The sequence below is a fragment of the Chelmon rostratus genome, chromosome 5 (assembly GCF_017976325.1).
Source record: "Chelmon rostratus isolate fCheRos1 chromosome 5, fCheRos1.pri, whole genome shotgun sequence".
NCBI lineage: Eukaryota > Metazoa > Chordata > Actinopteri > Chaetodontiformes > Chaetodontidae > Chelmon > Chelmon rostratus.
Window position 1 is genome coordinate 27873313 of NC_055662.1, and position 72089 is coordinate 27945401.

The 72089-nt window shown below is 44.1% G+C and overlaps 3 protein-coding genes across 3 annotated transcripts in view; 2 read left to right on the top strand and 1 right to left on the bottom strand.

Annotated features, from left to right (window-relative positions):
• Positions 1-7173: 7173 nt before the first annotated feature.
• LOC121606632 (transmembrane protein 132D) lies at positions 7174-32602 on the top strand. The gene is given in 10 exon segments (XM_041937075.1): positions 7174-7218; positions 7221-7338; positions 12835-13708; positions 20603-20740; positions 24969-25161; positions 27087-27230; positions 30056-30261; positions 30535-30799; positions 31021-31212; positions 31301-32602. Coding segments are annotated over 10 exon segments (3477 nt in total).
• A 1314-nt stretch (positions 32603-33916) lies between these two features.
• Positions 33917-50552, bottom strand: glt1d1 (glycosyltransferase 1 domain containing 1). Its single transcript, XM_041937076.1, has 12 exons — positions 50282-50552; positions 49812-49963; positions 49561-49666; positions 47439-47490; positions 46491-46527; positions 45884-45940; positions 40943-41041; positions 40203-40252; positions 38132-38175; positions 37532-37652; positions 36888-36986; positions 33917-34418 (listed from the first exon to the last, which is right to left on the bottom strand). The coding sequence occupies exons 1-12, from the start codon at positions 50347-50349 to the stop codon at positions 34272-34274; spliced, it is 1032 nt and encodes a 343-aa protein (XP_041793010.1). The 5' UTR covers positions 50350-50552; the 3' UTR covers positions 33917-34271.
• Positions 50553-50986: 434 nt separating this feature from the next.
• slc15a4 (solute carrier family 15 member 4) overlaps positions 50987-72089 on the top strand; it is a 25940-nt gene continuing 4837 nt past the window's right edge. The window contains exons 1-8 of the mRNA XM_041937829.1: positions 50987-51122; positions 51326-51955; positions 54294-54586; positions 55255-55396; positions 55643-55723; positions 57816-57996; positions 61991-62149; positions 66047-66205. Of these exons, the coding sequence (XP_041793763.1) occupies positions 51377-51955; positions 54294-54586; positions 55255-55396; positions 55643-55723; positions 57816-57996; positions 61991-62149; positions 66047-66205 (1594 nt within the window). The 5' untranslated portion in view covers positions 50987-51122; positions 51326-51376. The remainder of the gene's footprint in view (positions 51123-51325; positions 51956-54293; positions 54587-55254; positions 55397-55642; positions 55724-57815; positions 57997-61990; positions 62150-66046; positions 66206-72089) is intronic.

The following is a 72089-nucleotide window of genomic DNA, read 5'->3' on the forward strand; positions in this document are numbered from 1 at the left end:
CTCTCGGCTTGCCAGCATCTGAAATAAGAGTCTGTCTAGTCTCCTTGTCTGACCTCTAGAGCTGTCGCCCGAACTGTATTGTGGTAGGGATTTAATCCACTATAGCTGTCGTGGTGCCAGTGATGCTGCCATAAAGAACACAACCCGGTCCTCTGTTATCCATTTTACCACTTTACCTCTACACGGTTTCAACAAAAGAGGGAATACAGAGGAGAGGAGGAGGTTTTCCTTAGAGACTTTACAACTGAGAAGTGAGAAACATCTTTTCAGGCAAACAAGAGTCTTCATGCTCGAGGCTTTGAGACAGCACGGCTCAATGCTAATGTCAGCATGCTACCATGCTCCGTGCTAACAGGCTAACAGGGAGAATGACAAGTTTAACATGTTTTTTTTTAAATTTTTTAATTTTATTCACTTTACTGATACTGTTCTCTGCTTTTCACCCATCACTGTAAACACACACATGCACATGCAACATGCAGTGAACACACAGGAGCAGTGGGCTGCCGCATCAGGCACCCGGGGAGCATATGGGGGGGTTAAGTGCCTTGCTCGAGGGCACATCAGTCGGCTGGAGTGGGGAGGGGATATTCCACTGCACCCAAGTTTCTCTGCCAGTCCGGTGGGGGGAATCGAACAAGCGACCCTCCGGCCACGGCTGCCCCCAATGTTGGCAGTAAACATTTGCTAATAATGATGGGAATGTTTTCAGGTGTTTGATCTTAAATCTTAATATCACGATGGAGCAGGAGAAAAAGTCAGAGCTTGACCAAAGTCGTTATGATTCATCGTCAACAAGGCTGGACGAGATGTTTCAGTCTGGACTGATGCAGCCATGTTGTTAGCATGTAGCAAATATTCAAGAATAAATGATGAAGATGAATGAGATAATGAGAGTAATGAGACTTCGATGATATATCTATGCTTAATTATGGCCTGAGTTCTGCATCGCTGATTTCATTTCCTCTCCTTAGAATAACTAAACTGGAAATGAATGAGGCGATTATTAAAACATGGAGCTTCTGTGTGTAACAAATGATCTTAGCAGGAGACAAACTAACTGTTTGATTATGCCTGCGATCTGTTCTTTTCTTCTTCCTTTGGCATTAAAAGGAAACAAATCTTTAGATGTCGGGACCTTATTATTGTTTTATGTCACCATTGTTAACATATTTCTTGGGTAATTGTCAAGACAGCAGCCTCCAGTAAGAATTATTTGTCTCTCAGAGGCATCAAAGCTTCCTCATTAGGCCAAAAATATGAGAGGGGAGAGATGTTTGCAGAGTGAGAAGCAGCTTTTATGCAGCAACCAAACATCTGGTTTTCACCCAGTCACATTCCATCTGCTTTGTGCTTCTTCAGACAGCTGCGAGGCTGCACGGGGAGGAGACATCAGACTTTTTTTTTGTCTTTAGAAATTTAGTTTCGGCTCAGTGATCCTCAAGATCCTTCGCTTCCACACGACCGTCGATTCAGGGGGAAAAACAAAATAAATCTTATTCAGAAAATTGGATGATTTCTCTAGTAAGAACGCTTCTCCTTGTCCCCTCATGTGGAAACATCATTTATGGATTAGATAAATAGCGTTCATGTGAGATCTGCCCTTTGGAATGCTTATGAAGCCATAACAAAACACAACAACATCCCAGATAGGACGCTCGTATCGTTTTTTAACCCAGGAAGTGACTCGCCTTCACTCTGAATGCAAACAATCCGCAGCTGCTGCATGGAGACATGCAAACATCAGTCGTCAATCAAGCGTGAGAGCCACTTTTCGTGTAAAGTGGCTGTTAGCGCGCCGTTAACACTGCGTGCAGCGTGTGCTTGTGTTTGCACGCTGCAGTGTGTAGTGGCTGAACCCCGTCCCGCCTGCCTTGGTGTGTCTGATTTCTCTGTTGTGGTGGCAGGATTACTCTGGGGATTAGCAGGATACTGGCAGCACCCATCGATGGGACAGAGATGACAGTTCCCATCATGTAGTCTCCGGCTTCAACCCCTCGCTACTCCCTGGACTTAAAGTGGCACAAACAGCAGATTACATGAGTACGACAGCAGGGGAAGAAGTCACACATCACACAGTGGAGATTAGGCTGAACAAACTCTTCCTCGGCTGCCTGGGGGTATTCAACCCAAACATGGAGAGCTGTCTCTCATGGCCCAGTTCGGGCTGGATTAGGAAGCTGCAGACAGCATTTTCTCTGCAGTTTGGAAATAACAACTATTATTCAAATAAAGGGGTGAACTGGTAAGTATGTTTGCAGTCGTAGGCATCACTATGTGCACTCATAGCACAAGCATTGGCAGGACTTTCATCTCTGTTTGTGTGGCTTCCATGAAATGATGCCAGTGCACAGTCTGTACTTCTAAAGACTGTAAGTCACTGAACACAGACAGCTGACCTGTACGGTCATGTCTCGGTGACACCGGCGCAGAGCTGAACCGAACGCCTCTAGGACCCTGGGAAGCAGAGAGCGAGCAGGCCCCCGGGTGTGTTGAGCCATCTGAGCTTGTGTTTGCTCAGGTCTCCGCTTTGTACCTTTCAAGTTTTACAGACTTGCTATTAATGTTTGGAGAGCGGCTTGCGTGGGAGAGCAGTGGAGGCTGTACAGACATGTAATATATAAAAGTCTCCAGACGCCTCCCTCCTATTAGGGACACAGGAGTCATTTCCTGTGTTATTTAAAAGGAAGGGGCTTCCAGCATAACAGAGATTTGTCTTTTGCTGTTTTATCCAGCGTAAAACATAATGGAAGCATGTGCTTTAGCACTATAGGAGAGGGCTCGTTATTCATCGCAGTTTGAACAATGTACATCCTCTGAAGGTTTATTGGGTGGGAAAGTATGGAGTAGACAGAGCCCACTGCAGGCGGGGGCATCCATGACTGTAATTGCATGTAGTGACTGACATGGTTTTAAGAGGACTCTGTTACACCTGAAGCTTTTGCGGGTGTTTTTGGACTTGTAGTGCAGAGCAGTTTGTTCCTGTCATCCAGAGACACCTCCACCTGCAAAATGCCCAAGGTCCCCACCAAACAAGAAGCCCTCCCCTCTTCCTGTCGGCACTTTGCTGCTATCAAGGTCTTTTTAGTCAGCCCGGTTTGCCGGCGACTCTGCTGAAGTCCTGTTTATTTTGGACAGTCACCTGCTCAGCAGTACAGGACCCCCTGTCTGCATTCGGAAAAATAATTGGTGCTAAAATTCAGCATGATGCCCGAGTTTCTTATGAGTTAATTAAACACCTCAAGCAGATCTGAATATTGAGTCATACTTGCAGAGTTGATGATTTATTCGGAGAGAAATGTCAACACTTGTTAAACCTTGTCCATTCGAATAATAAAAAAGTGCAACTTTTCTTCAGACTCAGTCCAGAACAAACAGCAAACAGCAGCACTGTGTCGATGCTTCACACTAAAATTCCACAGTCTTCTATTGGATCCATTTTATTTTCCGGGTGCTAAATACTCTCAGTAGTAGAGAAACATTAAAAAGAGGTCCAGCTTTCTAGAGTTTATAATGCAGCTGATGCTTTATCAGGGGCTGACAAATCGTTTGCTGATGCTTTACAAATCTGTTGGTCTGCTGAAATCTTTAAGCGAGTGTTTATTCTCCTCAAACGCTTTTGTTTTAACTTGCTTTTTTAGTTCCTGAGAAAAAACAGCCAAAAACCGTTTGACCACATACCGTCTGCAAGACTGCTGCAGAGCCACAGTCCATTTATTTTTACTTAGCCAATTATTAAAGGAGCTTATTTGCTTTGTTGCCAAGAGTTAGATGACACCACTTTCATGTCTGCATTGTAAATATGAAGCCACAACCAGCAGCTGGCTAGCTTAGCTTAGCATAAAGACTAGAAAGACGTAAGTAGGTCTATCTGAGGATGCACAGTATGACAGGACACACCCAAACAATTGCAGTTTGGTTCGGTTTAGCCACCAAAACTACTTGGGTAGGTTTAGAAAGAGAACTCAGGCAGTACGAGACTATTGATAGATGCAGGCTACCAGCACACCTCAAGCAGGACCAGTTGCAACCAACCAGTGGAGACTCCACTGCCAAGAAATAGACTGACCCGAACTGAATTGTCTTTTTGCACTTCGGTTTGAGTGCAGATCAGACAAATAGGCAGAGTTTGTTAGCTTTACAGAGCCAAGCTCGTCCAGTCCTTATGCTAACTTAAGCTAAGCTAACCGGCTGCAGGAATGTAGCTTCATTGTTTACAAACAGATATGAGAGAGAATTTTCTCATCTGACTCTTTCTCAAATGTTGAACAACTCCTTCAACCAAACAACAGCAGACTTGACTTGGCTTATTAGAGGGTGGGAAACTCAGGATTTATTGAAGGATTTCTAACTTTTCCAACTGCGTTAAAGTCGAATCACAGAGCATAGGTTATTTCTAAAAACTATTAAAGCAGAGTGGAACGTCACAGCAGAACTGGCAGAAAGGCCCTGTGACAGACAAACGTCGTAGGACTCAACCTTCAATGGGTAATAACAGTGTTGTTGTAAAGGTATGTAAATTTGAGCGCTCGCTTCCTGAGTTTGCAATGAAAATGAGAATGGAAACATTAAAGCATCGTGTGTGGCTAAACGCTCCTCAGCAGAAGCTATCGCTCCCTGTCAAACAGAAGGATGATGTACATTGAAAACACATTCCCTCCCTCGTGGCACCCACATCTATCACCAGTTTATGGCCACTCTCCCAACTCCAGCACATCTCTGCTGCGACATCCATCTATGTCAGCGTCCTCACTTGCATAACCGGAGGCCTGTGTTGTTCCTCTGTCCTTTAAATGTTCTCAACATATTTTTGATGGGTTTCTCCACATGTTTTCTCTTCATCTGCAAGCTGTTGTGGATGCTCGAGGAAGGTCACAAAAAAAACCCTTTTAAATGAAGGGTCAATGTGTGACACTTCTGATGACTGATTCTCCCTATGAGGCACGTCAGGTGAGTAAAAGGCTGCTTCCTTACATGAGCATGCCTCCACTATTTAAATGAAGATTCGTTGGGCCATTACTCAACCATTCAAGTGCCAATTCCTTGAGTCTAAACTGTTTAATTTACATGGAAATGTGGTTCTTTCAGCTATAAAGGTCTGCTGAAGTGCCTCTGTATGTATGCATGCGAGTATTCATGTCCTCTTCACTTAGTCTACATCTCTCAGGTGACACTGAAGGTGTATCTGCACCGTCACGACTTCAGCAGCTGTTTTGGGGGTAAAATTTCTCAGCCTTTCTTAATACACAGCATCGCTGCTGCTCCTCTGTGTGCGAGGAGCAGGTAAACAGGAAAGGATCTAAATGATCCTACGGCTGCACTACAGCATACTGGAGCAACCCCAGCACACAGATGCTGCTGCTGCTGCTGCTTATCACAGTGCTGCAGTGCTGGGGAGGAGCTCAAATAAGCTCACAGCAGTGGCTTGTGGCAACTTCCTCCAGTCTCCAGATACGGTGAGGTTCGGTCACACACTCTGTGCGTTGATATGTTGGCTAATCCTCTTTATTAGTCAATAAAACCGCATTACATTTACCACTTCAAGTCTGCAAACAAGCAACTTTTGTTGGAGTGAAAGAAGTCAGTTCGTGCACCAAGTTCCACCACTGAGTTGTAAATTTTGAAGCTTGTGTTCAGCCTGTGAGGGATGATGGATGGTTGCATTTATCACAGTGAAATCTGCTTCCTGTTCCTGAAACATGCAAAAACAGAGTGTGTTAACATCAGAAAAATATTATGCGGATACATGCATGAATATAAATCCTACTCATCAGGTTCACAGCTAACAAAATGAGCTAAAATGAGTTGAGAACCCAATAATTTCTGATGCAACTGGGCTGCAAGCAAAAGTCAGTCACTCACCTTTGCTTTACTGACTTAGAAACCGCTCTCAACCATCAGAGGGCACTAAAAACCCACCTGATGCTCTCACTCAACCATTCAGAGCCCATTTCAGTGTACACATCACTGGAATTGAAGCTGATGCATGTTTTGATTGGCCTTATGCAGAAAACTGCAAAAGTGTTTGAGTTTGGTTCTATTAATAATGTAAGGTGGAGATTCATCTTTAACCAATCTCTGAATTTTGAATGAACTGTAATAATGAGTTAAGTGTGATGCAATCATGTCCTAATTAGTCTGATTTACTGTGGTGGAATTTAAAGAGAGATTATTACAGGACATGCACTCCACCAGTCAAAGCCTGACAAGATTGCAATTTATTGGAAAATCAGCCCTGATTTGGGGTGAAGAGTAATAAACTTATGTATGAAACAATGCGTGAAATGTAATGATATTAAGCTTTAGAGAATCACGGAAATTCAGAGGAAGCTAAAGATACTTTCTCTAAGTGGTCTAGTGATGTTGCATTAGTAGATAATAGCCTCCATCGCAAGAGTACAAATTATTAAGTGAAACAAAAATGAATTACACTCTCAGGAAACTGCTCATTTAACATTGCATTCTTATATTTGCATTTGTTTGATCCCAGTTTTCAGTGATATTTCGCACCATAACGACACAGGATAAAAATGAATAACTTCCACTGCATCCAGGCTTTGCTCTGAACATTTATCCTATATAATGGCTAAAGACTATAGGCTTTCCTGTATTTGACTCTGGGTCAACATACAGTGAAATCCCACACTCAGATTTAGCGATCAGAAATCGGAGCCCAGTAAATACATCCCGTTTGATCATTTTTTTCTGACATGACACTCAAACCAACGCAGGGTTAATCCTACCAGCTGCGTACTGGACGTGACTTCCTGAGCAGATGAACAGTGACAGATGATGAGTTTAGTGCCCTGAGGATTGCGCACAAGACAGTCAGTGATCTGCTAACAGCCGTTTAACACGGCAGAGTCCCAGCCGCGGCGGCAGACTGGGAGACCGACTCAATCTGGAGGACTTGTTGAGGTAAATCGCTTAGAGGGGTAATACCGATCGAAACGCGGCATTCTCCGACACACAGTTTCAGCTCAAGACTTCCACATCTCCAGACCGGACACAAGTCTTCAGGAGAGGCATCTCCAGGATCGTTACGCACAACTTTTACGCACAACCCGCCGACGAACAGATCTCGATGCGCTGTCTGTGTTATTGCAGCACGGATTACTACAATTCATACTCCCACAGGTGTGATTATGTTAAGCGTGCGAACTGCAGGGATGGATGAAACGATCCGCGCTGTGCTGTACTGAAACAAGACCAAAGCACGGACACTGGGAACTTGCCTGGAACAGCGAGCCGCGCCGGGTGCCAAAATGAGCCTTTACCACCAAAGCTGGAGGTTCCTACAATTATTCTTTGCAACAATTACAGCAGTTCTCACACAAGGTAAGTGTCCCGGGAGTAATTGGTTGTGTGTTGTGTTATATTTAAACCTAAACTGTCCATCGGGGATGAGTGTAAACCATCTTATGCCAAAGCGCAGTGAATTAACCTGAAGCCTCCTGGGACGGTCACTGTTTAAGCATTCATACTGTGTCTGCTCTGTATTTAATGATAACAGCTGAAAACCAGTTTGTCATTGGATGTGACTGCCCATCTTGTGCACATGTTACTGATCGGTGGTGGGCCCTCACTCGGCAATGCCATGCAAGCAGTAAAACAGCCTTCTCTGCAAGTCTAAATAATATATAAATGTCCTCATTTGTGCCACAAACTTACATCTTACTCCACAGTGATACAGCGTTCCAGTGAGCCGAACATGAGCATATGTGTCTTACTTGTGGTGAAGGGGTGTCAAGCAGTGAGTGGGATATAAAAAATTCAGGATGGAATTGGTGAGGAGTAAAAGACTTGATGGTTATATTACAACTGGAGCCATGCCTTAATGCTTCGTACTTTGCTTCTCTTTGGGGAGTATTACTTTCCCTTATGGATATCTGCTAGAAAACCGGGGTACCCAATTTTCACACACAGTAAGGCAAACAAGAGGCAGACAATCTAAATTCCCTGCTCTGATAATGAAAGAGAAGGAAAAAAAAGCACATCACAAAGGCATTTACTGTAAAGCCTATAACTGCCTCATATGGCTATTTCCAGGAAATGCAGGCTGGCTGATTTATGTGGATAAAAAGATGACAAAATCGGAGAAATTGCGATAAAACAGATTTTTTTTAAAGCAGCTTTAAGAGTCTCATTGGACATAGCAATCCCTAACAATCACTGCACAAGCTTAAGCCTCTCTCTCTCTCTCCCCCCCTGTCTCCTTATCTTCTCCACCCTCCCAGGCCATCAGAGCATTACATGCTTTATGATCACTACATTATCTGTGTATGTTTGTATAAAGCACTTCCTAAAGCATGTATGATGAGAATATGCTGTTGAGAGTACTTTGAGGACATCATGTGCAGTCTAGCGTTTATCCTGCAAAGTGCGTACAGCCGGGCCTGTTTTACAGCTCTCCTGCTGTCAGCACATCGTTCACCATCATGACATAAAGGCACAACAACAAATCACCAAGAGAGTCTTGACCACAGAACATGAATAAACCACCACAGAAAACTTTTACACCTGATCATTGCTGGCTAATGCATTGTGCTCATTGTAACAACCCTAAAACTTGGGAGCACAAGTTCAGTTAGTGAATGCGACTTTTCATTTAATTGGGACCACAATACCCCAATTAGGTACCAATAGCAGACACCACATCGGAGCATTGCTTGTTACCAACTCACAGTATGTCTACCAGAGTTTTTTGGATCACAGTTTTCTGGATGACCTTCGATAATTAACCACAATGCTGAAAAATACATTGTTTTAAAAACCGGGTTGTGTGTAAAAACAGCTTGTCTTTCCTCCTCCCAACATGACTGCACGTGTCACACAAAAGATTCAAAGTCTTCTCATGATCCTAATGAGACGTTTTGGTGCTTTATTAGGGGTGGCTGTATTGGAAAGGTCATCACACATAGCACTAACATGCTACAGGTGCTTAGTTAGTGCTAGTCGCATCTGGGCCATTTGAAAGTATTTATAGTCTATTTATTGCTTGATATGTGACACTAAAAATTGTTCAAAAGCCTTTGCATGAAAGAGAAACCTTGAGACACAAACAGCTCTTTAAATCTCTCAATTACCGATTAAAATGCAGACATCCATTGTTGTCTTCTGTGATGCCATTGGGAGTCGACTCACTTCTGCAAGCTGTTTCGCACATATGGTAAAAGTCATTACTGCGCATTAGAATTCAAAGTGCTTGCTTGGGCTTTGTGCATTTTAATAGAATAATACAAAGATTGATTACAAGTACAGAAATAGCGCTAAAAGACAAGCACACTGAAAATACGTTAGCTGACATGCGCATGAAAATATTTTATTATACAGTAGAGCCTTAAGACAAACTGCAGGGCAAAAGTGGCTCATCAGATACAACAGTGTTATTAAAACTGCTGATGAGGAACATTATTTTGAAATAACTTCCTGAGTAAACTTTGCAGTTGCTTAGACAGACCGCATAATAAATCTCAGTTACTGTACTGTACTTTTCAAAGTTAAGTACAAGGATTAGTTGCATTTCCATTTTAATGCATGGCAGTAAAGCTCTTACTGGACTGTATTAATAACTAAAACCAGAGCACAACTAAGGGATATTGTACACATGTGAAAGGCTGTATTTCAAAAAGCCACACATCCATCCATAAACCCCTACCTGAAGCTCATTTTGTGCTTTCACTCAAAGGTCCTGCTGTGTTAGTTTCAGATGACGTGCTAAAAGAACAACTCCTGAATCTAATTTCATACAGGCAGCGTTTTCATTCAGAGGCACGAACAAAGATGAACAAAATATGATTTATACCCGAGCACAAAGGGAATATTCTGCTTTTTCCTCCCATACAAAGCATTTAACCTACATACTGGAGAGAAGAAATGAAATAAAGCAACACGGCACCGAACATGTGCAGACTGCAGGAGAGCAGCCTTGCAGAGGTGGCTTTTAGAGACGGTTATAGCAGCTGCATGGCAACACTGATGCTTTCTGACTCAGCCAAGGAAGGAGAGAAGCTCAGGGTCTTCAAAATGAGTGATTTGAGAGCCTGGAACAGCTGGTGCAGCGGATTTTCTCTCATGTTTATCAGTCGAGGGCAGGACGCTCATCATGATGAGAGTTTTGCTCACACCGGCTACTTGTTAAATATCTGAAATATTGGCAGAGGAGAAGGATGCATCTTATCTCCTGCCATGAATCATAAACAAACCACTGGATTGTGTGCCATGCATGCTTCATCTAAATGGTCTCCCTTGGGTTTTATCAAATGGAAAGCGTGTGAAATAACAAGGAGAGCACAGATGACCCATCAAAGCTAACTGTAAAGGGATGAGCTTGCATGTGAAGTACATTTGTTGCTACGCCGGCGGTGCGTTCTCCCTCCTAGAGACAGCGAGCCAGTTTATATTCTCTCCAGCCGGAGCTGCTGCCAGCTCTGGTATTAAACAGCACATCTGTCACTGCGGCCGCTGGTTGGCTAAGCCTGGACAGCCCCGTTCCCGGCCCAGGGGCCTCATTTATAAAATGGACTTAAGATCAATACCGATCTTAAGTATGACTTAAGCAGAAAACCACATACATGTAGTTGTTAGAAAACCTGACTTTGACCAGGAAATAATCTTATCTCTAGGCAAAGCCTAAACTTGACTCCTGATTTTCCTGCTGGTCATGTAGAGTATTGCAGCTTGAGGCGCATGTGCATGCAAGCCTGTGGTGAAGTTTGCACGAGCTTTATGAACGGTGAGGCGAGCCAGACTCCCTCCTGTCGCCTTTACGCTGCAGTTATGTCTGGCTATTCTTTCCATCCTTGTGGTTTATGGTTATTCCATTTTTTTAAAAATATGAGCCACAGCTCTGTCTTCCCGCCACACCTCGTTCTCTGCAGCGGCGACACACTAGCACAGCACATGTTGCCTGGCTTTTGGTCCCTGGCTATTCCTGACTGCCATTATATAAGTACAAAGTTGATTTCAGAGTCGTAGATCGCAGGGGTGCAAGTTTTATGCATCGAATGTAAGCACGCTGTCAGAAATGATCTGAAGGCTGACGGCCGGGCCTCTCACCCACTCTGCAAACATGACTGACACTCTTTGTCTGTGTGTGGAAGAGAGAGAGAGAGAGAAAAAAGATGCTGCTGTCTTCCTCTGAGGGCTGCTGGGCTGACACGATTGTGACACATACAGGATAGTTATTGCTGTGTGAACTGTCAGACCATCATGACGGGCTCTTTGCCGGCCTGGATGAGGGAGTATGAAAAGCAGAGGAGACCTTGATAGACGGACCCGTCAAATGCCACCAACCACGCGGGACATGGAGACCGACATCGAAAAGCTTCGAGCCTTTCTCAAAAGATAAATAACAATTAATAATTGAGTGACAAGCGTGTAGATCTAGATATGATCTCTTTTGTAAGACATGTGGCATGATGATGATTGACAGGATAATGATGATTTGTTTACGTCTGAGATGCTACCGAAGCTGTTTTTCACTATGCAATAACATGCTAATGCAGCTCCTTCCATTTTGTTATAATCTGCGATGTAAACACCAGTGTTTTTGTCCTTAATTCACCAAGTAGGGCAATTAGCCACCAGATAAACAGTGCACACTCAGGTCAGCTGCTGTAATCTTCATAATTCTATCAAAATGGACGCTTAATGCGGGCACACGATGGCCGGGTGACCTCTGCCTCTGCTCATTTCCACCGAAGCAAACACTCACCAGTAAGCTTTTAAACCAGATCAGAGAATATTTATGCTGTTGGTTTGTTTACACTCGCTCATATAAAAAGGTCATTCTATGCACTTGTGATCAGTATTTAACAGAAAGTCAGTACTCGTTGTACTCATTGAACTAGTATACCGCAAAACAACTAATGCATTAATCTTCCTGGATAATACTCAGTTTTTCTGATGTATCTCTGCTGTTATGTCAGTTCTTTTATCAGAACCTGCTCTCAGCACCTTTTACTTCACCCGGTGAGGCTCCACCGATCTTGTTTTTTTTCACGGAGGATCTGCCGGGCATTCACAGCCTGCTGACAATCTGAAAAGCCATTTTAATCCCAGTTTTTGATGGCTGATTTCCACCTCACGATCAGATCCCACCTTTCCTGCCCACATAGAGAAAGCAGGTCATCCATGAGAGAGGTGAAACTGGGGCAGTGGAAGGGAACTATGGAAACGTAACAGCAGCACATGACAGACGGAACCTTTTCAATCACGTGACGGTGAAGTAAATCCTATAGTACATAAAGTAGTATTTTTCAGAGACGTGATTATCTACCTGGATTATTGAGGGACTGTGAGAAAATGATTGGAGGCGGAGAGGGCAGGATATTGTCATTTTTCTTTGGTCTGAAGGTGGAGGTTTCTGACATTTTTTGGGAGAGCAGCATTTTATTTCATCATGTTGTGAGAGGACAGTAGAAATATTAATAACCCGCTGCAGAACATTGAAATGCAAAGTTCTTCACAAATAATTTTTGTACGGCCCCTTATTAAAGCCACACAGTTGAACCGCTGCTGTGTCCCAGCAGCTGCTGCTGCCTCAGACACTAAAACACTCTGAAGCTTCTCTTGATGTAATTTACATCACTTCACCTGTCTGCTCCGTTACATGAAGTCTAAGGTTGAGCTCAGAGGCCTTTTAGTGTAATGTCCCACTCAGTTGATCAGTTGGCCTTTTGTGCTCCAGTGTTAATTCCTGGAAGTAAAACTGGTATTTTTAATAGCATTTTACTCTGAAGTGTAGAGCAGAGCTGAATTCATTGCTTCTGTTTCTAGTAGGAGTCTAGTTGTTTAGACGTGTGGTGTCATTTATTCTCTTTTACTTCGCAGATCTGAGCAGTAAAGAGCTGATGGACAGTAAGAGCCCAGTGCCCAGTGCCTTCTTGCCGGTCAGCTACGAGGTGCGAGATGCTGACTATCTGTTCCTGAAGGAGGCTGGGCAGGACTTCATGAGGAACTCCAGCATGCAGAGCCACACGCAGCCCTTTGTTATCTTAAGAGCCAGTCGCCAGCCAGCTGTCAACGCCAGCTACGGCACCATGTCCACAGAGCAGCTTGTGCCTCTAGATCTGGTCCAGTCTGTGCAGCTCTTCAACGCTCCAGAGGTTTTTACCTTTAACTGGAAAATCCAGGCCTTCATGCTGACGCCTCGGGTTTTCTCCTCTAAGCCCAAAGTGCGGGTGCTCTTCTATGTTGCGGGGCGGGACTGGGGCAGGGCGGAAGGAAATGTGGATGAGCTACCGTGTGTGACGGTGTATGCTTTCTGGCAGACCCAGGAGGTGAGGGGTTCCTGTGCCATGGGAGGCGAGAGGGGGACTTGCATGGCTGAGCTGGCTCCTGCACCTGGCTGGTTTGCTCCGGGGTTAGAGGGCACCAGCAGGGAACGGCAGGACCCATCTGCTGGGAACCCCGTGGAGCTGTACTATCAGGCGCAGCCCAAACTCAACGGGAAGTGTAATTCCGCAGACGGGAGCCGTTGGGGCGGCTCCCAGCAGCGGGCCGAGTATGTCCCCGTCACTCCCATGCAGAGGATTGGCAGCGTACGTCTTCTGCAGGTGCCCAAAGGAATGGCAACACTCTCTCGGCTCAAGCTCGGCAATGCCATAGTCATACGGACGTCCTCCAAACCGCTGAAGAAGACTGATATCGCCACCTTCTACATCCTCATGGCCAGCTCCGCTCAGCTGACTAACTTCACCCTCAGGTAAGACTGTGTTTTCTGCTGCCGCACAGTTTTTAGTGTTCAGAGTGACTTTACTGTAAAGGGCTCTGCAAGGCCAAACGAATTAGTCAATAAGAAGTCAGTGCAGGGAAGTGTTCACTGGCAGTCCTCTTCGCTGATTCTTGCACAAATCCTGTGCATCAAAAATTTTGGGACTACTGAGGGAAATGAGATTTAACTTGGATTACGGCATTTCTCTGAAAATATGATGGACGTTGACGGTCTTTCCTGGAACTGTGCAAGATTACTTGAGTTAAATTTGAAAAATAGAAGTCTGAGTGGGCACAGCCTGATGACATTAGAGGCGAGTGGCAGTCATCGAGGTGGACGTGGATCAAAGGGGATCATGTGCAGCTCGTGACTTGCTGTTGCTCGGGATCTGTGTTATATCTATGCAACACGGATGTGACTGATAGCTGTTGAATGCGCTGCATGAAGCTCACAGTGATTACCAGCGTAGCTCAGTTTCATTCACGGTTCTGTCCTCATGTTGCTCGATGTTCCTGTTTGAGTGCAGGTGAGAGCTTTTGAAACACATCTTAAAGCAGTAATTCCTCCTCTGGAGGTCTCTGTGACATCTTTTGGCAATAGAGGAGAATATTCTACAGATATTTTTAAAGACTTGTTCTCATATATTTCCCAAGAACGAACGCCTGAACCACCTGACTTCTTATCCTCGGGAGGAAAAGTAAAACACAAACGAACAGAAGAAAGAAAAACAAGACCTAATCTGTTCTCATGGCTTTCTCTCAGGATGTCGGTTTGTTACCCCCCCTCCCTTAGGTGAAATGATGCAACGTCGGGAGATTGGCACCTCAAAACTGGATGTGAATTAAACGCCTCCTTCTCGCTCTCACCGCTTGGTTGATGTTTTTCATGGTCATTCGCAGCGTCGTACCTTTTTATTCTCATCATCCAGACACAGATCAAAGAGAACGGCGTTGCGCCGTGGCTCGATTTGTCGAGGTTAGCTGTCAGAGCTGACGAGGAGAGATTTACGCTAACTTGATTAGAGGCTGATTTTTGTCATTATTATTCTACACATTACCTGCTTTAGTCCAAGCCCGTGAACGCTGGAGCGTCGGGAGGCATGTGATGCAGTTTCCTGGCTGTAGATTTGGATCATGAGTATTTGTATGTTGTTCGGTTTGCAGATTGTTGGGTGACGTCCTGTAAGGTGTCCCGATGTCACAACTGATCCCAAACTGTCTGACAATAGTTACAGTCCTTCCTCGTAGATTGAAGAACACTGCAGTACACGATCAATACCTGCAGCAAAATAAATCATTTCAGAGTTACTTCCGCCTTGACTTGTTCATACATGCTTCAGTGGAGGTGAGCAGGTGAGGAGACAGCCATGGATTATTAATTCCTTTTTCACCTGCGCCTCTGCTCATTCACTTAGACAGTCACTTACTCAGATCAATCGTGAATGCAGGAATAGGTAACTATTGATTGAGCGGACAGCTGTGCATGGATGCACCCGTCCTCTTTGTCTGGTTTCAAAGTTTCGTCTCAACGTTTCTCTCAGGCGTTCGGTTCTTTTCTGGCGAACGAGACACGGAGCTGAAGGTGTTTCATCCCGCATGTCATGGGTCGTCTGGATTTCCAGGAGTGTCTGATCGTTAAATTGCATTACACACCTGTGCATTCATGTATTTTAAAAGCTTAGATGGAGTCTTTGAATAAATTAGCGGCTTTCTTTTGCTCTCTGTCTGCTGAGGCAACAAAGCCAAAACAGAAATCCAGATTTCCGCTCTTCATCCTGTCATTTTAATCATTGCTGCTTTATTTCATTTACTCAGTCACACATAACGAAAATTCCTTTCCTTTCCTTCCCTTTCTTTCCCTTTCTTTTCCTTTCCTTTCCTTTCCTTTCCTTTCCTTTCCTTTCCTTTCCTTTCCTTTCCTTTCCTTTCCTTGCCTTTCCTTTCCTTTCCTTTCCTTTCCTTCACTTCCCTTCTCTTCCTTTCCCTCCCTTTCCTTTCCTTTCCTTCGCTTCCCTTCCTTCCCTTCCCTTCCCCTTCACTTCTTTCCTTTCCTTTCCTTTCCTTTCCTTTCCTTTCCTTTCCTTTCCTTTCCTTTCCTTTCCTTTTTTTCCTTCACTTCCCCTCCTTTCCTTCGCTTCCCTTCCTTCCCTTCCCCTTCCCTTCCTTCCCTCCCTTCCTTTTCTTTTTTCTTTTCTTTTCTTTTCTTTTCTTTTCTTTTCTTTTCTTTTCTTTTCTTTTCTTTTCCCTGCCTTTCCTTTCCTTTCCTTTCCTTTCCTTTCCTTTCCTTCACTTCCCCTCCTTTCCTTCGCTTCCCTTCATTCCCTTCCCCTTCACTTCCTTCCCTCCTTTCCTTTCCTTTCCTTTCCTTTCCTTTCCTTGCCTTTGCCTTCCTTTTCTTTCCCTTCCTTCCCTTCCTTTCCTTTCCTTCGCTTTCCTTCCCTTCCTTTCCCTTTCCTTTCCTTTCCTTTCCTTTCCTTTCCTTTCCTTTCCTTTCTGAACATATCTGATTATTATTATATATTATGTAGTTTTCTGGTGACTGAAGTCTGAAATGAATTTTTTTTGCATCCATTAACATGACATTAACACACTGACTGTTCTTCTAACTAAAGGCGTCAGTAACACAGTGCAACCCTCCCCCAGCTTATCAACACATTAACAAGCCCTCTGCAGCCAGTCCTCAACAGCTGTCTGTGCACTTTATCACTGTCTGAACGTCCCATTAAGCTTTGCTTAATACTCTCTCATCACCATGATAAACCTGTTATTGATGTCTATAGCTGGAGTCGAGGGACATACAAATTTGAGGTCGATTGAGAAAAAGACAAGTCACACCTGTCCGTTCCGCTGAAACGAATCTGTCATTCTCAGTGAGAGTCTGATAAAGGTCATAGATACAGTATTGCACTGCCATCACACACACGCCATGTGAAGGATAATTACATTATCCCTTTAGTGTATGCTCAGGAGGCTGACTGGCATGACGTATGAGCTTACAGTTTTTCTTTGTTTTCCTCTTAACTGCTATTAAAAGTCAGCACTGAAGCACAATAGTTTGTCTTGTTCTGTGGGTTTTATTTAAAGGCAGCGTTGTGGCGATAAATAAACTTGAGCGTCCGTATCAACAGGACGCCGTGTCAGTGAACTCTTCAGCCGCGGAGCCTCATCATTCATCTGTGTGACAAACAGGACTTTTACATCCATTTTTAGTGCTGTGGTGCCTGCCATCTGGCAGCAGTGTTGGCATGAACGTCTCCCAACTCCCTAAACTGCTCCATAAGTACGATAAGCACGTTGCCGATGGCTGGCCATCAGACTGGCTAAACGGTGGACATTCGCCTGCATAATTAACGACTGCATCTGTTTCCGATTGCGCGGGGGTTCACCGATGATGCTGGCCCCGCAGTGATGTGTTCACAAAGCCAAAGATGGGAACGCAAATTATATCAGGGAAGTAATTACAAACCCTATGTAGCATCTCGATAGCAGCCCTGGTGATGAAATGCATCTGGGCCAGGCTGAGCGGCTCGCTCAGAGGATAAATCTATCTTGTAGGTCTTTGATCACATTCAGTCTCTGTTTCATTGTGTTATGTGCTCGCTTTTCTGAATTGCCTCATTGTTTTACTTTCTTCAGTTGGCTGTGGCTCTGTGATCTTTCAAATAGCTTTAAAGAAAACAGCATCCCTCAAGTAAATAAAAGGGAACTGACTAAAAAAGGTCAAGGACCAACACAGTCTGCTTTGAGTGCGTTTGACAGTGTGTGTACCTACTTGTGTAACAGTTTGCGTGTGTTTGGTAGCAGTTTTGACGTGCATGTGCGTGTGTGTGTGTGTGTGTGTGTGTGTGTGTGTGTGTGTGTGTGTGTGAAGAGTATGTAAAAGGTGAAACAATGGTGCCACTCATGCCGTGCCTGGTCAGAAGTGAGATGGATGGCAGGTGCAGCACCTGAGAGCTGCTTTTCTCACACACTGTCAGCTTCAGTCTCCACAGCCATCCATCTTCTCTGCCCCGGTGCCTCCCCCTGCCCACTGCCTCCTCAGGGCCTGCTAACCACAGCCATGGACACTGGTTCCTGCTCCCAGCCACTCAGAGGAAAAACGCCTCTTCAACTCTCTGGGGATCTTCTTCTTCTTCTTCTTCCTTTTTTTTTTTTTTTACATGAGAGGGGCCGAGAGAGAAAAAAGGGCTTCAGATGAGTCTTCTTGTTGCCGTCAGTTTTCGTTAGTTAAACTCTGCTTCACTTGGCTCAATACAAAGAGGTGTTTCATCACAGCGGGCCGTGTTGTTCCGAAGTCATCAGTAGATTAACTCTCCTCCCTGGGTTTCTCATTAATACACTGCCATCATGTGTACCTCATTGATTATACCAGATAAAAATTTTTCCTATTGAATTATCATTTTCTACAGTCTGCATCAGTGGGGCTGTGATACATTTTATAATGTGTAACACACGAGGAAGACATTTTTTTTTGTCGCTCTATGGTAATAACTGATGTTTGGTGGCCTGGTCCACCACTTTTGTGTCCAAGCCTCAAAAACTATTGGCTGGATTGCAGTGACATTTGCGACTACTAAAACTAATTTTGTGATCCTCTGACTTTTCCTCTTGCAGCACCGTGAAGTTCACAGTGTTGGTTTTGAGTGAAATGTCTCAACAATTATTGGGCAGAGCGCCATAAAATGTGATTCAGATGTTCACGCCCCCCCCCTGGATGAGCTTTGGCGAGCCCTTAGCTTTCCATCGAGCGTCTTCACCAGGTCAAACGTTTAATTTGTCCGATACTTTGGTTTACGACCAAACACCTGCAGACCTAATGACACTTCATCAGCCTCAGCTGTGCTAATTAGCAAATGACTAGTTTAAACAAAACGTGGGAAGGTGGAGAAACGGAAAGTCTATGCTTTTGGAAAACTTGATAAAATAAAATAAAATGTGTTCTCTCATATCACATGCACGCTGCAGATACTGCACAGAATACATGAACACACGTCTAAACACTCTCCCCTTAACATGAAAAAGTGCACCTGCCTACATTTTGCAAATTGTCACAATCATAAGCTGAATGTTTTAACTGCGGCTGCAGTGCGACTTACATCCAAACAAATCAATTAACGAGCTGTTTCTTCTGCCGTTCTGTCATTAACGTTGGTAGCAGGGTGCAGCCACCTCCTTGTTATCACCTCAGCCTCTTTACATCAAAGCTGCATGTGTTTTCTTTGCTGATTCAGCCCAGACTGAGTGTTTGTCCCCTTCGTTGTTGGCGCTGCTGCCTCCTGGGAGCCCCCTGACTGATAACAGTGGACCGGCTGACCCTCTCTGCTCATTCACGCTAATGCACAGCACCCAGAGAAGCTAGTTTCATTTACTCTACTAACGCAGAGACCGTGCACACCCACCCACAGTATTCGGCTTCTTTTTCTGCTTTATTTGATGAGAAAAGCTCAGAGCCAGAGGCGATTTAAAAAAGTTTTGTGTTTCCTGAGACACTCCTGTGCTTACCACAACAGAACTACCGACTGAGTGATAAATAAAATGGTCACTGGCCAAGTCTCCACCGGCTCTGAAACTGTGGCGTTTGGCTGTGACCAAAAGATTTGGAGGTTTTTGTTTTGCAGCCAGTCACGGCACCCGATGAGTTCACCTTTCAGCCCTCTGCTCCTGGGTTGAACATGTGTTATTCAGATAAATCTGCTGCTGTTGTGTGCAGCTGGACTGTAAACTGTCTCCTGGGTCACGATGACACAAGATTAAAACCACTGCTGAAAAAAAAAACCCCACTGCTCAGTCATCCCTCTTTAATTGTGATCTTTAACCTGCGAGGTGTCTGTCGGAGCTTGTGCAAAATGTGCACACGAAACTCACCACAAATCCATTAAGAAGCCATCTCACATATTTCAGTGAGCCGATGATGCATGTTGGTGGACTGATCTGCTTCACTCTGCTGAACAGGGAGCAACGGCTCGTCTTTTGCCTGGTTTTCTAAGCCAAAACCCCCAACCGGCGCAGGAGAAGTGCTCGGATTGCTGTTGCTCCTATCGTAGATTACACCTCCTCAGAGACTCATAATGCGCTCAACACTTTGTGTTTATCTCAATGATTCAGAGATAAACCACACAGCTTTGCATGCAGATGAAAACCAAAGCATTACATGAGGATGTTGTTCCGAACTATTTGAGACAACTTGTCTGAGCTGCTACTGAGTACTCAGGGAGACTTCTCAGAGCTTTGAGTGCACAAAAGAAGGAGGAGCACTTTGTGAGAAAAGCTGACCGTATGAATTCTTAGTATCGCTGCAGCAGAGGATCTTTTTGCATTTTTACTTACGTGCCTCACTTGTCCTCACTTGATCGCAATTCTTGTAGAAGAATTAACATTTGACCTGCTGCAAGCTGCTTATGCTGGGGTAGCCCACCGGGAGGGTCAGCGTGTTTAGCTGCATAATGCTTTCCATCTACAAATTAGAGACAAAAAAAAAAACTAATGATCCATTTGTTCAGTTTGAATAATGAGCACACGCAAGGATGAACAGAAAGACCTGCGCTCTGTCGGCTGTTTAAAATGTTTTATTTGATTGATCGCTCCTACACGTCTGATGAATACTCAGCTTCATCACTGTTCTGTGTGTGACATAAATATATGAGGATGCCTTCGTGTTTCGGGATGATAACCTGGACAGTTACATATATTCTGGAAAAGGAAAGTGTCACAAGTAAATAAAAAAAATTAAGAGCAGATGGTTTGAATATGTTTGCTTTGACATTATGCACCACTTCAGCTCTGGAAAAACAATTCATCATTCATTGCTCAGAATTGCGCTGGTTGATAATATGGGACATTTCCTGTTTAGCACAATCTTGACCTTTTTGTTTCTGACTTTTCGCAGAGCGACAGTAAAGAAAGGCGTGACCTTTCGAACAGCGACACCCAGTAACTCTTTACTGTGGGACATCACTCTGGATATGGGTGCAGATGGAGCCATCGCTGTGGTTTGTCAGAGGAAGGCTCCCATACCTGGGAAAAGGCAAGTCTGTTCACATTACTCTGAATGCCACTGCATCGCATCTATGTGCTCTATTTTGTTGTCACTAGGAAATTTATCACATATTTATTGGTTTAAATTGCTGTTGTTTGGCTGGGTAAATAACACTGCAGAGGTCCAAAGGGAATGTTCATGGATTGTTGGTTGCCAGCGTCTCTAGCTGTTACAAGTGGCACTATTGTAGCGTACATCCTGCAAAGCACATCAGCATTTGTCTCTGCACCTGTGGAGTAAAAGACAAACCATCTGTGCAGCACAGGCTTACTGCAGCCGCATACTGTGCTGTCCTGGGAGGACTTGTCTTAGACTCTCTAAGCACAGGTTGGCTGCAGGTGCTCCTGTAAAGCTGCCCCTTGTAAACCGCTATTGCTTTCCCCCCTTCATTGCCCCATTTCTCTGCTGTGCTTTAATCATTTCTAAACATTTACCAGCCGTGCACGTCCATGCATTTCCAGTATGCAGTAAAACATATTTTAACCTATGGCTTAAAAGCTGCAAGCAGGGAGGGCAGTTATAGCAGACGATGGTGAGCCATTTTCAAACATGACACTAAAACTATTTACAAGACATCTGCAGGCTGGTCTGATCAAACTCAGCACTAAGAAGTGCTTAACCTGCCCCATCACCTCATTAAACGGGGCTACACCCTTTCCCCAACAAGCAGCTTATCTTAGATGTCCTTTCAAGTTCATCTCAGTGCGCTGAGGCCCATGACTACTGAGATTACTGCACACCTTTTTTTGAAAAGGGCACACGGCAGGACTTTAAAGGCCTCTCGGTCTTGCACGATGGCTTCTTACCGCTCTGCCATAACAGCGGCCCACAGTTAATCCTTTGTTCTTTATGTTACACAGACTATAACCCTCTTACGGCTTACTGGAAGATGTAATACAAGCAAAATAAGAGCAAGAGGCTAACTTATAGCTATGCTAACGGATCTGTGAGGCAGCTGTTCTCGTCAGAGAATGCTAACATGCTGATGTTTAGCATGTGTCGCATTTACCGTGCAGACGTTAACGTTAGCTTTGCACGTTAGCGTGCTAATGATGACAGAAGAAGGTCGCACTGAATGAGAAGTTTATTTCCAGACGAGGAAGACTTCCACCAGACTTCCAAGCGACGTCTTGTCATTGGTTGCAGCCCTCTGTCATAACAAGGAACCTAACGAGGATTTTTATGACTGATGTGGAAACTCTACATGTCGGTTTAGAGTGTTAGCATGCTAACATTTGCTAATTAACCCTAAACACAAAGTAGACCTACAGCTGAGGCTGTTAATGCATTTAATCTTGCACGTATTTAGGTAGAAACCAAAGAACATGGCTATGAGAAAGCCAAACACTGCTATTCGGATTCATCCTCTGGAGACCATGAATGGACATGGATAGATATTTCAGCCTGGATGTACGTTGAGGACCGATAGACTGACAGTAATATACGGCTGGCCTGGCTCATAAGTCATCTAAGTGAGCTAATGGTCCTAGCGGTCCATCCAGCCATGTTTATGCAACACACTTTCAGGAGAATATTATTTATGCTGTTGTTGTGCACTTCATTTTAATTCTCTTTTTTTTTGCCTTTCAAGCTTGCCAGCGCTCCCAGAAACTGCTCCATTGAGGTTTAACTCAAACAGTAATATTATTTCTGCCTCTAGAGCAGCTCCAAGTAATGCTTGTAAAACTAAAGCTCTAATCTGTGTGTGAATGGTTGGCATAGCTGGAAAAGAGCAAGTGCATGCAGCCAATTTTCCCAGGATGAGAAAAAAAAACCAAATAAAAGTAGATGTAGAACAGCATTTTTCAGTGAACTTTTCTGCTGTAGGATATGAAAAGTTTGCCTGCAGGGTTGAACTCAGCCTTCCTGAAGCTGAACATGTGGCTCTGCTCAGAGGTCATACAACAATAGACACAGCTTGCTTTAAACAGAGCCAGAGCACTGACCTTATCTCTGCTCGTCATTATTGGTTTGACCTCATTAAGTTGTTTTCCCCATTTGGCGTGGATTATGACATTGTTTATCACAACTTCTTTATGGGTGAACATATTCTTTCACTCAGTCATTTCAGCTAATCCTCTCTTAAATGTCATGAAACTAACAGAACCCCTGCAGAGAGCGTCGGCTGTCACACACTGTGGGGATTTCTCTGACTTTTTGTCTTATTGGCTCTAGTAAGCACTAAAAGTATTTGCTGTATCTGTACATTAAAGCTTTTTTTATCCTCTGTTGCAGCAGCTTGGTTTGGATCTTAATATTAAAGCATTGATGCTCTCAGACAGACTGCCGGCCGTAAACAAGTTGCTGAAGCATTATTCCCCTGCAAGCCTCACAAGAATGACTGAGGGCGTAAATAGCACAGCGACATCCCCTATTTTATCTGGATATCTGTGTTAATGCATACTTAAGGGGATATAGGCACGCTTATGTGAGTCAAGCATATCTTGTTTTGATATTTGACCAGAATACCTTTATTATCTTTTAATCTCAGGTCTCTGAGCAATATGCTAAGATTATTCAATTACACTAAATCTCCGTCTTGCCCTTAATAAGGGCAGAAATAATGCAGCACTGCGTGAGAGGGGGATACCGAGAAGGACTTTTGTATGCTTTGTTGTTGAGTTTGGAACTTAATGGAGGATTAACAAAATATGATTTGCAGTTTCTCCAATTGTTGTAGCTTTAATACCGAGAGGCGGCTGGTATGCAGCCCTTTAGAGGTCATTTTCATGCAGTAAACAGGACTTACTGTGTGTCTGCACGGCCCTGACACAGATTATTTATAACATGCACACACAGATAAACTGGGTCTGATAACGTCCATGTGGGTCTGTGCATGCTTATTGTGTTTTTGTCCACCAATATATCTTTTCTATACTTCCATTCAGTGCCAAGGAATACAACACAGAATACTAACTTGGGCCATGGGAGAAAATTGAATCCACGGCTAGAACACTCTGTTCTAGCTGGCATCACTGAGAGGCCGTTAGAAGGTGCAGCAGCTTCTGCTTTGTTGTGCATGCAGGACGACGCTGTCCTTGCACCACCTTTTATTCAGTTCACATTTAACAATACCGGCAACTCAAGGGTCGGGCTCGCACAGAGAGAATCGGCTCTGTTCTTTTTTTGTGTTAGCTTATGAAAATGCCCGGAGATGCAAATGCCTCCACAAAGTTACACAAAGGGGATTGGGTGTTGTCGCAACGACGGGGATCACATCCTTAAAATCTCTCCACTTTCTGTCCACGGGGCCAAATTCAGAACATCTCACTATGAATTTTGAGCTTAATATCTCCAAAAGTCCAGTCTACAGTACAGCAAGTGAGGTCTTATTGATGTTTTCTGTTCTATACATCTGCTTCGTGGTTAAAGTGATTCTGTTTGACAAACATTTGTGACTATGAGGATCCAGTTTGGTTCAGGTCGTACAGGCTCCCCATTCAGTTTTCTTTTCTTTCACACGTGATGAGAAACATTTGGGTATTTTCAGCCAGTGATGCGTTTCGTGTACATCAAAGAAATGATGAGTCTAAAGGAGCGCACGGCTTTCTGTGCTGGAGGCCTGTTAGCATGCTGATGTTAGCATTCAGCTGCAGCTAGTGCAGCTGCACAGAGCCGCTGGCATGCCTGCAGATGCTTATTCTTGTTTAATGCTATTTATTAAAAGAAATTTCTAACATTCTAATGCAGAGTGTGTCTTCATCAGACAAAAGACACAATAAAACAAAAGCCCATTTGATGCACTTTCCTTTGGGCTCAGCTGCCCATAGATTTGGATCTACTCTGACTCGTCCTGCTCTGAGAACAATGAGCCACAGGCTGAGGCGCAGGATACACTGAGGTATAAGCACGGCGCTTTCATTCAGACGCATTTATCTCGACAGCAATTCAATATGCGGAGAGAGAATTACAGACCCCAATGGTGAAATAATCATTTTAAGTATCAGTGACTGTGATGGAAAGATTCTGTCTGTCTCGTACTAATTTGCATTACGAAGAAGTTGAAAGAATTAGATCCCTCGCAGGTCGTCCAAACGCACATGTAGCACTTCTTGCACCAAATGCTAACATGATACGACAACAGAAAGCTGCAGCAGCTTAGATTTTGTCTTGTTCCGCATCAAATGTTTAGTTAGAAAGCCACAAAGTGTGTTGTACTGCAGTTACAGACTGGTGTGCACGCATCTCTTTCTAACCACTCCCGCTTCCCCTTCAGGCTCGACAGCAGTCTGCTGGAGGTGCTTCAGATGGATTTTGAGGTGGAGGAGCTCAGCAGCCCCCTCGACAGTCAGGTGATCATATGGAAGCTGGAACTGCCATCCGCATCCAAAAACGTAGCCAAGACTGAAGGAGCCATGAGGATCTACACGACTCAGAGGGACTTTGTCGGCCTGGCCCCTCTTGTGATGGTGAGTTCGCTGACAGCTCCCACGTCACGCCTAATCATTATTAAAACGATGTCACTGACAGCAGTTTCCAATAACGCCAACACTTCTTGGACTGCATCCTTTGAGCGCTGGTGCGTGAAAATATCATGAAATGCACTTTGCTCTGATCCATCCCTGTCTGGTTTGCATACACAGACGGCTGGATATGCTTTGGATTGTTTAGTAAATGGGTTCTATTTTGAGCAGAGAGTGACCTTGTGTTGTTGACTGTCAGCTAGCTGATGTCTCTCTTCTGTGTTGTTCCGCTCAGTTCTGCCGTGCAATATGTGGTCATCCTCTCCTCGAACAGCTGCTTCATGTGCTGCTATTTTGGTGCCGCAGGCCTCTTTATCACGTTACCTCTATAATTAATCCATGATATAATACCCACTACTAAATACGGAACATTACACAAGTCTTTACACCACTTTGAATTACAAAATCCAATCTGAGTTATTGCCACCAGAGTCAATGGCTTCTTATGGTGTCACTGTCTGCAGGAACAATGCATAACAATGGCAAACACAATAAACTGAAACCGCCGCTGTTTTCTGCTGCTTGCCATTTGTTGAACCACATATGAACTGGTGACATATGATTAAAAGTTAAGAGTGACTATGCTTTACGTCATACTCTCAGGCAGCATGTCACTTATTTTTCTGAGTCCTCTCTGCTGCATTTCTATCATAATGGTGCAGAAGTGCTTGAAGTTATGAGGATATGCCACAGTGTCCTGATTTGTGAATTTGACATGGTTCATCTCTCTTGTGGATTAGAAGCCGACCTCAGGCAGAGGGCCAAACATGAGGAGATTTGATGGTTGGCTCGAGGGGACATTAGCACTGACTGATCACTCTTAGTTTTGCTCTATGAACTCCAGCTAGTGCCGCTGCTCAGTTTTTCTGTATAATGGTGAAATCCTCACTGACACAGGCTTCAGAGCTGTATTTTTAACTACATGGTAATAACAACTTAAAAAAATGTTCAGCTATTTCAGCCACATTGAAACCGTTTTTTACAGTCGAGGGACTCGTATCCATCTGCTTCATTTTGCGAGTGGCCGAGTGTCTCTTTAAATTTGATTCAAGTGACCATTCGCAGAACTTGACCGTGCAGCGCTCCACTGCTCTCATACTAATTCACACACACGTACACACACGGCATCGAATTATTGCAACTTCATTTCAAACAGTGTGTTTTTACAGGGGAGGACACATATCCATCTGCTTCATGGTCATGCTTTGATTACCCGGCATGCGTACAAATGCATGTACGAACACACACACACTGCATTTAAATAGCATTTTTATTCAGAGCGCTTCATAATATGCGCCTCATTCACACACACACACACACACACTCATAGACTGATGCTGACCTACCATGTAAGTCGCTGTTGCTTGGCGTCTTACCCGAGGACGCTTTGACTTGAGGACAGAGGTACGCAGGGATTGAACAACCCTGGGACCCTGTGATTAGTGGATGACTCTGCTTCACCTGCCACAGCTGCCCTATTTAATAATGCATTGAGCATTAAGGGACAGGCTGCACTGTATGCTCTATGTGTAGGGTTTATTCTTAGTCCACATCCATGGCTCTAGTTATGCGGTCATGTTTGAACTGATAGGACATCGCTCCGAGGGACAAGCCTGTGCAGAGAAGTCCAAGATTAGCTCTCACTTCCGTGTGGTGACCTGGACATCACCCGGCCTCAACTCTGCTTCCCCCCGCTGGCTTCCCAAAGGGGGACCGGCCTTCTTACTTCATCAGGACTGCTGAGTCACACTTTATTGCCCCGGTCTCTCCTACCGTCCTCCTGTGCTTTCCTCCAAAAATCTTTTGCTCTGTATGGAAACTATGTGGTTTTCTGATCGATGGACGTAAGCAGCTGCTTTCCCTCTCTGCAGGACACAGACATCCTGAACACAGCCGTTCTGACCGGAAAGAAGGTGGCGATGCCTGTGAGGACAGTAGCTGTGGAAGAAGATGGAGTAGTCACTGACGTGTCTGACTACACAGACTGCAGCTCCACTGATGAAGATGTGCTCAAGGTAGGATTCACTCCCCCTGCTCCTTGTTACATGCCTCCACGTAGTGTGGAGGGAACAAATGACCTCTAATGCATCATTCTTAGCTTCTTTGGCTCCAGTGTTTACAGCGTAAATGGCTTCTTAAAGCTGTTTCATAATGGGGACACATTGACAATGAAGAGGTAAGAGGTGAAATTGGTCTGACTTTTTTTTTTCACCTTTGCTGCAGAAGTGTTTTGAGAAAACACGTTCAATCACTACGGGTAAACAGTTACCAAAGAGCAAAAGTAAGTGAGATGCTCGTGTTTCGTCTCGTCCCTCGCTGACACTAAGAGGCTGGGGTGCAATTTTGGAGCGGCTACAGAGGCAGGTGGGCTTCATGTGCGAAGCGAAAGACAAACGCAGACAAATAAGTTGCACCAAAGTCACCTCCGCTCCCCACACGGTAAAACAAACTGCTAGCCGGGCTCCGACAACATCAGCCATCAATCACCCCAACAATGAACAGTCGCTGAGCTAAGTCGCTCCCCACAAACGACCACACATGTGCTCCCGTCCCGTGACTTGTCCCTTTTATCCCGCGGACCCGAGCACGGCTGGCTGCCAAAAGCCGGCTTTGTTTACTGATGAAATTGAAAGTCAGGCCCCTGGCCCCCGAGGTCAGAGGCTGTGACTGTATTTACTCAAGGGGAAAGTTGGATTGTAAACAAAGAGTAAACCCATGCGGTGAATTCCAGACATCTAATATGTTTTTCGCTGGTCAAATATGTCCCAAAGCAGGTGCAGCAAACAACACGTCTCGGCTGATAAATAAATGTAGTACTCTGCTGATCTCGGAGTCACAATACAGTATATACAGCGAGTGCACATGTATTAAGTGCAGATGGGTGTCAGTCATAAGAAAAGCGGGATTACATGAGGATGTCAAGAGGCTGGACGTGGCCTTAATCACTCTTTTCAACTTTGTAATGTAACCCGTCTTTGCTGTTGTTCTGAGCTTACTGTAGCTCTCAGTGTATTTGCTGACCAGAGAGCAGCTCCAGTCACAAATATTCCCTTTAATCTTCTTAGTCTAACAGCTTGACTCAGATATCTTTTCTCTTCTGGTGTGTCTGAAGAGTATCAAATCTGCTGGTGATAGACTGGGAAGGGTTTATCCGGAATGGATAGCTCATGTGACGAAACAAAAGCCAAACAAAGCGTAATCTGCTGTGATGGAGGGGTTTTTCAAACGTGCGTGAACGATGGAGAGACTTAAAATGTTCGCGGCGGTTCTCTTTGTCAGTTCGGGGTTGAAGGATTGACACTTGAACATTTTAAGCAGAGACATATCGTGCATAGATGTCTACTCAGTTGATTGATCAGGACTTTTTATGGCGTGGCACAGCAATTTGACTAAATGATTTACAGCGAGCCTGAGCTGAGAATAACGCTTGAACTTAATTTGCCCCTCTGCAATAGACATAATGATTCTGCAGACTCATTAAAACTTATTTAACTTGTTTTGTTTACCACAAGGAAACTGCAGTCACAGTTGTGTCGGTGCATTTCAGCTTTTTTTTATTTATTTCTGCTCGTCTTTAATACTGTACTGTGATGAAAGTCAAATCCCATTTTAAATAAATATCTGTTTTGACACCAAAAACACTGAGGGATATTCTTGGCTGCCGGATGAGATTGTGACTAGGATGAGTGGGCGGCTGACACATTAAAATGGCATTCCCTTTTAACTGATGCTTCAAAATATCATTTGAACATGGCTCATGGACGTTCAGCGGAGCTTTTGGAAGCTCTTCTCTGAAAATGAGCAAAGTGTTTTACATCATGGATGACTGGTCAACTGCCTCCACGCCGAATTAAAAACACGAGAACGCGAGGTGACTCCACTGGAACTAAATCAATCCTCTCTATCGTTCCACGCTTGCATTAGACATTTTCCACAACGACTGTTCAAACGCTTCAGTGCCACGTATTGAAATGTGCTTTTCGGATGTAAATCGAGCATCGCAGGCCGAGAAGAGGTCAGGGCGCCTTCGTTAGCAGCCGGGGTGACACACACTGATGTGGTCACTCTGAAGCTTAAGCTCTGGTCACGGGTGCAGAATGACTGACGCTCGGATGCGGTGATGACACAAGATCCTCTCAAAAATAGCATGTCTCTGCGACAGCACATCCTCTAGCTGACTGTTGGGTTCACACGAATGAAAAGTGTGTTATTTGTATTCCTCCTTAGGCTATCTGTCAAAGTCACTGTTTTTTCCCTTCACTCCCCTGCACACTTTCAGGGGCTGGTGACTGAATTTCAATGCTGCGTTAATTATCCAATTTGTTTAAAGCCTCGGCTGTTGAGAGGACCAAGGAAAACCTCCTGACTCGTGTCTCGAAATGTCCATGGGATCTTCGAGCAGTTGCCCAAACTCGCCAAGGTCACCTTTGAAATTACGGCGTAATGAATGCACTTGGCTGTGAAGGACTGATGTTCAGAACTGCACCACATGATATTTTGATTAACATAAAATCGCTGTGCTGCCTCTTCCTAACGCTTCGGACCGGTGATCATCGCAGTAGTTTATTACAGCCAGCTGACATTACTATGGTAACACATGCAGTGCAAAACTGCCGCAAGGCCATTCGTTGTTGTAAGAATGGCCTATTTGTTAAAATAGTGACTTTTATGAGAATATTTGATTATTTTTTGTCATTGGCTCATTGACAACACTCTCATTCGGAGTTTGATATAGATTGTTTACACAAGCGTACCTACACAAACTCTTTGGAAATTAAAATAATAAAATATTCATGTCGTGATCGATTGTTCCTTTTATATATTATTTCCTCCTATCCAGGTGTCGGACAGGTGCGATTATGTTTTTGTAAATGGCAAAGAGACGAAGGGCAAGGTGAAGATGATGGTGAACTTCACGTACAGCTACCTGAGCGCTCAGCTCGAACTGAACGTGTGGATGCCCCAACTGCCCCTCCAGATCGAGGTGTCAGACGCAGAGCTGAGCCAGATCAAAAGCTGGAGGGTCCCCATACTAACATCAAAAAGGTGGGACACACTAACAAACCTCTTGTTTAACATAAAAACTCCCCTTATTTGGTTTCTAGATAGGTTTTCTAGAAACGTCCTTTGGCCCACACAAATCCAAATCATATCTTCCCGAGGGTTTAGGGTTTTGATTCCATTACATAATGTATTGCAATATCTCAATGTGATCCAATCAAGCAAAGAGACGGGTTGAGTGATTGGAGTATATCAGGTCAGAGCGTTTACCGTGTGACAGGTGTGACCTGCGCATGTGTTTTTGTGCTCATGTTCCAGAGCCGGCTGGAGCAGTGAAGAAGACGACAGGAAGGGGAAGGGCTGCATGCTGCAGTTTCAGCACGCCCTGGTTCGGGTGCTAGCTCACTTCGTGGCAGAGCAGGCGGAACCTCGGGATCCTAAGGCCTATTTCCTGGGATCGGATTGGCAGGTGGATGTCACGAGGCTGGTTCGATACTTTATGAAGGTGGAGGATCCTCGAGTGGCAAGGCTGCAGGCGGGAAGGGTGCTATCAGGGAGAGACCTCGGAACCACCACCATCCAGGTAGTGAACTGAGTGGATTGACTTTGTCTTGTGACCACTGTCATAGAAGCAGCTGGCCAGAACCTGGATTGGATGGGACACTTCCAACTATTGTGTTGTCAAAGAGTAAACAAGTTGGATTTAAGTTTTAAAAGGGCACAAGCATTACTTTGAACCTGGTGGACTGAACTGGTCCTGGTTAGGAGATACAGTTAATTTACTGTAATATTGTTCTCTCACAGGTGTTTTCCCCGCTGTCTGATGCCATCTTGGCAAAGACAACTGTCAAAGTCGTGGATGACAAAGTGACCATCACAGACTTGGGGATCCAACTGGTTACAGGCCTCTCCGTGACCTTACAGCTCAGTCCTGGAAGCAACAGGGCCATCCTGGCGACCACAACCACACAGGAGGTCCTACAGAGCCCAAAACAGGTAACAGTCTCAATCCGTCTAATGTCTCAAAGATGAACCGTAGATTAAAAGCGCAATCACATCATCTGAAATGTTTCTACTCTTTCAGGAAGCTTTGGTCAGTGCCTGGGTGCAGTTCAGTGACGGCAGCCAGACGCCTCTTGACATTTATGACCCTGCTTACTACAGAGTGACCGTGTCATCTCTGGATGAGGGGGTGGTGTCAGTGCAGGGCACGCCTCCGGCAGTGGTGGCGGAGGGCGAAGGCGAGGGAGTCCTGGTCAGAGTAGAGATGTCCATCTGTGAGGCCTGCCAGAAGTCCAAACGCAAAAGTACTGTGGCTGTGGGCAACGGCAGCCTCAAGGTCAAGTTTCAGGTGAACAGCCGGCGGCCAAGCGGCAACACCAGCAGCACCGACAGCAGCAAGGACAACGGCAGTGATTATGGGAATGATGGCGAGGAGGTGGACAGCGGCAAGAAGCAGAGGAGGCCGTCCCAGGATCCTCCACCACGCAGCTCAACCTCAGATAGAGAGGAGAGTGCCATGCAGAAGATCACAACCACGATCAAGTCTACAGAGCGAACCTTCATGACCAGCGGCAGCCTCGGAGGAGTGGGTAAGAACAGCAGCTCAGGAAACCCCAGCAGCCCTACCAGCGTGGTGAATAGCAGCCCCAGTGACAGCAGCAAAGCATATGGCTCAGACAACATGATAGTGGAGGACATGAGCAGCGTTAGCTTCACTAGCACCGTGAAGGCCCCTGGGAACCTGGTAAACTACAACAACTTCCCCAACAAGGTGGGGGTACCTGGGCAGGAGACGGACGTAGAAATTGGTGGTGAAGAAATGCTGGCCAACAGGCCGCTCACAGACTTGGAGATTGGCATGTACGCCCTGTTGGGCGTCTTTTGCCTTGCGATCCTGGTTTTTCTGGTGAATTGTATCTCATATGTCATTAAGTTCAGGCACAAGAAGCCTCCCTCTCATGGCCAGGAGCCCACTGGGCACAGGCACGACTGGGTATGGCTCGGCACAGACGCCGAGCTGGTGATGAGCGTGCCAGGCAGTCCTGTCCAGCAAGACTCCCAGACTACAACCACCGTCATAGACATTGGCCCTGATAAGACTGCCTCTCTGTCCAGAAGGCCCAGTTGCCTGGCCTCAGTTACAGACTCTCCCCTCAGCTGCGTGGGCACCCTCAGGAGCAAGCCTATGCACACCGAGTCCCTCCACTCACCCACCAGCAAGAGGAAGAGGGTCCAGTTCACCACCTTCTCCACTCTGGAGCGTCAACACTCGCCACATATCCCGCCCAGGGAGAACGGCCACGGCATCCATTGGGTTGGAAAAGAGGACAGTTGTGAGGAGGAACCCCAAGTGCCCATTACAGAGCCCGGGGAACAGTTATAATCCAGAACCTGATCAGACCTCACATGTACAGTAGATGTGGCTTTGATCACCTCAATGCCTTTGTTAACTCCAACAACTGTCTAGAATATGTGATTTTGGAATTGCCCTCCTCTACATTTCATTACCTATCAAGGCCTTTTACATGTACATGTACTGTATAGTATTGTTAATATCACAGTGTGGATGCCTGTGGTAATGTTTCAGATGGTTGACCAGACGGACTCTTATTTACACAATGTTTAAAGCCACCAAATGTTAATGCTGCATGTGGATATTAACTTCTCTACACTTTTGCACTCACATGCTGGTATATACAGTACAAAGACACACTGAAATACAGTAGTATCCCAAATAACAAATACAATATACTGATTACCAGTTATATTACAGAACTGACAGATATGGGTTTCACCAAAAATGTGGCTTTGATTAAACATAATTCTAGCTGAAATGGGTGTTTTGTATTATGTAATATCCACAACCTCTTTCTTTGTAAATTTAAGTTCATTTAATTTTCATTGTTTTGTTTTTCATTAAAACACGATGATCTTTATGATCTTGAATATTGCCTTTTGCTTGATTTTTATATGTTGAGCAGATGAACTCTTCTTGAAGAGGCATCTCTGGTAACTGAACCCAGCTACTGATGTTTATGTCTACCTTGTGTCACACTTGTGTGGTACGGTGCAAAGCTTTGCAGAGAACACAGTTTTCCAACCAGCCACTGCCCCCAGCGTGTTGCCACAATCAGCCTTTATAACAGCAAATTATAAGAACCTTTTGTGCCCCTCTGCCCTTTAAACAAATTGAGTTTTTGCTGGAAACTTGTGTGCAACCCAACCGTTGCACTTTATTAAAAATGAATGTGGTGGCATACAGACTGGAAGCAAAAGAAATATTGGAACTGTTTTAGCAAGAGATTAGCTGATCCTGCACAATCAAGATTTAATGGCACTTTCAGAAAGTATGACGAGCAGCCATATTTGTCTCGATGGAGCAAATGATAATTTTAAAACTGTAATACGTTTCCAGACAATGGCAGAGTCTGAGGGTCGGGGGAGGAATAAAAAGGGCACCAGCTGCATGCGGCCGGCCACCAGCATGCAGAAAGTCATGATGCATTTATGGTGACACAGCTCCAAACCCTGGATCTGATTTTTATTAGGACGCGGAGCTAAATTTGAAGATTTTATCCCAAACTATTAAAAAATGCTAATTTTCAGCCTAAGTGGCACTAAGCTGTTTATCTACCATAAGGGCATCCAAAAGGGCAAGTGAGTGTTTTCACATTACCAACCAGTCAGAAACAACCAGTGTTATTTTCCTCTTTTATTAATTACAATGAATGAACAGAGAGCCCATCTTTGCATATTTAAACCAAACCATATACAACAAGACATCATCAATTTCAAATACATAAAATATATTAACAAGACAAACAAGCATTTCTACTCTCTAGCTTTGGTTCAAAGTGCTCTGCAGCATAATTTCAATCAGGCAGTGCAGATAAAAGAGGATTATTTTGTACAGACACCTTTGCAGGCTGATTTTTCTTAAAAGGGTGCGAACAAAGACACCTGCGATATGTTAGGTAAATAAATGTAATGCTCTGTTCTCTGAAGTCCCTGAGAAAGTACACAGAGTGGGGCTGAACACTGTCACCTCACATTCAGAGCAGAGTGTCGACCAGCCGCCGGTAGGTTTCTCTCTCCTGTTTCAGGCTGTGATGCTCTTCCACGTAGAGTTTTCCGTTCCTCACCACCCTCTCTCTCAGCTCATGATCTGACACCAGCCTCTGAGACTGATGCACAAATTCCTGGCGAGGATGAAGGCAAAACGTGTCTCATTTACTGCCAAATGCCACTTAAAGCCTGCTATTGAAGTTGCCTGAAGATATGTGTTTTTAAAGTATAGAAGATAATCCTAGGCATGAGAACAGAACTCAGATAAAAGCCTGTGCACTGATTAGTAAATACATCTAAAATGTACGTGCATTGCCAACGGATGGAGATATTTGTGGCTCCAGATCCAAAAACGGCTGTCCAATAGACCTTTTCAGTCTATCTTAATAGCTGCCACCTCTCACTTGCTTATGAAGAAAGGAGAAAGCAAACAAAGTGACAGCTACACTTAAATGATACTACCACAGCTGTCACAGGGACATGGGGAGGAGAAGACGAGGATATAAACGACGGTGCCGAGCGTCGACTGAAATGTGTTGTACCCACACAGCATCCTGAATCCCAGATGCTCATCTGTTGGCCCGGCAGACAGAGGGACGTCTCGGACAAAATCAAGTGAAAGTGCCTTAAAGTGTTACTGAAACATGGCGGCCAACATTTACTGCAGCAGAGTGCCAATGGGCACACAAAGTTTTAGCCAGTGCCAGTCAGCAGGCCAATTCACTAAACTTCACTTCACTCAAGTGATGTGATTACTTCTGGAGAAGCTCTCGGTAGGAAACAGCTCTTCTGTACGGCTATACGAGAGCTACAAATCCTCAGCAACAGGATTAAAGCTCAACTTATGAGCAGCACGCTTATAATCATTTTACTGTTAGTGCAAATTATAGAGCTAGGCAGAGAGTGCCATTTTTCTCTTTCAAGGGCCTGTGTGTTTGTTTCTTTTGACACATTTCTTGATACCTATACTCCCCATGTAATTACTTTGAAAGCTTAAAGAGCCAGAAACACCGCCGCTCAAAAATAAGACACGATTTTAAAACATGCAAAAGCAGTTTTGAGCGTGAGCCGCTGCAAGGAAAGTTCTGGCTGAGAGACGTGCACTTGCTGCCCATCGGTCCTGGCTGAGGTCGGGGTTTATCCAGCCCAAGTTGCTGCAACCATCTGTGAGAGCTTCCTCCTGGCAGCTCAGCTGAGCACACGTGACTACACCCCCACCCCCCACCCCCACCCCCTCAGAGAGGACTTATCTCTGCCGCTACAACAACATCACGCTACAGCACGGTGTCCTGACAGCAGCGAGCCCTCTGTCAACTGGCCGGGACCCAGGAGTTCTCAATCTTTTCCCGTCGGGCCCCACCCCACAATGTTTATCAATCACTAACGATGATAGGGGAAGAAACGAGGCAACAAAACAAGATCCAAGCTGAATTTTACTGAAACGAAGGTCAGCATGATAGCATCAGCAAACCGTTGTTTATTTTCCTCCATCAATCATATTCATTCAGCTTAGTTTGAATCCATATTTTTCCCCCGGTCGTGCACGCCCCTCCTGCAGTGGCTCTATGCTCCCCCTGGGGGACCCGCTCTCCAGTTTGACAACCTCTGCCATAACCTGTGCAATTCTCCTTTTGCATCAAATCTCATTAAATATCAAACTGAACAGTTCTCATGGGAGCTCCCCACTTTGCACTTTCCTGCATCCTGCTATGTGTTGCATCACTGCATGGTAATGTGGTATCTTTGCTCTCTCCCTGAAGGCTGCACTTTTTGATTCTAATCTAAGTACCTGAGGAAACATCAGCTCCTTTTGTTATATTTTATCTGCTGAGACTGGACTAATGATGAGAATTTCAAGTACAAAGTTTTACAAAATGATGTAAACTTTTCCAACTTAAAAGAAAACTGTGCAGGAATTGTCAGTAAAATCTTGCGGCTTGACGCTGCTGGAACTGCACTGCTTGTATGTACGCTGCCAGTTACTAGTGTAGGAGCGTAACATTTGTTGTAATGGAGGAGCCGATATTTCAGTAAGCTAACTAAGCTAACTGCTGGCACGTACCCGTCTTATCTCCATCCTAACTGCAGACTGTCGCTCGTGTTGGACCGAGCTTTGTTGCCTCACTGTATATGCATTTTTTTTCAGTGCTGCTTCCTGTCTGGCACCTGGTCGCTGCCTTCTTATAAAGTCATTACCTCAACTACTGCTATTGGCCAGCGGTTACACACCCACTGCACAAAGGTTGCAGCCCAGACACACCTCGAACGCAGCACCTCCACACACTTCTAGTGGGTCGTAAGTGATGATTGAGAGGGATTACATTTGAACATTGTTTTTTAGGAAAATGCTGCACAGCATACTTTTAAAGCTGTCAGACAACCCTACACCAGAAAGGACAGATACAAAACTTCAGTCAGTCAGTCCTGAGACAGTCCTTCAACACTACTTATCAGCAGTAAGTACTCTGGTGGTCGGTTGAGGCGACAGGAGCGGCTGTTGGGTACAGTGTATATGCAGTATATTTCCCTTTGCACTCCATCAACATGGTCAGTGTTAAATTTTAACACATGTGGTGACCTGGTCAGCGTTTGTCACAATATACCTGAGGAGACGAGTACAGCAGGCCGGTGGACTCGTGCTGCACCACGGCTGCGTTTCCTGGAATGTCCCTGGCTAACACGGGTACCTCGAGATCCATGGCCTGTTGGAGCAGAGGTTAAACACTCAGAAGGTGCTGACATGTGCAACGTCAGAAAAGAGAAAAGTTACTCTCCCAAACTCACTCATTCTATTATTCTTACGAAAAAAAAAGCACTTAAGCACCTTGGAAATTGTAGAGCTCGGCTATTCTGCTCTTCAGTTCCTTAGTTCACTTACAGAATTAACAATCTGTATCAGCTAATACCTTCAGCAGGTTGCTGAGTGAAACATGCTAACACACTAATCAGACTTTAAGCCTACTGTGGATTGTCTTAATCGACTGTTTAAAAGAGATTAAGTGGATTTGCAGGTTTTGCTCACTCAGGAATGGGAAGATTGGAGTCAAGCAATTAATTTGGGTAATTGTCCCTGAAGTGGTCAGATAACATTGTAGCTGAGTGAGAAACAGCGAGATAAGGACTCCTGTAAATATTCACACGGTTTGAATTTTTCAAGGGCTTTGGATGGCAAATTCTCATGAGCAATACAGAGACACAACTGTGTTCAGCAGCTGAACTGTCACCCATGAGTCCTGAAGATGTTTACCTCCAAGATGGCTGCTGACATGCCCTCCGAGACGGAGCTGTTGACCACAGCGAAGCACCTTTTCATCGCTGCATGAAGCTCCTGTTGGCTCCTCTCCTGGGCCAAGAAGACCCCTGCTGTTCTGCAGAAGCAGTGGCAGAGCTCAGTTCTGCGTGACTCAGGGCTCACAAAGGCGTGAATGATGCTAAAGGGCAGTGACAAGCTGAGGGCAGGAAACACGGCTGCGCTACGTGTGACATGCACAGAGAGGCCAGGTAAAAGTCCTAACCGGAGAGGGCAGCTTCCTGCCCCACAGAGCTTTGTTGTGGTGAAGGCCCTTGGCGGAAAACTGAAAGATCAGCCGAGACTTGAGAGTGGGAGGACAGATAAAAAAAAAAGAGGATCTTGGTGCTCCGCTCAGATTTTCATTCTGCTCACATTAAATCAAGATAAACGTAAGCTACATTTATTTCCTTGTGCCACATGGGATGAATAGAAGGAAAGCAAAGTCTTCAAATTTCTCACAGGATTAAAGTGTTGGCGATGAGACTGTCAGATGTCAAGCTTCCCTTTATGAGATGTGAGATGTGTAACTTTGAAGAAGAGAAAAAAGAAGCTTACCTTTGAACGACAGCTTCCACTTCAACAGTAAGTACGGGATCAATCTAAGAGAGGCGACACACGACAAAGGCTGTTAGCAACTGACAGCTAAAGGGTGCCAGCAATGACTTAATCCGGAGGATGAAATAAACAATGACACAATTAATACTTTCTATCATGAGAAAATCATTCTCTGAAAATCCAGTATTTTCAGAGATTGGGGTCAGGGTGGGGTGGGTGGCCAATCTGATTAATTGCAATGTGGGATTTGTGTGCATTAGCCTGCCCACAGTAAAAGTCAAAGCATAGCAATTTAGGTCAAAGATGCTGCCAAGCAAGCTGCTACTTTTTTTTTCTTTTATTCTATAGCTCATGGAATTTCTAAATGGAAGTTGGCCGTAAAGCACATGTGCATTAAAATCAAAGAATCTAGACGGAGAACATTTCGTATCCTGGTGTAATCTGGGATTTAGCAGCATTGTAAAATCAGCGGGGATAGATTACGATAAAGACTGTACTAACAAAGACAAATGATTTAAGTGCTACGCTCGTTCTGTACTGTACTATTCTGTGAAATCTGCAGGACAGATGTGACCAGTCAGGAGGAGAAGTGTTTCAGTTCTGTCATATATTTCCGGTTTTGTGATAATGATATTTGTGTTTTGTCCTCTGCCACATATTTTCCTGCCCTTGAGCGATAAACATTTGGTGCAAAAGCCTGCAAACGTCCTAAGATTTACATTTTTAGAACAACCTTCAGTAATAAGGCAGAATATGCTGCACACTGCGATGCTTGATAAAGCCCAGTAACGGAGGAGTGAGATGTGTCATCGCTGACAAACTGACCTGAATTTGCCTCCTAATGACAGATGCTGTGCAGCCAGAGAGCTTATTACTTGAATGAAAGCGCTGCGGATCCACAGAGCGCCATGACGGTCCGAGCTAAGCCTCGTTCCAACTTCCGTTTGTATTCTTAGATTTTACTGCTACTTCACTGAATCTATTAATAATGTTTGTGTTTAACCAAATGTGGAATCAAGAGGAAATCTGGTGCTCAGAAAAATACAGTGTTATAACAATAATAACATACTTTTTATTTCTCAGATGAACAAACAGGCTTCCACTGTGATTCAGGGGCGTCACGATGAATCACACGTCTCTGCTTCCACTGAGCCATCTCATCAAATGACAGCAACGTAAAAAAAGCGAGAAGCAGCAGCGAGGCCGTGTAGAAGCCCCCGGCCACGTCTAATTGAGCTGTTTCTGAGCGAAGCTAAAGCAGAACGTACCTTAGGCCTGACGCCACCGTTCGAAAGATAGAAGAGACACTAAAACACGGATCGCTCATGTCATATCCGAGCAAGTCAGGGGGAAGAAAAGATGAAGACAAACATAGAGAGAAATCAATGAGTGACAGATTGGTGGGGGGGGCAGTTGTAAGAGCGCTGAGGCTGCTGGGATACGACTTATGTCTGCAGGACTAAGCAGATAGAAATCCTAACATAAAGTGCGATCAATTAAAAAAACGTAGAAAAAAAAATCCCTTCACTGATTTGATTGTCTGGCTTACTGCTTGATTTATGAATATTGTAAATCATAGCAGGTCATGAGAGTTCAACTGTTTTTTTACGCAATTATTTGACTTGCTTGGTGTGAAACCATGCGGCCTGTAAATGTGAAGTTAATGACTGACACACAGGACAGAAGCATGATGGTGTGTGACAGGCGACAAACTGCTTTGGCCGTAATTCACACCAGCAGATCTCTAGATATACACACAACCACATGCATTAAAAGTTAGCTCCCCACAGGTCACAGGAAGCGCTAATCTGCAGCAGGCAATGCATTAGTGCACCGAGCAGTCAGCAGGTCAGACACAAAAAGACACAGGACCACTGCCGCTGACCCTCGCCCCGTCTGCAGAAGATTGCATTTCCTCCAAGCGTTAATTCCAGCTAAACAGCTAAAGCCAGTATCTCTGCTACATCCAATTAGAGGCCGCTTCAGTTCCAAGGGAAGGTTTCTAGGTAATTTCAACGGTGCTGAGAGTCACGGTGCAAAAATAAAATCTGTATAATGACTGCGTACTTACCTTCGGCCCGATAATGACAAACACATTCAGCGGATTCTCGCGGTGCCACTCTGAAAGACATGAAATTAAACTGCAGATGTAAACAAAACCAGTTCAGGGAAATTAAGCAGCCGCTTCCATAAAAGCAGCAAAGTTGTTTTTGTTTGTGATTTTTACAGTAATACTCTTCATTCACCACATGTTTTATTTATAAGTGTGTGGAAAGTACAATTTAATAATTATGAAAACACACACATCTACTTCTCCTATGTGGATGAAACATTAATGTACAATTTGACGCCCTCTAGTGCCGTCTTATTACCATAACTGTGCCATGAACGTCACATAAAATAGATACCGTGCAATTACAGGAGAAGCCACACGATCCTCAGATAGATCCATAGAAGACATATAAGAGAGTCACCATAAAAATAAACACCATAAAGGCGAGACTCAAGCAGACGAATGTGTTTGTAGGGCCAACATGAGCTGTCAGAAGAATCTCATTGCACTTTCACATGAATTTTCAATTAGCTGAAAGTCAACCGCAGAGATCTTCATTCCTAATTGATGACGGCTTTGCCTGGACCGCCGGGTGCGCGGCAGAAATACAGTCAGAAAGGCTTTGTAACGTTTCCTGACAGAAAGAATGAAAACACCCTCCTCTGTTTCAGCCGGCCTAGCGGCTCTATTACCTGACTGTGTTTCTATACCCACACATATATAAACCAGATGGTAATCATAGTGTTCAGATACCGAACCTGAAAAAACCTTGAGCAGATAGAGAGGGTCCTTGACTCTTCTGAGGCCGCAGACCAGCAGGAAGACACGCAGCTCATCCGCATGCTCGCTGCTTACACCTGGAGAGCAGCCAGACACACAGAAAGACAGCACTACCATATCAAAACACTGCATAATGAACATCCCAAGTACATCGGCAGATAATGAAAGCAATACATCACCCAAGGTCACGAGGAAAATAAGACAGGAGTGACTAATGTGCTCGCACAATTCTCTGATCACAGTTGTAACACTCAGCAGGGAAATAGTCTGCTGAAAGCATTGGAAGGTTGCAGCCTAATCAGTGTGTGAAACAGCATCAAAAGTACAGAGTCAGAGCGCTCGGGTGACAATTCACTCAGCGAGCAGCCCGAGATTTAAATTAGCTAAACAAACGTCATGCTAACGACATCAAACATTTTGAAGAGCTTGCTTTAATTGAGACGCCAGCTCCCCCCCCCGCCCCAGATCATCCAACTTTCATGATCAATCAGCGATTAATCAGAAACTCACACTCAACCCACAATGATGATCTTTTATTAACGCCGACGAGGGCGAACGTTTCGCTCGCGCTTCATCGGGCTCATCACGTTTACGCCGAGCGAAAGCGATTTTGCAGATGCCAGCGCCCCCGACCCTGAAGCCCATGCTGCATTTTTCTTCTGCTTCTTAATTTCGTGTATTAGCATGTTCTCCTATTTTAAACTTAACCGCTGAGGCTGATGGGAAGGTGATTAGCTTTGTGGGCATGTGCACATGGAGCAAAGTGAAATTTTGACCTGATGATGGCGCTAGATGAAAAGTTGAGCTATCAACGAGCGTTAACAAGGGGGACGTGAACGTCTGCGTCAAATTTTGTGTCAATCCGTCCAGCAGGTGTGACGGGTGAAGGTTTTGACCCGCTGGTGGCCCTGGAGGTGGTTTCAGGTGTGGGGGGTTTGATCCTCTGGGGACCATGAATATCTGGACAAAGTTTCATGATCATCCATCAAACAGTTTGGTGGAGTGCGAAGTGAAATATAACCCTTGTGCAGTTTTGAAGGCATCGTGCTCATTCTTTAGAAAGCAGTCGTGGTTTTAAAGGAGAGGCAGCACTTTAAGCTGGAGGTCAGTTTAAACATGAGAACATTAATCTACACCACAACAAGCAGAAGTTTAGGGATATTTTAATATTAGAGGGTTACCCAAGAAAACACATCCTTAATGCTCGACCTTTAATGCTTAAAGATTGACACAAAAGGCTAAATCATGAATGTTGACATGATGCTTCAATCGGTGCTTTACGCGAAGAACAAAATAAGCCCAAAATAAAACGTTTTCAAAGCGTCTGTGAGAAACGGAGAAAGAAATAATACCGCAGACAGACACGAGCACGTGCTTAAAGCACAGCGACAGCCGAGTGAAATCCCCTCCTGCCAGATAAGACCAGATCAGGAGGCTGCGGCAGCTCTTTTAATGCTATTAAAGAGCATCTTAAAATGACAGCGTGGAGTCCAGGCATTGACCCTGATCCTCGGAGCTGATTGTCAAAAAAAAAGCTCTTCGTCTGCAGGATGTATTGAACCTCCGCGCGTTGACTCGCAGGACGAGAAGCGCGACGGCGAAGGGGAACAAACGTATCACCACTCCGGAACAAGATGCTGGAAAATAATGGAGGGTGTGTGGAATCATACCGGAGCACGGACCTGTCAAAATAAACAAGACATTCAAAGAAAAGACCCTCGAGTCATCTTTCCTGGTAGAAGTCATCCGTTGTGCCAGCAGCAGGTTTTCCTCTCTCTCTGCACTTCTGTGAGTTCTACGCAAAACACATTTTAGCTTGTTTGTCTTTGATATCAGAAGGACATTCTGAACAATCCCTTAATGCTTTAATCAGCGTGTGCGCACGGACGCGGGAGCACACATCTATCTAAACAGCTCCTATTAATCTATTGAGAGGCACAGTGTGACGCAGGGAGCAGGTACTGCGGAGCGGACACGCTCGTGACGGCGCCGTCAACAAAATCACGCACATTAACGGAGCTGCACGTGAGAAACAACCCCGAAAAGCTGCGACGCTGCGGAGAACAAATAAAAACTGGATTTAGTCATTAACAATCAAACTGTGTTTACTGACATCAGTTTCTGAAGTGTTCCCGAGTCCGAGTATTAATCTCCTTTATCTAATCATAAGTGGTGAACCTCGCTCCATCCACGCTGTGAACGACAGACATCACATATATTGTCTTTGTGCTGTTTTCAGGTCAGTTTATGTAAAAAAAAAAAAAAAGATGTTTTATTCATTTTACACAGCATCCTAACCCTTTTTAATCTGAGTTGCATATTAAGCCAATTAGCTTCATGCATCAATTTTAAAGAGGTCTGAAAATCAATCGCTCTCCTGCACGTGCAGGTTTTACAGCCGCCAACAAGTTCCAAAGTGAAAACAGTTTATGCCCAAACTGCAGCTGCTTGTCACAAATCTGAGAAGTCAGAAGAACTTCGACTATTTTCCTTCCTTCTGCATCAGGACGATCAGATCAGATCAGAGGTGAGAGCCACATTCCCGTCAGCCAAAGTGAATTATACATTATGTGACGCTTGACGCTCCTTTAAATAACAGACACAAACAACCAAGAACAGCAGACCACTGAGTTTAGGTGATTGTGTCTGTGACCTCACACTTTGTGGTGACTCAAGTACTCGTAAATAAGCATTTCAAATATCTTCAGCTGGAGAAACTCACTGCATTCACGAGTCAAAGTCACATCAGTCATCTGGTTTTAATGTTTAGGTCTCGATGAGGTCTGAAAACACATCATGGTAATATAACGATGAAGGAGCATGAGCGCGGCCCGCCTTCCCTCGTCTCACCTCTCCCCTTTTTAATCACCAACACACGGGCTTCACTGACGGCCTCCTGTGTAATCTACTCAGCAATCACGCTCGTCTTCGAGGAGCAACTAACTGGACGTGGTAATAACAGACCCCCTGCTCGTTTCCCCTCACCCTCCGGCGATTCAAAGCACCGCCGCTCACTCGATGGTGCTGTTCTTCCCTTTAACTGCACCGCAACCAGGCACGCAGCGGGGGCCACGAGCAACACACACCCAGCGCCTTTCATGGACTGACAGCTTCTGGATCCCCGTGCTGCTGTCTGTGCCTTTAGAGTCCACATGACAGCCGGCGGACAACACAGACGCTCACAGAACAGTCATGCATCTTCACTCTGGTGGGACTCTTTCATGTTCACTGGTGGAGGCCACTGCAACACCGGGCAACACAGAATAAATCTACTCCCAGCACACCATTAAACCAGCCTACATGCAAAGTACTCTAGATTCCACTAATTGTTTAGCAGAAGAACAGGAGTCTCCTCAGTCATGTTCTAGTATTTAACGTAACAGCACAGTCTGGTTTAAGTCATTGAGACAACCAGATAACAACTAATCAACAAGGTTTAAAAAGTTTTCATCTTTATGACAACTTAAGAACATCGTCACAAAAGCACATTTACCACAGTGAAGTCTAGACTTCTAGTGGGATCAGTTATCATGATGTTTGAAGGTGTTTCTCTGCCTTTGAGTCACATTCACTCGTCCTTATTACAGACAAACACGAGGAAAAATCCAGAGCAGTGTGAGGTGATAACTGTGACAAGAAAAACACGATTAATTTATTAGATATTAAACACATCTGACCCACATCCACTAAAAATGAGTCAAATTAACACCATCGAGGAGCGTACGTGCAGAAACCGGAACAATGTTCACAGCTCTAACAACAAGTCCGATCACAGCGCTTTCATCACATCTGAGGAAAAGCACGACGGCAGCGACTCCTGCTTCAAGTATAACAAATGGAGAAGTGACTGTGGACAATTAGTATTACTTGCACCGGTTGGGAAGCGTGGTGACAAATGGCCTCGGGCTGGAGAGCTATTAATCAATTTCTTCTCTCTGTACTCAACGGCGCTCTCTATGAGCACTAATGTACCTGGGACGGACATCATCTCGCAACGTCCAATTTACAGTTCAGGCTGTTTGTGGAGGGGGCGCTGCATATTTACTGAGCCGTTCAAATGGGAGTTGGAAGACTGGACGAGGGGAATTCTGCTACAAACCCCTGGCCTCCCTGACACCACACTAATGCATCTAACATAACACAGAGTATATTTATGCTTTCCGATTGGTGCTTTTCAGGTTATGGGTGTATGAATGCATTTCCTGTAGTGTCCCAGTGGTGGCTCCCAGTGGTACAGCCGATAACTAGCAGTGCAGGTAAGGACAGAAGGCTGCAGTTTAGAATATGGAAGAGGGCTTGTATGCACAATACTGCAAACGATTACAAATATGTGGCACGCTGTGTATAGCTGGTCGAAATGACACCAATAAAACCTATTTTACAAGGGAGCTTACATTTCATCGTGCAGGCACTTCTCTTCATTTTATTGCATCAAACACTGCATCCAGCACTCGTCCCGCTGAGGTTCTGAGAATGTGCACATCTGCTATAGTTTCAGCCTTAATAATAAGATGAGACACGACTGTCAGCTAAGTTTATAATGCTTAGACTGATCCGACTCAGCGCACGAGCAGAATGCTGCCTGTCAATAACAATTTATTGTTGAAGAGCACAAAACCTCAAGGTAAAATCCAGCAAAACATGACAAACACTTTTCAGTGATTTCAAAATGTACGACTCAGTCCTGCCATGAAAGGCTCAGTACGCAGACCAGGATATGAATGAAAAAAAAAAAAGGTTTTATTGGTTTACTCAGGATGATCCGCAGAACTCCCTCAGAATAGCTTTTAACAGGAAATACTTCCAACTGAAGGGAAAAAGGGAAATAAACAAGCCTGAAAACTGCCCACAGTGAGGTCTGTGGATTATCACGACTCACATTAGACTGAAATTAAAAGCAGCTGAAGAAGTAACAGTACCTGAACTCCTCAAGAACTCAGCCCAGCAGAACTTCTCAGTCACCTCCGTCTGGATACCTTAAAACAAACAGGCAAATAAAAGGCACGGTGGTCTTAATGAAGCTTTTACTGAACATCAACGCTAACATCCATCATGCAACAAATGATCAACACGGTTTTTAGTTAAATGTATTAATAAATAAGGTCAGAACTGTCTTCCTGATCTTGAACTTTGTTGGTTATGTGACACTAATATAACCTGTATGTGGAACAGATTGAAAATCCCTGTGTTGTGTGGTCTGTGTAAAAAGCACTTCAGTGTGATCACGATCTGGCGACAAACATAAAAAATAAGCTGGTCTGGGCTCAGCCGCGCAGCTTGCCAAGGGCTCTCCTCTAATCTATGAAGGGACACTATTTGGCAAACAAGGCTATTGGTGGGAAACAACATGGATGAGTGATTTGGGCTGTCCTACGTGGCATGGTGGCCAATGGCAAGAGCAAATACAACTCAGTACTGCAGACGGCATGATAATAGAGGAACAAATGTCAAAGCTGATTAATGCAACACTTCAATAGCGAGTCAGGGATGCACAACGTCAGCGAGGGCGTTCATCCTGCAGCTTACCTTGAGGCTGGACATAAATTTTACTGCTCTGGGAAACCTTCAGAGACAAAAAAAACATGTTCTTCATGAGTCTGGTTCAAACAAGTACCATAACAAAAATACACAAGTGTTTTAAACCAATCAATAATTATTTGTAGGGTCCGTTTATACAAAATTACATTTGATTACTGTGCGTCTTTCTCTTTCTGTCAGACAAAAGAAACAGCCAATTAAAGCTCTTTGTACTCCAAACATGCTTAATAAAAGCCCAAACTTAAAAAAAAATCATTAAAGGAGTTGCTAAGATAATGGGAGTGCTACAAAGTAAATCGGAGGGGAAGGAAAGGAAATTGACTGGATGTTATCACACTGGATCCATCCCCTATGTGTGTTTTCTGTCACAATAAAAAGCGTGGCAATGCCTCTCAGTGCCTGTCCTGTCTGCCTGCTGTCAGCACTAAATGGCAGAGATAAAGCATGCCACTCGCCTCAATCTGCAGCCTACGGCTACAATCTAATCTGAAAATAAAACACAGTAATATTGTTTTAATGCCAAACTATTACAGGACGGGGCAGGATATTGTGTTTGTATAGTAAAAGCCCTTCTGTTCTATTTATCGAGGCTGTCAGGCTCCTGCTGTCTTTGATGTGCAATAAAATGCAAACAAAAAACTTTTGCTGGCACCGCTTGATTTTTCATGGTAGTTTTGTACATCAATATTTTCTTTGTGCTGAAATATAATGAGCGTCTCGTTCAATGCTAACTCTGTGCGGTGGGTGCAGGCGGTCACAATCACACTGATGAACCAGCAATTAGGCTCATGCAGAAAGTTTCTAGTAAAACATAAATGAGTAGAACTGCTAACGAACATGAGGCACGCACTTCCACATACAAGCATCAAGTCATCATCGGTGGCAATTAGAGCATCAGCAGTGGGTCTATTCAAACACACAAGAGTATAATCATACCAAAAATAACTCGGCCTCTTCTTTCAGTTTGTCAGTAAATGCAACCGCAAACCTGATTAAGAAAAAAACACTTCATTATCACTGCTGTGAAAGAGACTTCAGTAACAAGAATGCTGATCACTGACTGCAAGTTTTAGCCTTTTACAAGCAACGACAATTTTGACAATAGAGGAAAAAGCAACAATTGTAAAACACAAAAGTCTGCAGGCTGAGTGTGTGAGAGCAGAAAAACTGCTTGTGGTCTGAAGGCAAAGGATTTAAGGATGAGTACAAAGAGGAAAACAAAAGAGAATGCAGAGCAAAAAACAGTGGGAAGATATTAATTTGTGCATGTGTGAGCGTGCATTATTAAATGGGCCAACAGGCTCAGAGCAGCGACTGCATTTCGTGATCAAGGTTTGTGTGTGAAGGCACTAACAGCGGGAGGTGTGTGGATTCAGATGTTTGAAGTCATGAGACCTGGATCTCCCCAGTTCTCCCAGAAGGCAATTATCCCCTTAGATTGACGAGATGGATCTATTTTCATCTTAATGATGACAGAGACACCAGGGCCTGACGCCAGGGCACAGGACAAAACATCGATGTGTGCACATTAACTCTCAATGCTAAACAACCTGCACAGGTGGAGTTGGCCTGCGCTTATTCTGCCTCATTCTTTCATGCCAGTACTCCAGGTGCTGGAAGTTCGTGTATTCACCCCTTCTTTCCCATAGATAACTGACAGCTGAGTAGTCACTATGATCCAAATATCTTGAACTGTCATGGAATTCGCAGTACTATCTACAACAACACTGAAAGGATGACCACTGGCCACAAATGTGACAACAGTTCTGTTTTGAGCTTGTCAAGCTATGAAAGATTTGTTAGTAAGACCAAATCTGAAAATCACATCACATCGCATGTTAGAGGTTGTCTTGATTTCAATGTCAAGAGGTGTAAGTGGTCACATTTACTTCCTGCTCGCACTTCAGGATGGTGACCTCCGCATCAAACCTCTATAAAAGGAAGTAAGTAAAACATGTTGTGACACATTACCAGCATATTTGGCACTAATAATCAATAAGGTGTTTATCGCTGATATATCAAGACGACTGTTCTGCCGCATTTCTATCATGCTCACAAACCATTACTTGTTCAGACAGACTGTTCCCATGACAAGCACAGGTGTAAGTAATAACAATAACAACTGCGTCACTCCATTTACATGTCACATGAAAGCCATGCCACTGAAAGATAATGCATAATGACGGAACCCTTGAACTCGTGCAGCTAAGTGGAATGCATCAATATTTCATGTCATTAGTTGCACCTGTGCTGTTCCTGCTATGACATGCAGTAAAAACAGACATTGTAGAATCATAATGTACAGCAGCATGCAATGGTTTGGGAACCCCTGGTAAAAATGTCTTCCACTGTGAACCTGTGACCTGATTCCCAAACAGTAGAAAGTTAAAGATGACACATTTCTTTAATATTTCAAGCATGATTACTCTTTATTTCCATATTTTAATTTTAAAATAACAAAAAGGAAAAAGGGCCCGAAGCAAAAGTTTGGGCCCCCTGCATGATCAGTGCTAAGTAAGACCCCCTTTGGCAACTGTCACAGCTTGTAAAGGTTTTTTGTAGCCAGCCAGGATTCTTTAAGCTCTTGTTTGCAGGATTTTGCCCATTTTTCCTTTCAAAAGGCTTTTAGTTCTGTAAGATTCGTAGGCCATCTTGCATGCGCTGCTCTTTTAAGGTCTGTCCACATATTTTAATTAAAGTCTACGTCCGGGGACTGTGACGGCCACTGCAGAACCTCCAGCTTGTCCCTCTTGAGGTGGTCCATTGTGGATTGTGAGGTGTGTTTAGGATTAGGAACTTTTTCTTCTGGCCCTTTTCCATTTTTATTATATTAAAACTGTAAAAGATAGAAATAAAAAAGTATTCTGCCTTAAAATGTGTACTCTTAAACTTCATGCTGTTTGGAAATCAGGTCAGGTGTAACCGCAACTCTCCACAGATAACTAGTGAAGGACGCAGGACATATTTTCACATGTGTTGCACTAAAAAGCAAAATCTGTCAACTCAGTTTGAAACTATTTGGAATTAAATGGGTTAACATAGTTTGCAGCAACATCACCTGGCTTTCAGCAGCACCTGCTCCATAACCACACGCTTCTGCTCAACTTTCACATCTTCATTTATGTCTGTTCCGCCAAAGATAACGCCAAAGGGTACGTGGATGTCTGGTGTAAAGGTTAGACATAAAACAGAAAGCGCTGACATTTGTGGGACAGGCAGCAGAGTGCTTGTAGCTCTACTATAATGTTGACAAACACAAATGATGTGTGGAGATAAGTAAACAGATCGTATAACAGCGAGGATGTTTACCTAAGAGGAGTCTGCCTGCTCTGAACAGATGAATGGCCAGTGCAGCCTCGAATGGTGGATTTGCAGACACTAAGTTTGCCACCTGAGCAGGAGACTGAAACTCTGCAGCATCTCTCAGCTCACACGTGTGTCCTGCTGACTCAATGTGGGACCTAAAATAACACAAACACGTGACTATGGATGGTGGTAGGAAGACAGGGTGGTTAAGCAAATGTTCTTGTGAAGAGCCTTTAGTTTTACTCAACAGTTTCTAGCGGTTGACAGACTGCTTCCTGTCTGGAGCTTCATCTTTCTGACTCATCTTACAGCTGATTTACTAAAGCCAGTGGACATTTTCACAACAACTTTATACTGAGGTAGCCCTGGCTAACAGTTAAATACACTGCTACTGCCTAACTAAGCCTCACCGGGTAAATAATGATTAGCAACAGCTGTTGTAGCTAACTACACTTAGCAACAACGTATATTACCTTATTCGCTCAGCTGTAGTGTGGTTCCCAGTTTTGGGGCTGAGGCAGGCAATGAAGAGTAATTTCATATCTTCACTAAAAGCTAATTTGACGAGCTAACAAGTTAACATGTAAACATAAGTGAAAACCAGGTGGAGTAATGCAATGTGCTGTTTGTACTGGCTCGCTAACCTGAACTCTTAACACATTTCCTGAGCCCATGCCTGCGAGCTGCACGTAAAAGCCGTGGCTAGGCGTGGGCACCATGCGCCTAGCTCATTAGCTAGCACCGTACCCACGTTTGACATGTTTACAAGTCCGTCTCCTATATGATCCCCTGGAAACACATGACGGTAGCACATACTGTCCGAGCACTGTTGACACGTTTCAGTATTTTGTTTCACTGTAGAATGAGTCAGCAAAATAACTGAATGAATAAAAACCGACCCACAGTACACTACTACTCCTGAAAAGTTCGTCAATACCAGAAAATGCGGTACCACAAAATATATATATAAAAAAAACACAACCGCGCGGCCACTTCCTTCTCTCGGTAGTTAGGACGTCTGCGTGAACGGAACTAACTTCCAAATCACCTGGATAGGCCGGTGTCCGCTTTTCTATAAAGCTCGTCCGGTACATTTCACTTTGAGATCGACGCCAGGGCAACGCAAGTGTGGCAGTTTGTTGAACGAGCCGTGTGTCACGCGATAGTACTGTGACACTGTTTTTTGTTGACTTCCAGTTCTCCTTTGACGAAGTGTTGATTTAAGACGAGACGAAGTAAACATTTGAACGGAAGATATTATCTAGGTTAATGGAGATAACTGAAGACCCCTGGGACGTGTTTCAATAATTAAAGGTAATGTAAAACCAAACTCAAGCTATCGTTATGCTAAAGCTAGCTTACTTCATCTCACAGTGTTTGTGTTACTTATGATAAGGAAGAGTCTCCGTGGATAATTCAGATGCTGTCAGCTCGGTACAGGTGGTCGTTCCCTCTTTGTGAACTGTGACGACCGCGTTTATCTAACCTGTCTAACCCCCTCTGTATTTTCTTTGCAGGTTTGAACTCTTCCTAGTCAAGAAGAAGCTAAGCCACTTGGTTGGTTGAGAATGGCAAACAGCAGGGATGCCAATGAGAGCACCCCTCTTTTGGACTCAGATTCTGGGAGCAGACCCTCACCTCCATCAATTTTCCAGGGAAGAAGACTGGCATGTGCAGCCATCCTGCTGGCTGAATCATTGGAGAGGATCGCTTTCTATGGCATTACATCCAATCTTGTGCTTTTTCTCAATGGTAGTCCGTTTTATTGGGAGGGCACTCAGGCGAGCCAGGCACCCCTGATGTTCATGGGTGTCACTTATCTGATTTCACCATTTGGAGGCTGGTTGGCAGACGCATATCTTGGGAAATTCTGGACAATTGCCGCTAGTTTGATCCTTTATTTTATTGGCATGCTGTTTTTCCCTTTCATTTCAAATGAAGACACCAGGATACAACTGTGTGGTGAGGAGGTGGCCTTTCCTGTGCAACCTGCAGAGTGTCTGAGCACAAACAGCACCCCTCCAAGCAATGTAACCTGCCCCATTCGCCCTCCATACTGTGGTCCAGTAGTCTACAGTGGACTTTTTTTAATTGCATTAGGTGTGGGTACTGTGAAGTCCAACATCACTCCTTTTGGGGCAGATCAGGTAGAGTATGAGCAATATAACTTTCAGTCCTTGAAGTGTGCTTTACATAAAACATGCAAAAAGGAGACATGGAGTGCATTATAGGTTAGACAGTCTGTGAATAAGATGTTTTGTGACATAGGCCTGTATTAAATTGGGTATGCAGTGTGGCAATGTGGAGATCAGACATGCGATGGGATTTCTGTTGCACCATGACCGTTTGCTTAGACATGCATGCCCTTGATCACCATGGCCACCTACAAGCATTTCCATTCTAAAGTTGTAATTTTGGACTACTATCAAACTCTGTCTCTCACTCACACTAATGTACACACACAAACACTCGAGCAATCTGTACGTTTGGTGACAAAATACTGCCAGGTTATCCAGAAGGCCCTCTCCTCATAGATGTGGGAAAGTTCATCAATGGGGGTCATTGTTTTTCAAAATAATCTAAGCAGGAGTGGGTAAAAGCTTTCAAAGGGGATTGGCGGAGTGAACATGATTAGTTCTTGAGCCTACTATGCTCATTACAAGATTTTCACGTTTCTGTCAATGCTCCCTTTGATCATGTTCAAACACACACAGTGAACAACATCAGGCAAAAAATCCATACATTGAAGGGGGAACAAAAGAGAAACACAGAAACTGGTACGTCTTCCAGCAGCCCACGACAGAACAAACAGCAACATAAATCAGCTCAGTTTTAATGGTGTCAGTGATTGTCAAAGGAAGAATTGTTCAGAAACCTGCAAAGCATGTTGCTTTTTTAGTGGAGATTGAATATGAACTGCACCACTTAAAGGCACAATTTTCACACTAATTCTCCTCCAGATGAAAGTCCTAATTAAGTGGCAGTGGGAGCTGTTAATACTTGAAATGTGCTCGGTTTCATTTAAATTGAAGATTTCCTCTTAAATGTGGCTTGATTTCTGTCTAAGAAATAATTGCACCCTCTTGCAGTGTGAAAATTCCCATAGTCACTGTTGTGATATTTTTAAAAATTAATATTTAACTTGAGCATGGTAATCATAAAGCTGCAGTTTTGCTGTGGCTGCTGATGCAGCCGTGTAGGAAGCTGATCGTTGAGATGGATGTTAAAGTTTGGACATGAAATGAGGCAGAATCCAGAAGCGAGGAAACTATTTTTGTCTCTTTGTGAGCCACTTTGTGAGATGTAACGTCTATCAGCCTGTGGTCATTACTCATGATACTGTGTATTTGATGGAAGGTCAACACTGAAACAAGATAGCAGATTAAATGTTCGTCTTGTCCTGAGATGACTAAAGCCTGGAAGGAACACAACCACTATCTCTCATTGATCATGTGTTAAGACTAAATGTACAATAGGAGCTACAAAAGTACCCCTTTCTATGTATTTATTATTGTAAAATGTGCTCTAATGCAGTTCTTGGTAACAATCAGATGGTCAGTTTGCATGTGCTGATTTATTTTGGAGCTGCACTGCACAGCTGCAGAGAGGAACCCCAGAAAGATTTATTCTCAGCATCGATTTGTGAATGCCGTGACCTTATCTGCTCTATAGTTAATTGTAGCTCTACTGCTGCATGTTTTGTGCTCATATTTGAAAGACATATCCACTTCATTGCACATTTATAAAATCTTCTCCTCCATGGGGATAACTTTATGTGGAATGGATCAGTGCCATTATGAGAGTACTGTTATTTGCTTGCATAGGCATTTAACTGAATTTATTGCTGTTTTGGTAAGTGAGCGGTGAAGCTGTCATTGCAAATTCTGTAAGAATGCTCAAAGCCACCACAAGCAGATGAATGATAAACCGAGAGTTGCTGTTTGTTTTGGTTGTGCCTCCTGACGTGAAGAAGAAAAATCTCTTGCTGCCTTGTACTTTTCATTTTCTTGTGGCTCTAGACATTCAGTGCAATGATGGAGCTGAACAAAAGGTTCCACTGTTAATTACATTATTGTCGCACCAAATTCAGTAGTTTGAAGTCTTTAATGTGTTGAATGAAATGTGACGTCACACCCCAGCCACTTTCAGCTTGTGATCATTGTTCCCCTTTGTCAGTCCGGTTTGGCTTTTCCATCCTGTATTGTGAGGATTTGTCAAGGTGCTCCATGCAACATATTTTCTGGTGATGTTGAACAATGCAGCTGTTGTTTAGATGAAAGATTTGGTTTTCCTCATGTGACTTTAAAAACTAGGGTATCAAAGTGCAGATGGCCGTGCTTCTCTGCTGATACATGCTGCTTAGACTGGTGTGACACGCATTCATAACAACGTTCAGTGCCTTTTCTAGTATTACATTAAGTTGCAGCAACTCACAGCACGGTGACATGATTGGCTGCTGTCATCCTGCACTGTGTGTGATCTCAGGTCAAAGACAGAGGACCCGAGGCCACGCGCAGATTCTTCAACTGGTTCTACTGGTGCATCAACTTGGGAGCCATCCTGTCTTTGGGAGGTGTGGCCTACATCCAGCAAAACTTCAGCTTTAGGCTCGGCTACATCATTCCCACCGTGTGCCTCGGGGTGTCCTTCCTGGTCTTTCTCCTGGGCCGCACTGTCTTCATCACCAAGCCTGCTGATGGCAGCGCCTTCACAGATATGTTCAAGATCCTGGGCTTCGCCTGCTGTTCCCAGAAACCAAAGGAGCCTAACCTGCTCCGGTGAGAGCGGCAGTGTCAGTCATTTCAACATACTATATAAAACTGTATTATCAGGCAATAAAAGTGGGAAATTCATTCCCTCAATGACAAACAGCATGCTCACAATGACCGGTGCAGCAAAGCATTCATCAGTCTCAATGGGACGGCTATTTAACAACAGTGCAGCAAGTATTTCTGTTCATGGCAAAGTTCAGTGGGATGGTGACTCTGATCCAGTGGAATAACAGCTAGGTGTTGTAGGTAGACCTTTATGTTAAAGCGTCCTTTGATCCCCTGTATAATTCTCTTCCCCCACTGGTCCAGGCATTCATCTTCATTCCCTGTGGTGAAAAGTTATTCTGAAGTGCTGTTACTTGACTTTGAACCAAAGTAGCACAATTGCTTCAAAAACTTGACATTGAATATTTTAAGTTGGCCAATCCTGCAGCCTTTCAAGAATTCCTTATTAAGACATTTTCTCCTGAGATGGGGATTATAGGCTTTAGAATGAAGTTTTTTTCCTATCTCTAGAAGTGCTGTTATTTAAGGGTAAGATATTCACAAAAAAGGCTGCTTAAGTCTCACACATCAAGACTTCTGCATGTATTCATGTTTATTTTATGCAATCAATCACACTGTAGTTTTAAATAGTATTTTGAAAGTCATTGTCTTTTCTTATTCCCATGAAGTAACAAACCGACACTACTAGACAGCGCCAAAGTGACCTACGGAGGGAAATTTCCAGAAGAGAAGGTAGAGGAGGTGAAAGCTCTGGTGAAAATCCTCCCAGTCTTCTTCGCCCTTATCCCGTACTGGACTGTGTACTTCCAGGTAAGATCATTTTAAGTTCAATCAAAATGCGTGAGCCACGTCTCACATAGGATGAAAAATACGAAGACATTTAATATGGCAGCACGAGCTGTCTGGATGCAGATATGCACACGCGCGCGTTAATACGGGGGAAGATTATTTTCCGTTTCGATATTGGAGAAGAATGGTTTTGCGCGAGACATCCTGGTGATCATAAAGTGGAGAATTACTTCATGCTGAGACTCTAATCTCCTTATTGTGTTGCAGATGCAGACAACCTACATCCTGCAGAGCCTCCATCTGAGGATTCCTGATAGTGCCTCGAACAACACTGCAGCCTCCCACCAGGTAAACTGAAGTGAGACACTCTCAGTCCAAATACCTGTTTCTTGTTTAATTAAAAAACCCCAAAAAATATGTAGCATCGGTGTGGTGACGTCTGTGGCTTAACGTTGTGTTAAGAAACTGCTGCATAATTCCACTGAGTTGGGATATACCAGTATGGAGCTCCAACCTGCCTCCACATAAGTAGGTTTGAACTAGATTTCACTGCTGAAACTACACGAGTCAGTAGGTCACTGACACACAGTGGAAGGCAACAGCTGGAGGTAGCAGCAAAGGTTGGTAATACCTTAGGGATTAAGTGAGAACTTTACTTCACAGACAAATACCTCACAGATTAGCAAACGGCTGCGATTGTCCCTGCGGCGCCTCCAGCTCACTCTTCCTGACTGGTGCTGCTGGTGAAGCTGTGTCTCACTCTGACAGATTGCATGTTGTGTTCTCGACTGAAAACCCCCCTCCGTTACTCCACGTGATGCATGACTCCTCAAAAATCAAACGTTTAAAAGAGATGAAACTGGAATAGACCAGGAAGTGTAGAACGTGCAGTACGCCAGGCATGCTTGAGGTGTTAGCGAAGCGCTCTGACTACATGGAAATGTGAAGTGAAACTGTTGCCTGTAAACCCCACAGCCTAACCTTGTGTTGTTTGAAGGGCCTTTATGCCGGTGCATATATATGTACATACTCTTACATTTTCCAATAATACGCACTGAAACTTGTGCCGGTGTGCAACTGTCCGACATTTTATTTACTCATATTCCACTGTGCTAAACTGTGTTTAACAACTTAGTCTTTTTCTTCCCTTCACATTTTATTTAGTGTGTTAAAAAACAGAACTAAGCCTTTCCTGCTACCAACCTCGACATTTCTCAACATCAAAAGAGAAGTGAGATTAGATGCCTCTGTGATTCGCTCCCTCGCCTCACCTGACACATCTCAGTGACTGAGATGAACAAATACTGTCTCTTCAAGGAAATGTGGCCCATGCTAATAATAATGACTGGGAACGAGAGGCAGGAGTGAATGTGCTGTAATTAGTTATAATTAGATTAGGTCCTGAGATAACTGCTCTGTTGCAGAGGCGTCTGTTTCGTGTCTCAGTGAATGTAAAGTAAATGCTTTTTAATGCAAATAGGGAAGTGGCTGCCAACCTTTTGTCCATTTGCATATCAAAAATGTGCTTTTTAAAAATTTCCCCACTTGTTTATCACCTTTTGAGTTCTCAACCTGGTAGTCAGAATGGAGTACAAATACTGTACATACATCACATGTTCATATCATCCATTTGTGGAAGTAGAAAAAGCAGAACATGGTGCCCACCACAGAGCCGGGCCTGCTGGGGCACCTTCATGGCAGGCTTTCCATGGCAACAGAAAAGTCTCATTTAACACTCTCTATCATTGTTAATATGATAATGCACAAACAAGGGACGAAAACCCTCTCTGAGTATAGATGGCCAGTGGTGACTCCAAGAAATGGAGCTTCAATTTGAGAATAAATGACGCTATCAGAAGTGTTAAACCAGAGACACATCAGGAGCTCCGATGGCACTTGGAATTTGAATTGCAAAAAGCATCTCCAGTTTGCGGCGTTTCATTGCTCACTCAGTCAGATATTGCCTTAACTTGCAGATACTTCATATTCTCACGGTGGATTTTCTCTCTGATTGATTTGTCTTTCAGTCTGTTTGCACAGTGTAATTCAAGTTTCATAGATCACACTTTATGGTAATAAATTCAGATTCATGCTGAAGACACATTTAATAGATAAGCATGTAAAAAAACAACAATGCTACTATTCCTACCACTTATAGTGATGTAATAATGATAATTTTAATGTTTACTTACTAATAATTTATTGGTTTGGCTGCTACTCTCTTTTCTGTGAATTGAATAAATATTTTTCATTGCATTATGTTTAGTTTTGACCACCTGGGGGTGCCAAAGCAATATCAAGCCCAAAGTCCACACACTCACTCATGCACACTCCTGTGCACACAGGCTCTTGGTGAGCTGTGTTGGAATGCACTGACACTTGCCGTAGTTTTCATGCTTTGTTGCTTTATGCCCAGTTTTACCTCGCCTCTCTCCCCCAGATGACGTTCCACTTCCCGGCCGCCTGGCTCACCATGTTCGACGCGGTGCTCATCCTCATGCTGATTCCCCTTAAGGACAAAGTGGTGGACCCCATCCTGAAACGCCGCGGCCTGCTGCCTTCTTCTCTGAAGAGGATTGCGGTGGGGATGTTCTTTGTGATGTGGTCGGCCGTGGCAGCGGGTGAGTGCACTAGCACACTCGTCCCCTCCGTGCTGTCACATAAGTAGGCCAGACAAACACGAATGAAACAACAAAGTTGGAGCTTGTGGTAAATGCCACATGCAATTAGCACTTTCAGGCAATGCAGCTGAACCGCGCCACATATACATCATTTATTAATTTTAATTATAAATTCTTCTGAAACATGGAACTAATACGTCAGAGCCCACCAATAATAATACAAATGTGACGTACTATATGTGGAATATGGTTGCTTATTTGCAGATGTTTGCTAAATCATTTTATTTATTTATTTTACAGGCTAAATTGCCTTTACTGTGTTGCTTTTTGTGGGACTCAGCAGATGGTCTGTCACAGATGTATTAATTGCCCCTGAATTAAAACATCACTTTCCACCTGGAAAGGGGAAGAAAGCCCCAGAGGGTTTTTTTTTTTTTTTTTTGCCCTGTAGAGGAGAGCGGGAACTCTCTCTTTTTTGGTCCTGAGAGACTGCACCCGCTTGCAGCTTCCAGCCCGAGGATTATTTTGGAAATAAAGTCTCAGCCAGGCCTGTCAGTGGGCGCTGCTGCACTGATGCGTCCGGGCTAAAATGTTTTGAGAGGGACGAGCCTGCAGGCAGCAAGAGAGCAAATCAGAAACACTCCTGAGAATCAATGCACAGTATATCTTCTACAACCGCTGTCCCGTCTCCTTTCTCACATGCACAATACATCCGCCACATAGAACATGAGCATGTTCTGTCATTAGTGACCTTTCAGGTATTGACCGGTGTGCCTCAACCAGATTGCAATTGACTGGTAAACAAGATATATTAAAATAAGATATACTAGGGACTAACAAGTCTACAGAAGTTCAGAATAAATACATAAATGTAATCAGATTAGCTGCTTGGCTATTAAATTTAATCCTGAAAGCAGATGCCTGGTGAGCTCTGTTCATTGTTTCGAATGGTTTTAAGTGATTTTTCAGTCCTGATCGAAAAGCCACGACAAATATTTCCCTAAATGCCTATTTGAGCATAACAACAATATCAGATATAATTTACCTGTTGCCAAATAGCATCTCTGCGTGTGTACGCTGCACAAGCAGCCCCATGATTGCACTTAACCATTGGAGCCGTCAAATAAGATCAAACTCGCTGTGCGTGTCATGTCGCACTCACAAGCTGCTAATTCATTCTCATCTGCGTTATAAAGCCATTAATTCTTGCCTCTTTGTCGTCATGACTGCAGAGTGTGTAAGACCACATGGTGAAAGGACCACTATGTATAAAACACACTATTTAAATGTGGTTCAGTATCAGTCTGAAAGGAATTGTTAAATTTTTCATGTACTGTATGGTAAAATCTAATTTTCTGGCATCAAGAGACCTTTTAATCAGGTCATATCCAAGGTCACATGTTACCAGTGGCTTTTCAAGCAGCTGCATGCACAGTACATGGTAAGTGTAGTCTATAGACTGAATGTATGGATTCTATAGATTGCACTCTTTTATGGGTCAGAGCGAGAAACGGGTGCTGGACTGAAGTCTCATCCTGCTTTATGTGTCCGCTGTGAAGAAGAGATGAGAAAGTTTGTTGAGGCCGAGTCTTCGGATGTTCTCGCCTGAGAGTTATGAACGCCTGACTTAGCCCATCAGAAACATCCTTTTCAATCAGCGAGTGTGGTAAAAGGTCTATTAACCAAATCTGATGTCTGATGCGTTTGGTTTAAAGTAATATTTTCTTTTCGGAGGACATGAGCAGTCCTGGAAGGAAAGGTGCTCGAACGTGTTCGTTTCTGATGCTCGGAAGCCATTCAGGTGTTTGCTTTTCCATTTGGCTCATTGAAAGAAAGTGCAATCCTTGCATTTGAATTCAGGCTAAATAAATTCTGAATATTTCAGAAAGCAATTTTGAGTCCTGGGAGTGGAGAGAAAGGGTTTACGATGGTGCAGTGGTGTGGCCATTGGTCACAGAACAGTAGGTGAATACACAACTAGTGTGCAAAACAGTTCTGACCTGGATTCTGGGAGGCGAATCAGACGACTGGATCAAATCAGGACAGGAGTGTAGTTTGTAAAATGAGTTGCAGTATTAACGATATTGTATCTGCATCTGTTATTGAATTGTTATTCATCAAAGAATCATTTGCTGCGCTCTGCGCTGTTTATCCCCAGCACTGCCTTGCTTCACACTAATTCAGTTACACACACTCTCTCCCGGGAGCTGCCTCACACTGTTGTTTTTTTTACTGGCTTTCCGTGTGTCCTCATCTGCATCTGTCCACTAGCTGACAACATGTTGTTCTCAGAGACCGACAGACGGATAGTTGGGAATGACCGAGTGTGGCATCTTTTGCCCAGAGAATAGCCAGTCCAACACATTGCACTGTCAGCCTGCCACTGCATGTCCGCAGCGTTGGCCACAGCACTGCTGCTCGGAGTTACAATCAATTCCATCAACGTGTGCAAGAAACGTGCAGGACTTTGTCATGATGACATCGGTGCAGCGATGTTTCACAGGGTTTCGTCGTGCTCACTGACACGCATAGCTCGCGGACGGCCGGACCCCCCGCGCAGTGCAAAGGGACAGTTGAAGACAAGCTGTCAAGCGGACGGTGGACTGTTTCTGATCCCCGTTTCTTTTACGTCCAGCAGTCCCAGACTTCAGCCACATACTGGGGCCAGCTCTGAAAAGCTACTCTGACATTGCTTTTGAAGAGGGTTTTTTTTATCACATTCTCTTAACTTTACGTACTAATCTGCTTTGGTTAAAGCTCAATGGCTTTTAGGTGTCTAAAACCGTCTCTCTCTTTTTTTTTTTTTCTATAAAAGCTGGAGCAGAGTTGCCGGGGATCACACTGGGCTGTCTGATGTGTGATGTTTAGAAAGGGCAAAAAAAAAGCAGGGATGTGTGTTTGTAGTGAGACTTGCTCTGGGCAGCCCAGTGGCCACACTGCCTGAGATGGACGCCTGGTATTATAGGATAGCTGGATTACAAGGCTACAGCTCCTCTCAAATACAGCATTAAGTGTAGTTATGATAGGAGGCTGTCTCTGGGAGTTATCTGGAAATAGCCGCTGGTTACATGATAATAGCTATCGAATAAAGCTTTTAGGAGGCGGCAGCCGTTGATGACAACTGCTTGGCTCTTATTATTGAACCGTCTGCGCTGATCCATTACTAACTGCCATAATATGGAAGCGTGCAGATGTGATCCAAATGAAGTGGTAGAGTAGCCTTAAAACTAGCTAAATGCTTAATGGACTGTCACTGAATCCTGTAACTCTGGCAGCGTCTGGCTGTTTGTTGGTGTCATAGACTACAGGGTGATACTTTAATGAGTGTTTCTTCATCCTGACTGAAATATATCAGCCTCTAGATGCACCCGATGCCCTATTTGTGTTATTTCTTCAGTTCAGTATCTATGTTGCAGAAGGATAGCTTATATACAGCCTCCATTCCAGAAAAGTTGGGACTCTGATTCTGCTTTTATTTACATTTTGCAATCATTTGCCAATGAACTGAATAGTTTTCTGAAGTCTTCCTGAGTCCAGGTATTAATCTCTTTATCCAATCATGTGTTCACAAAGTCGCTCCATCCTCGCTGTGAACCACTGAGCCTTTCAATCATGATTCTATCACCTGTGGAATGATCCAAACAGGTGTTTTTGGAGCGTTCCACATCTTTCCCAGTCTTTAGTTGCTCCTATTAGTGTAAAATCAGAGTGACCAGTTGACCTCATGTAGGTAAGCGAGTCTGAACAGGTGTGTTTTGAGTGTGGATTTAAAACGGGAAAATGAATCAATGTTGCTGCATCAGATTCAGAATAAGCAGATATTTATAAAAATCAGTGAAGCTGATGAGCTCAAACATTAAATATATTGACTTTGTGCTGTTTTCAGTTGAGTTTATGTAGGAAAAGATCAAACAGCTTATATATATGTGTGCATTTGTTTTAGGAGAAAACTTCATTTGCCTTCTGCTAATTGTTTCTGTGTCTGTCCCCGCAGGTATTTTGGAGACCAAACGTCTGGAGATCGTCAAATCAAATGGTACCATTGACCAGGTGCTTGGCAACGTTACCTACTACGCGGCAGATTTACCCATATGGTGGCAAGTGCCTCAGTATGTGCTGATAGGAATCAGCGAAATCTTTGCCAGCATTGCAGGTACAGTTGTTTGACGTCTCCCATGTCTCATTTAGCGCCGCGGTCAGGTAGACATGATGATTCAGGCGAACGGTAAAGCGCAGTATCCTCCAGCGATCAGCCTCTCGGATTGAGCTGGACCCACTCACCTTTTCTCTGAGCCACTCTGAGCTGACTGTGGCCTAAAAACTGCCGTGCCCATTCTTCTTAGCAGAACGCAATGAAGACTAATGTGTAAAACCTTTTTTGAGCAGTTTGCTTGATTCATTGCCAGCCTGCACCAACTTAATGTGTTTGCGGGTTGTTGTCCAGAGTAAATAGCCCGGCGGGTCGATCGATAATTGATTATCCTGATTCTCTCACACCACTGCAAGACATTGCTCAGTAATGGGACGTTTTATAAATAAGGTGTGGGTAAAGTAACCTTTTAAAATTGAAATGATGATGACAGCTGTGCCTCCGCCACAGCCGAAGACCAGCCTCATATAAGCACTCTTCCTCTGCTGGATGTCCACATTGATACAGCAGATAATAAGACGGATAAACACACATATATGCGCCTCATACTGTAAGATGTATCCCTGAGGGTTTAATCACAGTGGCAACGCAATTAACATGAGAACATAAACTTTTCACCTCCACGTTCAGTCAGCTGGTGTGTTGACATTTACCACTATGAGCTTAAATATAACATAGCAGCATAGAAAACCGTAATCACAGTGAGAGAGCGCTAATACTGACAAATTGTACTAACATGCACAGTAGTGCAAGTTCAACTCTAAATTACCCAATTAGCATGCCTCCCCAGCTGACGCAGCTGTTCATAGGGACATATTACACTTGAATACACAGAAAATGTAATAATTATTTATCAGTGCAGCACTTTGAGGTTGCTGACAGTTACATTTGTATGTAGACTAAAGAGGCAGAGAATGAGTCTTAGACGTCCGATGCATCAGCTCCACTTTCAGAGGCGCCGTGCTGCAGACTCTGATGACTGTACCTGCTAAAGGCTCTGCAGGTTGACGAGTCTCGCTCAAAATCTGATTAATCTCCGTCAGCCATCAGGTTTCAGGTATCAGCCGAAGTCTCAAAACGTTGGCACAATAAAGCAAAACTCTCCGCATGACTAGACACCACTTGGAGTGAGTGCGACTTGGGTTAATTAACTCTTTCTTCCTCCGTATTCATTATTCTGTCACCTCAAGTCTAAGAGCTGAGATCCATTGTGAATGGCTTTAATGTACGAGCAGAAGAACTTCTGAGAAGACATCACACTTTCTTAGAATTACAGCACTTTGACCATCTCTTCACACTAGGAAGCTTGCGAATTTGGCCCCAGGGCTGATTTAAATGCAAAGTTGTATTACCGTCGCCGCTCAGATGATTCACTCCACTAAATATCATTCTAAGACACATGCTCGTGAATGCGAGGCCACCCATAACCCTTCGCTGGAAAGCTAGCAGTGTTTGCTTCCCCCAGAGAGATGGATTCCCTGTTCTTCTCCGAAAAAATTATTAAAAACAAAAGCACTGAGTCAAAGCAGGTCAGAATAGTTCATGCTGGAGCTGACAGCTGCAAACTTCTTTTTGATGCTTTCAGAGTAGCAGCTGAAAACTGCTCAGCGAGCCAGCTCTCGTCTCTTTCCCTTTTTTCTTTTCGAGAGCCCTGACCTGAACGGGAAATGCCATTTCATTAAAAGCTGTGTGAAGTAAGGCCTTATTGCCCCAGTAATATAATAATGTGACAAAGTGAGAAATTGCTCTGATGTTACATCAAATTGCAGCCGTGAAATCTGAGACAAGAACGGAAACAACAGCGAGAATATTCTGCTTTATTAAAAGAGGGGAGTTTGTGTCTGAGAAGTGCTCTGAATGTGATATGGAACCTTTTGGCAGCTGTGGCCCATTTTTTTCCTGCACTATACTCCGCAATGCACAACAGAAATCTGCCTTGCATTGTTTGTATAGTCTTTCTTTCTTTATGACGTTCTCTCTGCAGTCATCATCGTGGCTTCAAGCCTCAATTATCTTACAGATTCAAGTTTGTTAAGGCCTCGAGCCATGATTGAGTCATTCTCCAATTACTGCAGGTCATGTTGTTGTAGGCTCTTCCATATAGCGCTCGCTTTATGTCTATATCAAGAGTGCAGATTGAACCATTAATATTTAAGACTTTTCTTTCCTCGCCACAGTGGGAGGATTATCTGGCCGATCCAGTCGCTGCAGGGTTTTTGTAGGAATGAACGTTCACATTCGTCATCTTTAAGTTTCCTTTCCTTTAAATCCGTGGATGCTGAAATTTGTTTAATAAGCTTGAGTGTTATAAAGCCCTTGAACAGAACTCCATAAGGCTTCTATGAAACACTGGAATTTGCACAAAACTATCAGGGTCCCTGTGAAAGTCATTTCCAGACATAACAAAGCTATAGGGATCCTTAAAATAAACTTACTCTCTCCTCTCCCTCCATACCATCCCACAGGGCTTACTCAAGGAAAATTGGCTGACAGAATTGTGACATATGTCTGGTTAGGAGGAATATTTCTCCTTAGTCTTCCCCTGTTCGAATAAATCTGTTTAAAACCTCCGGTGCCGTCACGCGTCCTCGCTGCAGTCCCCAGCCTCGCAGGACGATGGGTAATTCTTTGTCTGCTTTCAGGCAGTGAGAGTACGCAGAAACTTGTGTTCCCTACAGTATTTTTAATTATGTGTTGCACTTTTGAAAATGTTAAAGGGTAATATTATTTTTCTAAGAAAGAAAAATCACCCTTCCAATAATGCCTTTGGGAGGGGAAAAAAAAATTCTACATACATTTTAAATTCTATGCTTTTCTCCTTTTTCTCAAATAATTCTTGCTTTTGGTCGAGAAAGGTCAATTCATTATAGTCGACACAGACAGACAAGAGCTGGATTTTACATAATGTGCAGTGCTGTATCTGAGAATCCTCACCAACCTTTGCAGTCCCCTGTGATATGCAGAGCTATTGAACAGTGTTTGTTGCTATCAAAAGGTTAGCTTAGGATATAAAACAAAAGCATTGTTGTGAACTTCTGGAAAGGTCATCCATGTTTCCACTGAGTAATAACCTCATGTTTGCCATCCTCTCATGCTTTTATCTCATTCCTTTTCTTATGAAGCACAACTAGCGCAGGTATCTGTAAGAAAACTGTTTGTCACATTAATTTGTGCAATGTCCCCCTGTGAGGAAGGTCTTAAACGTATTTAAGCGCAGCTCCCTAATCTCTCCCGACAGATGTGGCTATAGGGCCTCATTTGAAAAATCACATGTTTGAGGTGCCATGAAATTATCAATGTCAGCTTGCAGGCAGACAGATCTCTGGGCAAAAAAGACACGCATTTGATGTTTTTCCCCTCCTCGTCTCTCTTTCTCTTAGGTCCCTTGCCCATTTTCTCAGTCCTTTTATTTCTTTCCTAACAGTAAATACTGAGTGATGTGTTTTCCAGAAATAACTGTTTTTTTGGAGACCAGTACTGAGCAGAGTAGATACCCAACAATGGCACCACGGACCAGTGCCACCATGGAAAATTAGCTGTCAGGCAGCTGCAGAGGAAGCCTTTTGGTCTCATATACAATATACTCAAAGGAAAACAGTGACTGTCAACAAAACCCAGCGTGTTGCATAGATGTTAAAGACAGATATTAAACCCGAGTACATACTGTTACCTTGTGCTGTGCGTCCACTGTCACAGACATGAACTCGACAGCATGTGTTCAGGCGAGGTGTGTGACTAAATAGCGTGTTATTGCCAGCTATACATCGCTGGCTGCGGCGTGTGGAGCTTTCTCTTTTATCTGCTACAGGTCGTAGCACATAGAGGACTCTCACTATTTTACGCCCTGCACAATCCACAACAAATCAACAAATATCCGTCTTCTTACTCTCTGTGTTGCAGGGCTGGAGTTCGCCTATTCTGCAGCCCCCAAGTCCATGCAGAGCGCCATCATGGGGCTCTTCTTTTTCTTCTCTGGGATTGGCTCCTTCGTGGGCTCTGGTTTGTTGGCTATTGTCTCCCTCAAGGAGATCGGCTGGATGTCGTCCCACAAAGACTTTGGTAAGAGACACAGTAGCTTTTACACTCTTAATAAGTGCTGTCTGAGTCTAAGTAGAAACATAGTACAAGTAAAGCAGCTATCACCTTTATTTTTAGCATAACAGCTGATCAAATGACTATTTTTAATGTGAGTGGGCAGTGCTCGCAGTGATGAGCCCTCAGGTAAGTTATCACCTGACTGTGCTGCTCCTGTCAGCTCGCAGCAGCATTACAGCTTCTTTCAGCTCATTGTTTTGGCTTTACAAAAACGTCACTGTGCTCTACCTGCTTAGCACGAAGCAGACAACGTTAGCTGATGAACACAGCAGCTAAGGAGCCTGATATTTACCCCAGAGTTGGTGGAGACCAAACGGAGCTAAAAGGAGACACAACTCCAAATGAATGATTGTGTTGCTCTATTAATGCATGTTTAAATATGCAACTGTTAGCTAACAGGTTCGCCATATCAATTTAAACATGTCAGTGCTGTGTTAATAGTTTGTTTCTGCTGCCAAAACAAGAGGCGGTGGTGGCAGGTTAAGTTTTATTTTGACCACTGAGGTGCCCTTGAGCCAGGCCCTTAACCCCAGCTACTGGAGCTGCTCAGTGGCCGGCAGATCAGACCGTGGGTGTGCTGAGCTGCTTCCAGGTGTGCATCTGCAACTGTGTGAATGTGATCGGGGTGTTCCTGCGAAACAGAGCAAGGTGAGCTGGTCAGCAAGTTTAAAGCTTGAACAATCATCACCACTCCCACAATAATACTGCCGTTATCCTGTCTAAAAAGCTAGTGAAATGTTAATAAAGTTGTGCAGTTGTGTAAAGCAACGTTTGTATAATATGAGTCCTGATGTTGCACAGAAAGAAGCAATTGACCTTTAGCCATTTAGCATGCATGCAGACTAATGGGAGTCCTGCTGTGGTTTAACTCAAAGAACAAGGCTACTCTCTTCAAAATACCTGCAGCACGGAGGAGATTGATCTCTACTCATACAGTTTTCTTAGGGCTGTCCATAATCCATCTGAATTGAGCATTACAGTGTCAAGCCTGCTGTTAGTGCACTATTGACTTTGTACATCGACTCTGTGTATGGACCTGTGGAAATAGAATAGTTGGTATTGATTCAGCATACAGAAATATATTTTCCAGAGACATACCATAAGAATTTTCATAGCTTGTGCTGATTTAAAATTCACTTAAAGAGTTTGAGGTAGAGAGGGGGGACGACACACTGCACTTCTCTTGTTTTAAGAGTGTTTCCCGTAATAAATAGACATGTCAGACTAACGACAAAAGGTTTGTGTAAATCTGTCCAAGTGGCAGAATGAATAGCGCGGTGGTGGCAGCAGATGGATGGGCTCCCTAGCAAGAGGAGGCTCCCAACCCAGATGCACTTTTCCCTGAGCACGCGGTAAATAAGCCAACACTGTAAATTGTTTACCCACAAACACCTAATAGCTCATTAATACAGTGTGCCGACAGGTTGGGAGGTACTTTTGATGATGTTAGCACTGGAAGATGCTTGGCACGCTTCATAAATCCATCCGTTGCTCAGCCTCGCTTCGCTCGAGGGGCAGTTAAACCAGAGCCGTGTTGCCTGAAGACTTCTTTTTGCTTTTCAAAATAAGTCATTTAAAAGGTGAGCTGCAGAAATAGAACAAAACATCCTCCTGGCCACTAATAAAAGACACATGGCACAGAGCTTAGCCATTAAGTACTGTCAGGAATCACACAGTTTGATTTTTTGTGGCTGTTTTTCACAGTTTGTTGCATGTTAGCTCCTTCCACATCTCCTGGCTCTCTAGGTGGAATGGATTCAACTTATTTCCATGGCTGCGGGCAAAATGGTGTGCAGTAAACAGCATCTTGGGTGAGCTGTGCTAAGTTGTACTGAGCTGCACGGGCCTGAAGACAGATGAGCAACATTAATCACAGGCTGGGGGTCTGATTACATAGCCCTGCTTCTCCTAAGTAAAGCTGTCCCTGGAGCGCTACATGGGGATGGCTCTGCTAGTCTGGCATCACACTGGTGGATGCTCAGCTCTCCTGTCGTGCTGTAGCTCCATCTGTCCCCGCTTTGCACTCACTGATGTCAGGCAGCGTAGGTAAAGGGTCACCTGAAGAGTCTGTCCTGCGTTACGTTCAGCTGGTTCAGAAAAGGTGAAGTCAGACTCACTAACAGGCAGTAGCTTTAGGATGCTTCTTGCTATTGTGTGCTTTGTTGTAGGCAGATGAAGGTTTTAAAGTTCTTTTAATTCTAACAGCACACGCGTCAGCGAATAGCTCAGCAGTGATTTTATTTAATAGGTGTGTCTTTTTGTGATGGTTTGAGCGATACGTAGGTGAGCAGCCTATCATCTGACCTGTCATTCTTCAATTAGCACATAGTGCACATGTAAAAGCAAGCAACTGACTCATTCAAGTGTAATGTTTGCAGTTAATCCTCAATCTACCCCACATGCATCAGAAAAGTTTAACTGTTTTAACAGATGTAGGAGTTAATAACTTCTTGAGCAAAAATACAACTAAAATATTGCTGATTTCAGCTTCTCAAATGTGAATATTTGCTGCTTTTATTACTCGTCACTAAACTAAATGTCTTAATGGGTTATTGGCTGGACAAAACAAGCAAAATGTAAAAGCTGCTTCTTTGAAGTCGTCTCATGCCAGCCTCTTGTTCCTGTAGTTCTGACTCTCCGTCAGTGAATGACTTTCCCATCCAGCATGTCGGAGTGAAAGCTCATGGCATCAGTCTATAACGCCATAAAGACAGATTATTTCAGCCACATCTGTTCTCAAACTTAAAACATAGCCAGTTTATATGTTGAATTAGTGATCCTTAAAGCCCCGCAGCACATTGTTCCCCCCTGTGGTCACATCTGGTTGAGTCGCCGTCCATCACGCTTTTATTTGATATTTTTATAGGCCGGTGTCTCATCCTTTCCTGACAGAGACAGCATGGAGCCGCTTTAACCTGATAGGCCAAGTCAATCAAAGATCCACCTTTACTCTCTTCTCTGGCATTATTCCTTACACACCACAAGCTTTTTGTTTCCAGAAAATATCTATTGTCGCATTTCATTTGTTCGGCCTCTGTGGGAGCTTCATTCGCTCAATGTCAATGGTTTTTGTGAGCCGCCGCGGTCACATGACAGGAAACGGCCTCTTTGTCCCGACTGATCTTGTACGAGATGTCTGGGACGTGTTCAGACATTCGGAGTGAGCTGACATTCGCACATCCTGCTCATGAAGTGTTGGATCACATTCAGTGAAATGTCAGTGTTTTAATGGGAGCCTTTAATGTCAGATCTGGCAAATTTAACATGAACTCTTCTTCTGTGTGAAAGGGCTCTGTTTGAAAATGGAAATGTGTTCGACATGTCAGAGGCAACAGAGGGCACGTAAAAATAGTTCGTTGTGGCCAGTTACAAAACTCCAGCATCAATCAGAAAGATTTAACAAGCAAGCGGAGAGCGGCAGAAAATAACTATATTTATAGCTGGAGCAAACATTCATTGATTGTCGCTCTGATTTCACTCGGAGGCAGACGGCATTGAAGCATTAAAATGTTGGGTCATTGCACAGAAGGTCTGGATCAATTGATCCATTTTCAAACGTTAAATTGATATTGACCCGTTTCATCTGGACTCACCTGGTTCGCTCAAACCCTCATGCAGGTAAATCGTCCCATAACTTTAAATCGCTCAGGTGTCACACGGCTGGCCTGGATGCACCGGCGGCTCACCTGGGGGAGCGTGTACCGCCTCCCAGCGCTGAGTACCGCGGCGGTCCGGGTTCGTTTACAGCCGAGGCCTTTGCTGCACGCCTCCTCTCTCTCCCCTGCCCTTCCTGTTTCTCTCCAGCTGTCACTAAAAAAAACAGCAATGCCAAAAAATCATCTTTAAAAAAAGCCATTACACGTCCGACCTCTTCTGTCGGGCTGTTCAGTGTAATCACACTCTTGTCATTTGTTACGTCGGAGCTGGACGTATGTGAAAGTCTTGTAGCGACGAAGCCTGTTCCAAAATACCCCGCTCTGATTGGTTTGTGCTGTTCCCTCCCTCGCTAAGAATTTAAAATAAATGTCAAATATTTATGGCCTTCATTAATGTGTTTTACAGCAAGTCCTTGTTTAGTCTTTTGCTGCTGTAATTAGCCTTCCATATTTCTAAAAATGCTTAGCAGCCAAGTGGGCCCTGGGGGGGGCGGAGGCTGAAAGGAGGAGGCAGAGCCCAACTTAATGTATAATGAAATTGGAGCAGGAGCCATTACAAAAGTGAAAGCTTGCACAATTTTCAGGACTGTTCCAAAAAATGAGATGTTTGCTTTTTTTTGCCAGCCCCCTTTTTCGTTCGTTGGCTTCCAGTTAAGAGAGAAGTTTTGAGATCCGGAACAAAGGTTGAGAGCCAGTCGTCTGTCAGAGTAGCCTTAAAGTTGGGGTAACAGCATTTTCTCCAGCGAAGGAGTTCAAATGTCCTCCAATCAGTTAAACGCCTCATGCTGACATTCGCTGACTGTTTCAGAGAGTGTTGAAGCTGTTGCGCTCTTATTTTCTTCCGTTAAAGGAATCATATTTTCCTAAACGCTCTGGGTATTGCTGTTTTTCGGCGAGGATGCATCTGTCTTCCCTCAGAATAATTTACATGCTGTGTTCCTTGCTTTTTGTGAGCGGTACTGCTCCGTTAATTAAGACTGCAGAGGCAGACTCTTAAGGTGAATTATCGATCGAGAATACAAGCACCCTCGCTGCAAATGCACTTCCCTTTTCCTGCCCCGCTCTCCTGTCAAGCACATTGTTTTGCACTTCATGAATTATTCAAACTCTGCTTTTGTTTTTGATGTATTTCTCACAAATTAAACTTTCGACCAGATTAGGTGTTCAGCAACATAAGTAAAAGCTGCGGCGGGGGTCAAAGTGTCAGCCTTTCGGTTTGCCACTCACTCCATTATCGCTGTGGCAGAAGCAGTCATCAGCCGGCTCGCTGCTCCTAGATCAAAGGTTTCAAAGGGAGCGCAGACGAAGAATCGCTCCTGTGTGATGCGTCCTATCATCACGGCGTTTCTTCAGTCCCCTCCATTTCTAATTATCCGTGAGAGCACGCGCACATCAGCGAGACTCGAAAAAGAATTATTTATATGTGCGATGGTGACATTACAGAGTGAGATCTGCTCTACTGATCGCAAGTGATCATGCAGTGTAACGGGATCACTTGTTTCAAATGAGTTAATGCTGCTCTTTGATCAGGAGCAAAGGAAGCGCTGTTAAATCATGTACAAGAACATGAAGGTTTCTGTGTTAGCTGAGGAAGTGTTGTAATGCAGCGAGGTGGATGTTCTACAGGCCTTCAGTTGACACTATACAGTCTAGTTTGATGAAGTTGATATATTATGTTTTGGTATCTGAGTAGATTTATGTGCATATTCACAGAACATCGTGTTCTGCTTTTCTTGAAGGACCGATTTTCCCTTTCTGCTCTCCTCGATCTCTTAATTGATTCATAGACGTTTGCATTTGTAGTAAGCATGAAGGTCAGTGATGGGGTGTCAGTCGCTGCACCTCAACAATTCTTTACTGATGAAAAGACGACCTTTGATACAGGCCGAATGACAGAGGATAGGTGTGAACAGATGAGAGAGGACAGGTGTGAAAAGATGAGACAGGACAGGTGTGAACACATGAGAGAGGACAGGTGTGAACTGCTGTGAGAGGACAGGCGTGAACAGCTGAACAAGGACAGGTGTGGGCAGGTGTAAACATGTGAGAGAGGACAGGCGTAAACAGGTGAGATGGGACAGGTGTAAAGAGGTGAGAGAGGACAGGCGTAAAGAGGTTAGAGAGGACAGGTGTGAACAGGTGACAGAGCATACGTGTGGGCAGGTGTAAACAGGTGAGAAGACAAACAGGTG

Coding starts and splice junctions, on each gene's coding strand:
- glt1d1 (XM_041937076.1), bottom strand. CDS start 50,349: ATGAAATTACTCTTCATTGCCTGCCTCAGCCCCAAAACTGGGAACCAC. Junction 40,253..40,942: donor TCTGCTCAAGGTTTTTTCAG/GTTCGGTATCTG, acceptor CATGTCTTTCAG/AGTGGCACCGCGAGAATCCG. Junction 34,419..36,887: donor TGCTGTACTCGTCTCCTCAG/GTATATTGTGAC, acceptor CATCCTCGCCAG/GAATTTGTGCATCAGTCTCA.